At 32.7% G+C, this 63,972-nt stretch overlaps 6 protein-coding genes and 1 long non-coding RNA gene across 25 annotated transcripts in view; 4 read left to right on the forward strand and 3 right to left on the reverse strand.

Annotated features, from left to right (window-relative positions):
• Positions 1-3,358, reverse strand: part of LOC120359774 — a 28,413-nt gene extending 25,055 nt beyond the window's left edge. The window contains exons 1-2 of the mRNA XM_039458774.1: positions 3,294-3,358; positions 2,016-2,440 (exon numbers count right to left, since the gene is read on the reverse strand). Coding sequence (XP_039314708.1) covers positions 2,016-2,440; positions 3,294-3,358 — 490 coding nt within the window. The remainder of the gene's footprint in view (positions 1-2,015; positions 2,441-3,293) is intronic.
• Positions 3,359-14,369: 11,011 nt separating this feature from the next.
• Positions 14,370-45,198, reverse strand: LOC105194522 (protein unc-13 homolog 4B). 16 transcript variants are annotated; one of them, XM_039458375.1, is made up of 19 exons: positions 44,974-45,198; positions 28,257-28,415; positions 27,041-27,293; positions 20,734-20,898; positions 20,461-20,639; positions 20,144-20,188; positions 19,907-20,066; positions 19,206-19,729; positions 18,869-19,021; positions 18,655-18,792; positions 18,368-18,559; positions 18,002-18,296; positions 17,494-17,852; positions 17,144-17,333; positions 16,744-17,050; positions 16,259-16,339; positions 15,671-15,794; positions 15,381-15,574; positions 14,370-15,027 (listed from the first exon to the last, which is right to left on the reverse strand). In XM_039458375.1, the coding sequence occupies exons 1-19, from the start codon at positions 45,102-45,104 to the stop codon at positions 14,933-14,935; spliced, it is 3,744 nt and encodes a 1,247-aa protein (XP_039314309.1). In that variant the 5' UTR covers positions 45,105-45,198; the 3' UTR covers positions 14,370-14,932. The 16 variants fall into 16 exon arrangements, with proteins under 16 accessions (XP_039314309.1, XP_025987263.2, XP_011157771.2 ...); XM_026131478.2 differs by lacking the exon at positions 44,974-45,198 and adding an exon at positions 34,679-34,806; XM_011159469.3 differs by lacking the exon at positions 44,974-45,198 and adding an exon at positions 33,222-33,699.
• On the forward strand, positions 35,126-38,090 carry LOC105194864. 2 transcript variants are annotated; one of them, XM_026131483.2, is made up of 5 exons: positions 35,126-35,241; positions 35,319-35,809; positions 36,097-36,836; positions 36,968-37,323; positions 37,533-38,090. In XM_026131483.2, the coding sequence occupies exons 1-5, from the start codon at positions 35,205-35,207 to the stop codon at positions 37,961-37,963; spliced, it is 2,055 nt and encodes a 684-aa protein (XP_025987268.2). In that variant the 5' UTR covers positions 35,126-35,204; the 3' UTR covers positions 37,964-38,090. The 2 variants fall into 2 exon arrangements, with proteins under 2 accessions (XP_025987268.2, XP_039314314.1); XM_039458380.1 differs by having other exon boundaries at positions 35,322-35,809.
• On the forward strand, positions 38,463-42,121 carry LOC105194551 (trypsin 5G1). 2 transcript variants are annotated; one of them, XM_011159537.3, is made up of 6 exons: positions 38,463-38,701; positions 38,905-39,002; positions 39,078-39,160; positions 39,326-39,590; positions 39,891-40,074; positions 40,535-42,121. In XM_011159537.3, exons 1-6 carry the CDS (start codon positions 38,647-38,649, stop codon positions 40,537-40,539), a joined length of 690 nt encoding a protein of 229 aa, XP_011157839.1. In that variant the 5' UTR covers positions 38,463-38,646; the 3' UTR covers positions 40,540-42,121. The 2 variants fall into 2 exon arrangements, with proteins under 2 accessions (XP_011157839.1, XP_011157834.1); XM_011159532.3 differs by lacking the exon at positions 40,535-42,121 and having other exon boundaries at positions 38,465-38,701; positions 39,891-40,205.
• Positions 45,199-45,826: 628 nt separating the features above from the next.
• Positions 45,827-46,618, reverse strand: LOC120359711. The gene is made up of 2 exons (XR_005576489.1): positions 46,376-46,618; positions 45,827-45,861 (listed from the first exon to the last, which is right to left on the reverse strand). It is a non-coding gene; the product is annotated as an uncharacterized LOC120359711 (long non-coding RNA).
• Positions 46,619-50,367: 3,749 nt separating this feature from the next.
• On the forward strand, positions 50,368-53,956 carry LOC105194566. The gene is made up of 2 exons (XM_011159547.3): positions 50,368-52,152; positions 53,172-53,956. The coding sequence occupies exons 1-2, from the start codon at positions 51,219-51,221 to the stop codon at positions 53,501-53,503; spliced, it is 1,266 nt and encodes a 421-aa protein (XP_011157849.1). The 5' UTR covers positions 50,368-51,218; the 3' UTR covers positions 53,504-53,956.
• A 104-nt stretch (positions 53,957-54,060) lies between these two features.
• On the forward strand, positions 54,061-57,471 carry LOC105194575. 2 transcript variants are annotated; one of them, XM_011159560.3, is made up of 5 exons: positions 54,061-54,418; positions 54,700-55,013; positions 55,161-55,425; positions 55,875-56,224; positions 56,516-57,471. In XM_011159560.3, exons 1-5 carry the CDS (start codon positions 54,261-54,263, stop codon positions 56,827-56,829), a joined length of 1,401 nt encoding a protein of 466 aa, XP_011157862.2. In that variant the 5' UTR covers positions 54,061-54,260; the 3' UTR covers positions 56,830-57,471. The 2 variants fall into 2 exon arrangements, with proteins under 2 accessions (XP_011157862.2, XP_025987309.1); XM_026131524.2 differs by having other exon boundaries at positions 55,164-55,425.
• The last annotated feature ends 6,501 nt before the right edge of the window (positions 57,472-63,972 follow it).

The raw sequence follows: 63,972 nt of genomic DNA on the forward strand, positions 1-63,972 counted from the left end.
GAGTTACTTATTGTAACTCGTTACTGCCCATCTCTGAAAATAATTGTAGAGCTTTTTAAACAATAAAAAAGTAAAAAAAGAAATGATATTGAGCAATCCAAATGCTATCATTGTTGAATATAAGACAGTTTGAACAAAAAATAACCATTGATGCCATAAGCCGCAATAAACGGTTTCGCATGATATCCGCTGAAAATCGTTCTCTCTTCAAATAAGCGTTTAAATGCCCGCTGTCGAGATTCCGCGTGTGTATACTTGATAGGCCACTGACCGACCGATCGACCGACCGATCAACCGACCGCGGTCGATCGGCCGACCGACCGATCGGCTATTATTTCAGATTCGAAAATTGCGCGCGGCTCGCTGAGCCTAAGCCGCGGCGTGGCGATTCGCGTTTTCCGCCGCGTCGTAATTATCCTCGAGTCCCGCGGTCGGAACGAGCTTCGCCTGCCGGGTAGAAAGCTAACGCGTTATAACGACAAGTAAGGCGCTACGCGCACGAAATCAGATGTTAATGGCGTTTCCGTGCTGGGTGAATTACACAGCGCCCGGCGTAATTGCAGACGTTCGCGTATCGCGTACGCGTACGTCGTGTTTAACAGCTCGCAACGAGTTTGCGTCGCGCCACGACGAAACAAAATTTCGTCTCAATTTGGCGGGCGCGGCGACGCGTATCGTAGCGTCGCGTCGCGTCGCGTCGCGTCGCGGCCAATACACGCTTCGGCTAATTCGCTGCAACGCGAACTGCATTAGCCGCCCGGAGTGGCAGGCGCCGTACGGATAGGAAGAAAGAGAGAGAGAGAGAGAAGCGTGTGTTACCTTATCTCCGTTCTTTTAAACTTCGGAGAACGCCTGCCGAAGTTGCGAGCACCGCCCGCCTTCTGCAGAGGAGAGAGAGGAGGCCTGTCAGAATCGTGCCGATAAACTTAAGTGGAGGCGTCTGGCGTTCCGCGGACGCACTTCAAACGCGCTAAATCGACGGCGCGGCCTTAAATCTGAGCCTTCCACACACGCGACCCCGAAACCTCAGCCGACCTCGTGTAAACGTCAGTTTCGAATCAATCGGCCAGAGACTTCGCCCCTTTTTAATGTTGTATACACTTTGGTGAATCACTCGATAAGAGTGAATCCGATAACGTTTCGATAAACAGAGCTTAATCGAAAAATTGTAGGACACGAGAGCGCAGAGCGGTACTTGAAAGAAACGTGTATCAACAAAATTCTGTTTATTTGTTAACTTTCGACAAATGAAATATTACGAAAGATATATTGCATGCGTCCACCGAAATGTGAATGTTTGTTTACTGAATGTGAATTTCACCTGCCAAAAAATTTGTTACGAAAACTCTCCGCCGATCAGAGATATTCAGCACAGCAAAGATCAATATCGATTTAAATTAGACGCAAACGTTAGCGCGCGACAAATAGTAAAAAATCTATATATTTATAGGTTATTCGAAATACATCGGTAGGTAAACAGCTATCTCACGCCTCTTTCATACGCGGATGATGAAAAATGGAAGGCAACACGTGTCGAACAAAAAAGCTTACTCCGAAATTTACATCGGAAAATAGACTGTTATTCGAAGGATGCGTATATCACTTTCGTGTTTCTCGACAACAAGCTCCTACGAAAATTCAATATTTCGCATTGTAAAACTATCGTACTCGTCTGTTTGTCAAAACGCTTCGGTTCGGCGTAAACACAAATGCCGGCGGAGGCAGTCACTGCAGCTCACAAAATCACGACGGTCCGGCGACGAGAGCAACTTAACCTTCGCGAGTTGTTGGGGAAATATATCGCGAAGATTCGCGATCTCGATCAATCGATTCGCAAGCACGACATATCGCCGCTGCACCCCGTAACGCACCGCGACCACGTGACGTCACGCGCCGAACTTGCAGGTTAAAGATCAGACGCGCGCTCGCCCGCGACCGACGGAAAATTCGCGGGACTCTCCATCACCGAAACGCTTATCATTGAAATTTCCATAAAAGTTCACGTGTCTACTCACCGATCGTGCCGGCGATGTCACTTTTCCCGTCGCGCGTCCGAATCCTCCCGCAGTTCCGGGCAGTCGGAGTAAAATCCCACGAAACGTAGAGACGAAGAACTTGGGCCGAGAAGGGGGAGAGGAGGGGGAGGCCGTTCACCACCTCGTCGTCATTTCGCAGCGGTCCCGGTCGGACATGTATACGGAATGTGGATCCACCGCGCCTCTCGTACTCACGCCGCTCTCGTACTACGCTCTCTCGCGCCGTGATAAGAGTCAACCGCGCTGCGCCCGGTACGTACGACCGTCCTACTCGGTGTCTCGCGCTCAACTGGTCTCCGTTCGTTGGCGCGGATTTCTCGCCGGCCAATCGGAGTCGAGAGACTGCGCGGCGCGACGCGACGCGACGCGCCGTAACACCGCTCTCCGCGTGCTGTATACCGTGCCTAAGGTTTAACCCCCAGCCAGAGGGGGACCGTGCGCGCTCATCCCCTTTCGCTCGCGCACGCGATCGTCCCGCTCGCACTCGCTCGCGCGTTACAGCGCGGCCGGGGGGAGGGGGGGACAGCGAAGCGAACGAGCGAGCGAGCGAACGAGGGTCGTTGGCACGGCGCGTGTTGTACGCCTCGCCGTTACCTCAGGTGCGAATTTCAAGACGGATTTGAATGACCTCGCGTCGCGTCGCGTCGCGTTGGCGCGCGCGCTCGCGCGCGTGCTAGCGTAAACACGGCGTTTGTTTAGCCGCGAGATTACGATGCCGGCGTGTCGCTCTCACGCGCTCCTGTCACGTTTCGATTGTCGCGGTATCACCGTTGTCTCCGTTATCACGCAACCCCCGGTGAATCTATGTCCGTCAAGAAGGGGAAGAGAACCGAAAGAGAAAGAGAGAGAGAGAGAAAGGACGCACTGACCGAGGTACGTTCGATCCAGTCGTAACTGTTCCAGTTATTTTTTCGACGTTTCGGCTTTTGCTTCGGGGCCAATTGTTTCCGCACGCGCGTTCGTTAACAGCTCGCAAACGCGCGGCTGTTAAAACTTTTGTCAGTTTACGACTGCTGCCAGGGCCACACTTGGTGGGCTATTCTTTGGGCTCCCGCACGAAATAATGATGGTATACGTGCATATACGTGCTCTCCGCCTCGCCTCGCCGCCCCGCGCGTGAGGTTAGGTCACGCGACAAAAATTCGGATGCTCTCGGTGCATCTGAAGGGAATACAACGGTATACCATATTTAAACAGAAATATATTAGCATGCCCGCGGTGGAACCGACGTTACAAATTGTACTTTAAAGTCACTACCCTACATTCCCTTTTCCCTTACCGAAATAATAAACTCGCGGTCCCGCGCAATCTTCGCAGGCCATTTTACGAGGCTAGAATTCTGGGCGCATAAAGAGCGTACTCTACGGCGTCGCGGAATTTATACGCTGGTAAACACGAGGACACGAAAAATATAGAATATATTTCATTTGCGTGTGGTAGTATTTATCGCACGCCGCGCGCGACCGCATACACTTATCGTTCCCCTTCGCTCTCCCGTTTCCCGCGTTTCCCTCTCTACCTCTTCTCTGATAATTCCACCAGGGGGACTCGGCATAATGCCTTTTTTCACCCTCTCCCCCCCCCCCCGCGCTCTGCGACAGCCTCTAATATCTGTGCGCAAACCTCCCGCCACCGCTACCGCCTCCGCCCTCGTCCCCCGAGTGATGCGAATTTTTCCCGGAAACGACTTTCCATTCGACCGCACGAATCCACGAGGATATCCCCCAGGGTGCCCACCCGCGAATTATTCGAGTACCCGGGGTAATTCCGCTGGGAATCGTATTGCATAATGTTAAGAAAACGCGGTAAAAGCAGCCGCTACGTTTCTTCGAAATGCCCATCCCTATCTGGTAATAGCACCTCTTCGTTACGACAACATTGTTTTCTTGCCAGTCGTCTCTCTTTCATCTGCCGCACCGACGTAATTCGAGTATCTACCTTCTTTTTTTTCCCCCCTGAAGCCCGCGAACGTCTTCGCAACTGGAGGCGCATTTTGCAAAGTGTTTTGATAAAATTTTCAAAAACCGACATCGGCGGAGGAGAAATTTGGTGAAAACTGTGGCACACGTCCGTGGGCTTCTCCAAATAACTGCAACGACTCGAGATGTCGCGAATTCGCTATCGGAGATACGTCGAGGACGGTTAAGCTCGCGTAAAATGAAGCTCGGGCATATCGACCTAAGTCGGCTCCCAGGGAACTTCCGCGTACGCTACGGGAACAAGAGTGGAAATGCATTCCGTGCATAGCAAAAAGTAAGACACCGGTAGAAAGAGAAAGAGAGAGAGAGAGAGAGGCACCCCGGAATGCAGCACAGGCACCCTCGGCGCTTGGAAACTCGGCGCCACGACGTCCTGCATTTTCAACGGACGCGACGACGCACTCACGGGCGCCGGGATTGTTCCTGGCAAGTAGGATTTAAGTAAGTTCTTAACGAGCGTCTGGTCGTCGTTATCTAGCAAACCGGAGTGGCGCTAATACGACCCGCGTCCGTCGTCCATATTCTGACCCGATAGACCACCGCGCTTGGGCAGCAGCCGGTGGCTTATCAGATAGCCAAAATAAAGTTTTAGATTAGATTCAGAGACCGGTTCGCGGACGCCTCTCGGCCGGCCTGTGCATAAGGACTTTTTAATGCATTCGCCGTTAAGAACTCGATTCAAACTCCCTAAACGAGTTACGGCAAAGTTCCTCTGTCTCTTTTGCGCGCGTAGCTGCGGACGGCCTTCTTTGGTCCGCTTCTTTCTTTTTATCGGGCGATCTCGCGTTTCCTGTTCTCTTTCTCTCCACGTGTTCACCTCCTACTCTTCGTGCTTCCCCGTAAAAAAAAAGAAAGCACCGGAAGCCATCGCGAATCAACTGGCCGTTGTCACTGATTCCGAGGCTATTAAAGCCTTTCGACGCGAGATACGCCCCGCTTGTTAAAAGGCCAATGAGTTTATCTTCTACAAATCGCCAACCAAAAAGTCAACAGTACAAGGCAGTAATGAGATTACTACTCATTGCTAAAACAAGATACAAAGTTTTATTAGAAAAATTTAATTTACAAATGTATACTATCAAATCATTAAATAAATTGTATTATGTTTCACTATAAATGATGACTTTTTGGACATTTTGGATTTTTTTGATACTTACGTTAAGAAAATAAATTTTATGATAAATATATAGAAAACTAGATATTTGAAATAAGTATATAGAAAAATGAGCAAATATAAGACGTTAAAGGATACAGTATAGTATATTACAAATTCAAGCCATTTAGAAGTAGCCATAATTTTTTTTAATACAATTTTTTTGTTTTTCTTTGATTTAAATATATCATGATATACCGAGGAAAAAAATTAAATTTTAATAAATATTTATTTGAATAGTACTTCTGAAATCGAGATTGAAATACTTAATAAATGTGAACATATAGTACATTTATTTAGTACAAGAACCACTAATTTAATTAATGTATCGTTTTTTCTTATAGAGTAAATATGTACCGTTATAAATAAATCTTTCATTAGTACTATTCAAATAAATAATTATTAAAATTTAGGAATTTTTTCTCTCAGTATGAAAAATTGCTATAAACTATTTCGTGATTATACGGTTATACGATAAGCTACAACTTATAAATTACAATTTTTATAACTTTATCTCTGCTTGAATAAAAAAAACATTATTTTCGTTTCTTGCATAATCACTTGTGTATGTCAACACAATATTAGATTTGTCGTTTTGCTACATGCAAAACTCGTTTTCATCGCATATGCATATGCTTGGCAGCAGCGATCGATTCCCATTTCTGCGAAGCGACGCTTCGCTTCGTCGGAACGCATTTCTAAAAGGCGAATTCGAAACGTCGACGATTCAGATTTAGCGTTAAAAATGAGTTCATATCATGGAAAAAGATTTCCTGCCGTTCCTGATCCGTTTGCCGGTAAAGAGCTCGATCGTGTCTCGTAAATGCAACATGATTGGCCGTTGACATTCTGCATTTTGCAGATTTAAAATATAGCTGGCGGTTATTCTGTATCGCAGAGCGTAACATATTTGTACGCATTAGGGGAAGCGCTGGTTTTTCATATTACAAAACGTCCTCTGATAACGGATTGTACAGCGATTCATGTGAAACGTTTGTCAAACGTGTCGCATATTCGTTTTGATTCTCGCTCGCGCGATATTTCTTTTCGCCATCGTGTTTGCTCTCCACGATTATTAAACGCACCAACGATTTTTCGCTCAAATTAAAATTGATATTAAATTCTGTGGAATGTCAATCCTCATCGAGGGACCATAGTCACGTTATACTAAAGCAACAGGATTATTTACAAAACATAGAGAGAATTTTGAATCATAATTATAATTCTCTCTTTAAAAATCTAATACGATTAATAAATTTCAATTATTGTAAGATATTTTTTAAGTAAATATTTCAGTCTTAATATATCTTTTTTTTTAAAAGATAAAAAAGGTGAAAAATAGAAAAATGATGTTAGATATACTCGTATTTGTTGGAGATTCGCTTCGTCTCTGTCCTCGTTAAATAATCTTCGTCAATGACTAAAATCAATTGCAAATCCTTTTTCGTCAGACCTGCACAGCCACAACGACCAAACGCACGCGATCGCGACAAAAACAGAGGCTGCGGCCCCGTCGTTGTCTCGATCGGATAAGGCGCGTGTACGCACTTCGTTTCGAGACGTCGCGATCCATTTCCTGCGCGCAATTTAAACGTTGCCGATCTCCATGACCTTATTTCGCAAAGACGAGAGGGCAGGAAACGGAGTAGAAAAAGGAAAGAAGAATAAGAGGGAAAGAGACAGAGAGAGGGACGAGATCGTGCGCCCTTCGCCGAGTCGTGACACGACAGAGCGACCGGGAGTCGTTCGTAGCCGGCGATCCCGTCACCTCGTCGCTTGTCACGATTCCACCAAGGCCCTTTGACGATCAAGCAGGAAAAAATCGGAGAGCTGAGCGGGCGAAAAGCCACGGCAGAAGAACTCGAAAACACTCGGCCATTGATATAACGAACGTGACCGCCGCGCCTCCGACACTATTATTCGCACCTTGAGAAAGGCACGAGTGCCGTCCTACGCGTCCGCAGCTCCGGTCGCGATAAATCGACGTTAAGTCGAAATTATGATCGTATCGGTCGGTTGGTAGCGACAGTGCGTGCCCGAGCAAACCATGCGGAGCTTATATAAGTCCCGTTCGGGCCACCATCTGGACCGGCCGGACGATCGCGCGTACCGCACACGTACGCTCTTGTATTGATGATAATTGCAAGCCGACGAGACTCCGTTCGTTCGCTTTTTCTTTTCACGTGAGCCCCGTTGCCCCTTCGTTGGCGGATGTGTTGTATTTCGTTTTATGTTGCACGACACTAGCAAGCGAGATTGGCCATGAGCTTCGTTTTAATTTCATTATTTCTTGAAAAATTGCTTAAACAATGACACTTTTTTTTGCTTTACTACATACGTGCATATATACATATTCGTTTGAAAATATTTTCAGGAAAATTTTTGTAACTAAATTTGGAAATTAATTATTCTTGTCTTGAATTTTAGATATTTTTTTGCATTATATTGTAAAAATTATATTATTATTAATTTACATTATATATTGATTAATAATGAAAATAAATTTGTTTTATGAAAACTTATTTAATAAATATTAATAATACTCTCTAGACAAATTTGAAAAAATTGGAAAGAATTCTTGTACCCTTTGGCAGCTTGTAAAGGCATTTATCATAAAGTTATTTTGCAACTTTTCATTCGGCGCATTTTCTATCCTGCATGTCTTGCATGATTTATGCTAGTATGCATTTTGCTTGGATGACTACTGTTCGTAATTATTTATCGCTTTCAAAAATATCTGTTTCTGGAAATTATTTCGATGATTGCATATATTAGATAATATCAAACATAAAATATTAGACAACCTGTTAGAATTTATATAGTTTCAAATGATAGTCAACGTTATGCATAAGAGGGAAAATAAATGTTTAATTAAAATGCGTCGCTATAATTCTCGTTTATATAATCCATTTCTCAATAACATAATTGATTGCATATCAACTCTGCGATATGCGCGACAGTGGCGATATAAATCATGTATATGTTGGGTATACATATATTTGTCAAACTTATAACCTAATTAATAACCATGAATGTACATAACGTATGTTTTACGCCAATAAGTGTCGCTATGATTTTATAAACTCGTGAGATAACGTTTAAAGCCTTTCTCGCTCAATCATTTCGTCACAAGTGTTCTGTAAACTATCTGTGGAACGCTGTGACATATAGTGTGACATTTTTTGATCGAGGACAAGTTTGAACGATAGTTGAAAACTTATACCTTTAAACAATTTTTCTCCGAGTCACATGACACTAAGTCACGCATACTCCCTTCATAAATGCAAACGTACAGAAGCCTTGGCTTCTTTAAATTCAAATTTACCGAGAAATTTAGATATTGTGAGAAAGAAGCATTAACAAAGCCATGTTATATTGACCGAATAATTCAGGGATAAATTTTTTTTTAGTGTTTAAAAACACTCTCATGCGCTTACGTCGCACGCACGTCGTGTACAGTGTCACTTATGCTAATTTCAGAACCTTTTGAATCCCGACGTAGGGTTCCGAGGGTACGAATTGTTCCTGCGGATCTTCGTGTCAGCGTCTCGTCACTGTCAGGAGGGATTAAAATCCGGTTTTCGATTCATGCTGCACCCTGCCAATGAAAATAATAACGTCGTGGCTCGGCGCCCATGCGGCGAGGCGCATTGTAGGCCGTGCCGCGCGCGATACTCGTCATCGGTAGAATGACGCGCGCACTTTCGTTCGCTTTGTGTCGCCAGTTTGCCATAGTTCAAATACAGCGCTTGCCGTATCACTGTCGATTTAATTGCAATTTCCCAACGCGATCGAAAATTGCCCACCCGAATCCGCGTTCAAGCCCCCAGGGATAGAAATGTCGCTTCTTCCCGCAAACCAAAAGCACGCACCTTTTTGCCCGCCTCACTAGTGGTACCGTTTTGCGTGATAAACGGATATTAACGTTTCAAATACTAAACAGCATAAAATGTTGTACTTTAGTATTGCTATTTATGGTGTACACATATAATTATACGTCGTGTATACTTAATATATCCATTTACGTGTTTAATTGTGGAATGTTAATATGACTTGATTACCGACATTGATATAAATATTGACGAAAACATTATACCAAAAGTTGCATAGCTACTGTGCACAATAATAAATAAAATATAAAATATTATTTATTAAACACATGTAACGTGTATGTATAAATAGTTTCTCTCTTTCTCTTATTATCTGTCATCTGTTTGATCCATCTATTGGATAACATGTAGGAGAATTATATTTAAATGAACGAAACAATAATTTATAAAATAATGATGCAAATTTTAAATATTTTTTATACTTTACACAGTAAAATTTTATTTCGTTGCATAAAGAGTTAAATGCATTCGAATTTGGTTGTTCTTCAGTAAACATGCGCTGCACATTGTGCTGTTTTGAAATCATTTTAATTGCACATACACTCGGTCGCGTGTGATTGTTATTGGACAATAATCATCATCAGCCAGCTTACATAACGCTGTCATATATCGATCGAGCATTCTCGGCAATTATAAATTCGCTATGTGCACCATTGTATAGCCTACGTATTTCGGTCTGTGTCAATCGCAGAACATAAAGTTCGTGGAAAATATACGAAAGATACAAATAAAATGTACAGAAGAAGAAAAACGGTTATTCATATTTTTTATTAAACGAGAAATATTGCCTTTGTTTTAAATAATACTTTAATTATTGTCCTAACATTTGGAAGAAACGATAGATGTAATTGGATCACGCATTGCATATCACAATTTTGCCGAAATTTGAATTCTCTTGGTATTCATAAAATAATAATAATAATATCAAACCATGTGAAGATCGCAATTCCACATTAGTTCAACACGGCTGAGCGTTGTTATAAACAGCGTCATTATCGTGCTCATGAATACCAAACAACAGCGTTAAACCATCACGAAAATGTAACATTTTAGTAGCGCAGCATTTATTAAAAATAGCGTCTCTCATTTTTAACATAATTTCAGTGTCCTAATTTGAAAAAAAAAATGGAACAAATTAAAATTTTTCAACATTTTGAAATAGAAAATACGATATTATTAATATGTTTTTATTGCAACAATTTACATATTATATGATCCTTCTCTTCTTTTTTTAAGTTTATATGCCATTCCACAAAATGTCATCCAGTATACAATCGCAAATGGTTGTTTTCTCAAAAGCGGGTTCGTGATCCAGCAGCGAGCAGCATACGGATATGGAGATTAAAAGACGACATGATTCCTAACATCGTAAACGAATAGGGGCTCAAAAAAAGATTTCTCTGTGATTTGCCGTAAAATTTATAACGGAAGACAGTTATAAATTTTACGATAAGTAATTTAACTGACCGCTCTAAAAAACAGTTTATTAGCATGCAGTAAATTTGGAAGTCATTATCTGATATGCTGTCAAGAATAATATATAAGATAAAACATAAAAGAGAGAGAAAATATTTTAGCTCTAAAATATTGTATATTCTTATCTGTGAAAAATCTTTTAGAGAGAAAATTTCTTTATTAATAATAATAAATGCAGCATCATAAGCATGTATGCAATAGTCTTTTGTCTTTTTTGTTAAAAATTAAGTTAATTTAAATATTAAATAATAATTTATTGTAGTTTATATTAAAATATTGTTTTCATTTGTTATTTATTAATGAAAAAAGTTGAAAGAATTCTATCAATTATATTAAAATTCTAGAAATGCATTTAGTTTATAGAAATTTATCAAATGTAAATAAATAAAAAAATAAATAATTTATTAAATATTATTATTATTACATAAAATAAAATTTACATCTAATTTATATGTGTATATTGAAAAGAAGCATCTGCGAGAGTATACAGACGCCATCTTTTCATCGAATAACGTATCTTCTACGTTAATTCATTATGTATCATCAGATATTTTTATATTAAATGATATATGTCACATAATTTTCAGGATAATTTTTTTAGTTTTGTTAAATTGTAATTAATTATTTTATTAATGTATAAAATTATATCTGTGTGCGTTAATTCATATCCTGTTCAACAGATGGTACTACAATGGATTTCTAGGAAAGCTTTTCTTCTGTTGGTCATTAAACGCTTGTCAAAACTTTGTTTATACCTTAGATAAATTTGATGTAAAAATATATTTAATTTATATTTTGTTAATGTTAATTAATTAATATTTCTAGTAATAATATCAATATCTTTATGTTTTAAAGTTTTATATTTGAAAAATTTTAGATTAAACAAATAAAAGTTATATTTTTAGTGTTTTGTTACTATAGTTTATAATAATATAATGAGGATTTATAAGAATTTTACTTTTGCACTTATTCAATTAAGAAGTGTATCACATTTACCTTGTAATTTATCATATTTACATTTAAGATATAAAATCTATAGAAAACGCAATGTAATGAAAACAATAACGTGCTTTTCATATATAAGAAATATTTGAGTGATATTTAATTTATTATGTCTCTACGAAGGTATTAATAAATTCATCATTACCTGCACAAATTAAATAATATTAGTGTATGAAGTGTATAGAATTAATATAACAAATAACTTGTAAGATTATGAAAAGGTCATAAAAGATCTTATATAGATTATTTGCCTTATATCTATTGTATATCTCGATAGTGACACATAATAATAACAACTTATTATGCTATTTAAAAATAATTTTCCATGAGAATTCTGTGCAGTACCTTCTTTTACTACAAAGCTTAATTGAGTGCCATGTACAAAAGGAAAAAAAAGCATTTGTGGTTGTCGCACAGATTTATGTTAGATTTTACTTCTTGTATTTCGGTGGTAATTGCTTTTAGAATTTTTATACTGAAAATATCCGATGATGAAGTAAAAAAAGAATTGAATGCACTGGCAAGAAAACTGGAAGGGACATTTTATAGCGAAATTATTTTAACAACTTTTGCACATATCTTAGATTGATAATTAAAACAGTCGTTACAATTGAAAAATGTGTACTAGAAATGTGAAATCAATTGATTATTCTAAAAATCAATACTTTTTTTTCTACATAGACTCTACAAGGTTTATTGTGCACAAATATAAAATTCAAAGAATCCCCCGCGCGCGCGGGGAGATCTCATATGCCATCTCTACAACGTGGACGTACACTACGATTCCAATGTATGTACCAAGGGAGCGCTGAGCGCGCGTACATGAAGTCAATTTCCGTTCCTAACAGCTTTCGCGAGACCGATTTATTCGTCTTGTCGTACTATACCGACAATAAATTATACGAACGCAATGGGGACATCTCTTTGAATGAAGACGAGGCGCGAATACCGAATTATAGAGATGAATAAACAGTAGATATGAATTGACTCACCGTTCGCTGCTGATCGCTCCGTTCAGTTTTGCCATGGCCGCAGCTCTCGAACGTTCAAAATCCTCCTCATGATGATTCGTCTTGATTCACACTTGATACAAACGCACGACCTTTTGTTTTTGGCACTCTCAAAATACTCCCGGTATTTACACGCGCGTCGAAAACTCGAGGGATACGAGGCAACGGAGAAGACGCAAAACACGATTGAACGCGATACGACTTCATACCATGCGTCCGACAAGACGGATGTCGGCACGAACGCCCGACACTTCGCTTTCGGCAGTCCACGACACTCTCGAAACACTTGTTTGCGTCAAATACTCGTATGGGATGACGAGGATACGAGTTGAAATGCGCCGCGACCTTCCGCCGTGCTCCCTAACCGACCGATTGCTGCTACGGCGTAGCGGCGACGGTAGTGGCGCAGCGGCGCGGCGCGCAGGCGCGACCACGCGTCAGTCACGCCGCTACGCAGTAGCAGCAATCGGTCGGTTAGGGAGCACGGCGAAAGGTCATGGCGTATGTACAATAGCGTATCGCGGCGCATTTCAACTCGCATGCTCGTCGCATGAGTTTTTGACGCGAGCGAGTTTTTCAAGAGTGCCGAGTGTCGAGAGTGAAGTGAAATATCGGGCGTTTGTATCAACTGCATGCTGTATTCGCGTGATCGTCGTGTCCGTCGTATTGCTTCAACCGGTTCGCGATGATACGAAATCGCATTGCGTTTAATCGTGTTTTATATCTTCTCCGTTGACTTGTATCCCGAATTTTCGACGTGCGTGAGTACCGCGAGTGTCGAAAACGAAGTGTCGCGCGTTCGTGCTAAGTGTGAATTAAGACAAATCGTCGCGAGGAGAATTTTGGGTCTTAAACTTCTCTTTAGTACTATGAGAAAGACGACTCTAGCTAGGTGTCAGCTCATTATTATTCGTTCTGTTACGATGACACGTGTATCATGAACGACTTTTTTCAAGTGGTGTAAGTACACATCAAATAATCTAGTTTCCGACTTTCTTTTATACTTATTTTCTTTTCTCAATTTATAACTATTAACAATTCAATCCTTTCATCTGAGAATTGATTATTTTATTAACTGCTAAAATTAAAGTTTTTGATTAGGATCGTTCAACAATGGATATCTGAAAATTTATATTCTTTAGGGATTAGAAAATTATAAATGACAAATATTTAAATCCTACTTGATTTTGAGTAAACATTAAGTTCACAGAATTAAAATTGAAGTTTGGTTAACGAAAAAATTTAATATTAAATAGAAGACTTTATTTAAAAAAAATTTTAATTACATGTGATCTATATATTTGTCTTTACTGTATAGCAATTAATTTCGTATTTTTCATTCAATATGTTTACTTGTGACTTTTAGCGAACCGTGTAGAAGGTCCGGCATGAAACATGCCTTTATGCTATGGAACTTTAAAAGACAACAGGGAGCTATCAATCTCATCTGCGAAGAAAACTACACGGATCAATTTAGAAGTCCCAGCTTCGATGCAAAGAAATGACGCAGAAATTTCGTGGGATCTTCCGATATAAATAAATTTTTTAATTAGACCATTAAATGGTCTAATTAAATTTCCGAACGCGCAATGACTGGTTTATTATCATTTTTGTTTATCCAAAAGAATGATAAGGTAATAATATTGAAAAATTGTTTCAAGTTTTAAAAAAGGCCGCGTGGTCGTGCATTAGAAATACGCACATGTATCTCATAAATAAAGATTAAAGATATACGTATTACACAAAAGTATTAACAATTTTTTAAAGGTAGATTTGTTTGAAAAAAAACAATACTAATAATGGTATAATTATAACATCAATTATTTAATTATTTAATGTTATTAAGATCTATATACATATTTTATTTCCTGGTATAACAATATTACTTACACATATACAATATAAAAGATGTTTCTAAATGTCTATTACATCGCAAATATAAGTTATATGTAACATATAAGTTATATAACAAAGGTATCTATGAGTATATCGTTATTGAACATGATTAACTTCTTGCTTTCCTTAACAAATACAGTTATAGTCCTCTCTATAAGTAGCACTTACTCAGCCTTACAGTTTTCGGTTAAAAGTTTCGAAATGCGATATTTAATAATTCTCACAAAGGTATAAAAAATAATCGAAACTGCACAGCCTTAAGACACTTGTAAGCATCGCGTTATGGAATTTATAACAGCGCGATGGCTAAAGTATACAAAGTATCAAGAAATATTCACTATGCAAGCGCTGCAAGCGTTTACTATGACAGCACAACGCTGACATATCAACATTGCCACGTCTTGAATAGACTGAGTTGGGTGAATATATTTTCCGTTGCATATTTTCGAAAATTATCCAAACGTAGATCGATATTGAAGCTCCACGTGGATCATTTAGTGTTCGTCTTAGTATTAAGTCTTGAAATAAAGTCCATCGCTTGATTGTCTCCTTTTCGATGCTCCAATGCGCGAATGATATCCGTATCTTTAAATTAATACAAATTTATATTTAATATGACATGAATTTACACGAATATTCATAATTACATAGATCAGTACAGACATATATTCTATGAACTTTAAAATTAAAATATTAAGCCATAAGGATATATTATTACACGGAAAGAACAGTTTGCTGAATTATCTCAAAATTTAACTATAGACACAGATCTGGAAATAATTTTATTTTATCTAACAAAATTATTGACACATCTCTATCCAGCTAAAGTTTCAGATTATTTAATAAAACCGTTCTTTCCATATATAATTACGAACAGAGTAACTCGATAATATCACAAAATAAAAGCTTATTTAATATTTAATATCATTATTACATACTTTTTTTGGTTGGACGAGAAAGTTTCAAATGAATTTGTCCTAAAGTTGCGAAACTAGTTTCCGGTTCAGTGTCAGAAATCTCACTAAATGGTAGGAAAGCTTCAGCCATAAATCTTGCCCTAAGAAAGTCCTTGTCCTTTATTTCAAATGCCACTATAGCGTTGTCTAAAGCTCTTTGTTCCGGAGTAAGAGGACTGCAAACGTTGAAATTATTTCATAAATATTTTATTCCATTTATACTTTATATCTATAACAATTTCAGAGCAATAATAATTAGTTACATTACTAACATGTTAAATGTTTCGTCAAACAGCGGAAACTGCGTCTCTTTCTGCACATGCGTCTTCGGCGCTTTAATGTCGGCAAATTTCTCCTCAGGCAGTAGTCTAATCTTCACGTAGGAATCGCATTTGCCTGTAATAAACACGAGAAATTCATTCATATAACATGATTTAACATTTAAAAAACCCACTGTGAAACTTCATGCACGGTGAAAGTGATTGTCGGAGGCTAACGCAATATACTCTTATCGATAAGGTTTACTAAGATTAATTTAATTACGTTACGTTAATTTCAATTAAATGTATGTAAAATACTACTTTCGATGTTTATAATAGTGAGTTTAGAAACCTCATAGATAAGAGATTACAAATATTAAATAATCGATGTAAACAATATTTAGTGACGATCCAATTTTTTGAGCCGGGAAGACCATTGTATCTATTGCAGACTATTTTTCTACTTTTATGAAACGTCAATACAAATTCGTTCGTGCCATGCATTCCCAAAATGCTATTTTCGCGAGAGCAAGCAATTTGATAGAGAATCGTACAACAATTGATGAGGAAGAACTCCACTTTACATTCGTTTTTACATACTTGTCTTCCCCTCTTTGACTCTTTGTTTAGATTTTGAATGCAGTTTACGCTCGAGAGTAGACAGCTTGCTTATAAAATGGCCTATAAAATCGAAAAAAATTGTCATTCCACCTAAATTTCGCGATTGTTTTCACCAGCGATTGAACATATCAGAATGGATGTCTCATTTCCACGAAAATATATACATTTTTATAACAGATTAATCATTGCGTTTAAAACATCTGGTTTATATTATTATATTTAATATACTTGTATCATTAGATCTTCCATTTATCACACACTTATCACATTATCTTCTAATAATATTATCTTCTTTTTTAATGTTAATTGCAAAATTTTATTTTGTGTTTATATAAGTTGTTTATATGTCTCCTTCTAATATTATTTTTATCGCTTTTGCAACAAATATAATAATTTATAATTTATATCATTGCAAAATTTCGTTAAACGTTTATTTTTTCAAAGAAAAATTTTATTTTGCTCACCATTGCTATCCGAACAATGAAGATTTCTGGCATTTAAAATTTGTATGTTCAGTGTATTATCAACGAAGTACGCTTTGACGCTAACAAGACCGTAAACAGGTTCTTCCATTTCCTTCTGTTCCTCCATGCGTTCCTGATGATAACGATGTACGAGCTCGGCAGTTTCAAGTCCATGTAATTCTAAGAGACGTTCGATCTTTTCTAAAACTTGCACGTTTGCTGCTTCATCGGCACCGAGGTTAAAGTATCGGATAAGCGTGTGGAGAGTTTTATGCAAGTTTGAATAAAATGCTGGTGGTCGTCGTTTCTGCAAATAACAATATTATTTTATGAGAATAAGCTGAAGTTCTGTATGATAAAGTATGATAAGAAAATATATACTTGAATTCTTGACATTTACTTCTAAATTGCTATTGACTAGCTTATACAATGTCTGTGACACGATTTCCCAAATCACCAGGAGAACTCTGTTAAAGTTGTCCTCGTTGAGATTATCATGCAGAGTTTCTAGATTACTATCTAGATACTGTAGCAGACGATCCATCGCGTTGCTGGTCGTACCAATTAATTCGGCACCCTCCATAAGATATCTGAAAACGGAAGAAAAATTGTTGTTTTAGGCATTTTAAAATGAAATTAAATTAAGAAAAATTAATTATATGTATAAATTATATTACAAAAATTATTATAAATTAAAACCTTAATTTTTAATTAAAAAAAAATGACACTTTTTCAGTTATGTTCACCCACCTGTTCATTGCAGGTGCCATTTTGTTGGCTACAACTTCCAACAACTCTATGATCTTGTTCTTCACAGTATCTGTGGCGTTGTCAATGATAAGCTGGAGAGTCTGTCGACAACGATCAGCCTCTTCGTGAGTCCTGTGTTCTCCTAAAGCATCCACAATATTCTGCAATCCTAAGTCTTTGGTCAACGGTACGATCGATGTTCTGATAAAATCGATATTATTAATAGCAAAGCACCAGGCCGTTGATATTGTAAACCTTTTTTCATAAACGCTACTCTGCGAAAGCTGTTCCAATTCCGTTGTCAGCTCCGCTTTCGTTGCCATTTTATCGGCATATGCCATGGAACATTTACAAATGTCCTGCAAAGAAATGATTTTATTATAAGTTATTTAAAGTTATTTTTATTATTCTTGATTTTAATTATTTAGCAATTTTTTTATTGATGACAATATGTGTATTACAAATTAATTATAATTTAAATGGACAATGTTAATATTCTCAAACTTACGTCAATTATTCTTGCTATGAACGTATAAGAACCTTCAACGTCAGGCCACGCTAGCTGCGTCCAGAAAACTTTGATTTGATAAAATGTAGTTAATGTATCTACTGCGCTTGAACTATACTGAACACTATTGTCGATTGCTTGTAAAGTATCAATTTCGACAGCTCTGTCGATGCGTTTAAGTGCTTTGTACACTGCGATTTCTAGCCAATGTGCGACACCGCCTCTGAACCAATCATAATAATTTTGTATTTTCATATCTTCTAACTCTCCTTCGGCACAAAGTACCTGACCAAGTCTGTAAATTGTACGTTGAAATAAGCGAAATGTTTAAAGTTACCGCGTCAATTTCACATTTTATAAACTCACGTAGCGTATCTTTGAAGCGTGAGGTAAAGCTCGAATAATGTCGTGCCCAAGCTTAATTCCGCGTTGTCGGTGCTATCAACTTCAATTCGTTTCAATCTGGCACACACGTCCTCTATAATGATCATGCACATGTCACTGATTCTCTTTTCATACGCAATGTACATTAGTCTTGCATATGGAACGTTGATTCTCCTAAAATTTGTTATTGAAATTTATATATTACGTATGTTATTAAATACATAATACTATTCTGCGTATGTAGTGTCTTTCAAGACGAACTAACTTACTTTATGAATAATTTGTCGTAATAATCAATAGCTTTTTGTAAATCCGCTCTAATCAGTTGAATTATTTTGATATGATACCTAAGCGCATCTTCATCCGATTCTGTGTCAGGCGAATTATTGCTTATTACGTGCTCAAACCTGTTATGTTAAAATACATGTTTAGTAAAGCCGAAAAGAATAAAATATATTAAAATGTGGGTTATTCTGTGCTTACCATTCGGCGCAGCCTTGTGCAATAGTGTGTTCCAATCCTTGGAGTATGTCTACTTTTTTTAAATCGTCATATTTAGAGAACCAAAAGTACATTTTAGCGGGAAAAAGATCTACGTCTTCAGGAGCGTTTAGAGAAGATATAGACGATAATATCCTAAAATAATTAAAATTTGTTTAAGAATTTTATTTCAATAGTTTGAATCATTTTCTTCTATATTAAATCTTACTAAATATCAATATTAATTAATACGTTTAATAATATTAATATAAAGAAACACTTGTATTAATATAATTGTATATTGTAAAATTAATAAAAGTGTAAGAATATAAGTAATTACCCTAAGATTGACGATAGTTGTACTATAGTATTTTTATCGCCCAAAATTAATTTTCTAATTTTTCGTATACTGTTCAAGCATGAGAATATTATTTTCTTCGTGGCTTTCCAAAAGAGTTTTGTTTCATCGGAGGAGAAGAGACCGCTTTCCAATGGTCTGAGTAAATCGATCACAAGTTTATTGAAGACTGTAAAACTTAATGGATGTTCCTGATGGATCCTTGCATATTCGACCCATTGTGCTAAAGCGAGATTTCTGGCTAATAAGCCACGTTGCGCGCTATGTTGAAGAATCAGTGCTTCAGCTGGTCCCGACCAACGGCCACACCAACAATACTTTTCTATTTTTTCCGTTTCAATCTCATGAAGCAGCAGCACTCTTAGCAGATGCCGATGCTCTTGCGCGGCCACTTGTGCATTATGCTCCGCGCTGAAGGCCAGTCGGAGCTTTACAACGCCACGACGTTTAGATTTGTTTTTCTTGTCTAGAGCATACCACATAGTATGGCCCGTTGTAGGTATATCCTAGAAAATATAAACTTTAATATATGTATGTATATATTTAATATTTATAACTTTATATTTTAATTTAGTAATTTAATTGAAGGTATTGTAAATATAATGCAATGTATTTATGAAAATGAAATATGTATATAGAAATATGCTTTATAAATTCTTAAAATTAAATTTTATAGTAGATACCTTCAACAATATCCGACATCGACCAATGAATTCATTATTATGACTACCAGTTGTAGCTGTTACTGCAATTTCTTTGGCTAATTTTACTAAGCCACGAACACCTTTAATATCTTTAACTTTACTCATTTTTTCAGGCACAGTTTCGGCAGCATCAAAATCCCTAGAGAATGCATAAAATAATTAATAATCAATGATTAATAATAATTTATTACATAGAGCAGTGTGTGTATAACTTACCAAACTTCAAGGTTTAAGATATCATTTTCAGGATCCTCCAATGGCCTAAATATACAAAATATAATATAATAATTTTAATATACAATATTTTTTTAAATTATAAAATTACAAAATTTAAATTTTGATTATTTTAAACGCAATATTTAATCAATTTCTTGTGTGCAATTAATTAAACTAATAAGGTTGAAATATTTCATATATTTATATCTTCTTTTAAATGTTTTAGGAATATTAATAACATTAATTAAAAAATATAATGCGATATAATAAAATAAATTTTTTTTTTACAAAAATAGGAAAATATATATTTCACTCACAATTCAAAATGTTCCTCCCAGACAGGACTTAGTGTACAAGTTTTAACGGCAGTATTGTATCTTCTGGTAGGTGCTGATTCGAGATAAAGAGCACAGAAAGGATCACTTTTGCCATTAGAATCTTTGGGGGCTAGTTCTTTGGCTTCAATCACTTCAACATTAAGATGAAGTTCTGGTGGCTACACGTGAAAAAATTATAAAAGGTATTATATAATAAAATTGCAATTTTATTTGATGCTATGTAAAGCTATATAAATTGTAAAAACATATTACCTCAAGATTTTGTGCTTCTTTGAACACTCTCTCATGTGTTATGTTATCAATTTTGAAGGCATTTTGTAAATGGTTCAAAAGAGTTTCCTGGCTGCATTCTCTTGAAACGTCGAAGCCAATTTGATGTTGTGTCATATATACTAGCGCAGCATAAAGCTCTTCGATCTGTAGAGAGTACATTACAAATAACATTATTGAAAAGAAGAGAAAACTGTTAAAGAAAAAAAGTATTTTATGTTCAAGTAAATATATTTAATTGTATATCATGTTTCCTTAATTGAAATAAATATTAGTAAAAATAATTTTAAAAAATAATTTATTTTTAAACTTAAAAAATATTTTCTTAAATCAAGGAAATAATGTTAAAATAAATATATTTACTTGAATGTAAAAAATTTTTTTCAGTTTACGTATGTTTATGTACATATATAATACAATGACAACATAACATTTTATTAATTAACTTTATATCAATTAACGATCAATCAATATTTTACACATTGCATGAGATACAGTTTAAAATTATTGATCTAAATACAAATTTATAATATATTTAAAAATAAAGTTACATTAATGTATATTAACATTTTTTTGGAATATAAAAATGAAAACAACTTAGAATCGCGGAATATGTAAATAAAGTAAATACCTAACAAACAAAGAAGTATAACAATGGATGGATGATTCATAAAATTTTCAATGGGAATACTGATATCTCTTTCTCTCGAGTAAATAATTTGACTTTTTCTCATCATTAATTACAACGGTTTGGGATAATTAGACTCACCGTCATGGATTGTAAAAGCGCATTAGTCCTACGTTCAATTTCAGCCTTTGGCACTCCACAAAATGTGTTTCTCATACGATTGAGGGTGTTTGTCCCTATCGGCGGATTTGTGCTCACCATATTGAATCTCATGTAATTATTCACTTCTCGAATTTAACAATCACACGAGAACTGTCATATAATCACATTACACGTTCTATAATTTTTATGCAGTTTCTCCGTGACTCGCACTATTTATGTCCAACGCAATCATTATTAAATATATGATCGAATCATAAAATAAATCTTGTACTTTAAGCGACAGCCCGACAATTTTCTTAGACGATTCGTCTCGAACAGCTGTGACGATGATAACGGACAGTAGATCTAGCGAAAAGAAATCTAGAACGTCACGACAATGTCCCGTGGAGATGCAAAACAGAAGATCATGTTGTTCGGTTAGAACAATGACGTTCATGCACCAGCGAACCCGGCTTCAATTAGACGTTGAACCTGCTCACGCAGACACATTCGGATCTTACATGAGAACAAAAAATTCTGCGCACTGACCCCTGTGACCTCAGATTCGATGGGGGGAGAGCAATAAACAATTATTGCTTTAGCCAATGATAATTTTCCCAAAACATTTTACGCGCTACTGACGACAGACAGAAGATGTTGATTTATAGCACTCACAATCGACGAATTTCGTTGCGGTATTAAACGCATTTCGCCGACTAAAGATGAACTTCTACAATGGCCACGACCTTTCTTATCGACAATACGCCGAGTCGTCGCATATTCAATCGTTCGTATGTAAATCAACGATTGTTATCAACGCATGCATAAATCGTGATACGGGGCTAGTTAATATCAGTAAGCGTGCACGATTATGCTATGACAAACAGGATAAGATTATTGAAATCCTCATTGCGTTATTTATTTTGCATTACGTATGATTGTCATATCTTAATATGTTGAGAATAAATTACTTTTCTAGCATATTGAATATTGAAAGTTTCCTTGAAGACAATCTTTAGGTATTCAGAAGATAATTCTGAATTTATTGTCGAATTATCTGCGTAAAAACAAGTTTTTTAACACCGTGTAATCTTTAAAAAAACAAACAATGTTAGCCACGTTTAATTCGTTTTGGACTGTTGGTAAACACTGGAAATTATCAGCTATATCAGTGTGTGTTTTAACTGATGTGTTTTAACAAGTTAAAATATCTGTTAAATGATAGGATGATGATTCTACGGTTATGTAATATATCATTTGGCATATCTTACGTTGTTACTTTAATTGCGATCTTTTAACATCTCTCACCATCTGTATTTCTAGCAGAAATATTCAGTAATCTAACATCGGTATGTGTTTTATTAATATGTTAAAAAATATGTGAAATGATATCTCTGCTGTTATATAATATACCACTTAGACTATATCTCACATCTTATTATTTTAATTGCTGTTTCTTGACATCTTTTAATGTACTTCTAACAGAAAGATGATCAGTAATGTAGTAACATGTATGCTTAAAATAGTTAGTTTCGAACCACTGATTTCAAGGAAATATTTTCTAAACTCACACAGACTTATTTATAATACACCAGTTATAATAAACATTTTAGAACAATTATAATATTATGAACATTTTGAAAACTCAATTAATATAAGTAATTTGTGCAAAATTATTAAAATTTATGATTTTTATAAACAATTAAATAAAAAAATTAATTGGCCATAATTTATCAATTTTTTTTAGATATATGCATATATATTTTAGATTACTATAACAAAGTTGTAGTTTTATCAACATCTATCATATTGAGTTATTAAAATTTTGATGTAGTAATGATACTAGTAATGATTATTTTTTATGTATTTCACATAACCTGCTATTCATATAAAAATTTTTAATTTTTAATAAAGATTGTGAAAAATAAAGAATTTTATAAGAATTGGGGCATAACCTTCAATATCACAATGTCGGTGGGCAAATATAGTTGCCAAGAGCAAATTGACTCTGACAGTGAGATTAAATTTACATGGTTGGAGGTACTGGTTCAAACGAAATCTGCTAAAATCATAAATGTTTAATAATTCTTTATTAATTTTTTTATTATATTATTTTTGTTATCTAATATTTTTTTACTGTACGCATAACTGTACGCTTGTAACAAGCGACAGAGCGAAAGATTCTCAGGAACAAACAACATTGTGATTGTGCGTTATAAGTAGCATGAAAACAATCGGCGAATCTGGGCACAAAAGAACTGTGTCGTATCCCGTTTAGAATGACCCACAGGGCAAGTGCAACCACAATGCGTTTATACGTTCGCACAATTGCGTCCAATGAAAGCTGATATACTAACAATTAGTTCATTGGCCATCAAGGCACAACGAGACACCCGTTGTATGATAAGTGGAATGTATGAATGTATGAAGATTCATCCTTCATATTCCGTTCTCGTTTAATTTTCGGGGAATTAAGCAATTTTGAGACGGTCCAACTCCTTACGCCTACGCCAATACCGATTCTATTTTTTGACGAGTTCGAATGAGTTCGTTTAAGAAGTTAACTATTTTATATCGTCATAATGGTCGTAATTAATCTTTTGAATATTAATACAATAATTTATAATACATTGTGCTTTTATATGCTTAATTATATGGTGGCTTACAATGAAGAATCTATTGGTGTTTAAAATTTGAATTTTTTTTATTAAAATACTTTGCAATCAAATAATAGTAAAAAACACTGATTTATGTTTTAGGGGGATTGTTAAAATCATAAAAATAATAAAATTACTATAGACATTGAAAAACGTGACGACACTATATATATAATTCGTTTCGTTTTTAAACTGCGTTCCTGACAATTTGCCAATTTTTCAAGAGGCTGTCGAACAGAAGAAAGAAGTATTTTAATCTGGTTTTTCAAGTAGTGATTTATTTTTACGATTTAGCAAATTCCAAATACTAAAGTACTATAACTTGTAACTGTGTTAAACTGGCTAATAGTTGTTAATTGATAGTTGTTAACTGACGTTAAACTGACTGAAAAAGTTTTAAGAAATCACATTTATGTTGTACATTATTTTCTGAATTATTGTTGCATCAACATTTATTAGTTTTTTTTTTTCATTGTTTAAATAACTCTCCGATTTAAAATCTTAATTTTATTTTACATCTTAATTTTAATTTCTCTTTATATATTGTATATTTGCATAAAAGTACTTATTAAATATGTTTGAACATAATTCACTTTTACATCAAAATTAATCTGTAACCTAAACAAAATATGACAAATTATATCAATTAAATATTTGCAATTGTTCTGACAACACTCATTTACTTTCCTAAAGAGCACATTATTCACAACACATATTAAGTTAAACTATATATCACTCATGTAATTTTAGAATACACATATCTTGCATAAACTCACCGAATATCTCAGATATTAAAGTTATCTTAAGATGAATTAATTTAAGGATAATTCCGTTATCACTCTGGCTAATTAAACTCACTCATTGTACGTAGGAACATACGAATAACTTTAGCGCGTGCCATTTTTCTAAAATTTTGTGGCGTAAATATATTTTGAGTATTGATAATATAGTTAATCAAGGGACAATTAGCGATGAAGATAGAGTAGGCGATCAGGATAATCAGCGTGAGAAGACAAGACAGGAACTTGACGGAGGCGAGCACCACACTGTGCACTGCCAGGAATAGATGGACCAACAGATCAGAATCGTCGCACATCGACTAGACGACTTCGTATTAGTGCATTTGCTAACGCACGAACACGTGGATCTCATTTCAGATTGAATTTAACTGCTCGATTAAGAGTAAACACCCCAGCGTACAGAGGATGTACACAAACAGACATAATTATATTACATTAAGAAAATTGCGATAGATTTTGTATCAAAGTTTGACTTTAAATCTTTAGAATAAGCGAGTCTTTCTTGAATTAATAAAATTTTATTAAAACATTTTATTACGCATGATAAACAAAAATAAATGAAAGAATCTATTCATTATATCAATGAATTTCTTGTGATTAAATATTTGCGATTAGGGAAAATACAAAAAAAAAAGATATTATTCTGCGAATTGAGTTTAAATTGCACAGATGAAATCAATATTTTTAAATTTAATATTGATTATAATGTAAATGACAATAATGCGCTAATAATATAATTTAAATAATGTCAGACTTACGTATTTCTGTTCCTCTCTGTCCATTTTAGGAAAACCTGATTTGTTGAATTCGATCCAATACATTATTAAAAACAAACTAACATGGAAATAAAATAAAATAAAGAAAATTGTAACAGTGTTTTGCTTGACAACGCAAGGAAGCGTCTAACTTCGACCACCTTCCCTACCAAACTGAGACCTTTGGAAAAATCAATATTGTTGCCGGTCATCAAATCTAACAGGACATGCAATAGTAGGTACACATCGAATATGAAGTTTCGACCCTATGCACAGGAGCATGAATCATATACGTCTATGAATACAAGAAATTAACTACATATGTTATACAGTAACAATTGAGAGAACACATTTTGTATAAGGAATTGCATCTAACAGGTTTATAAAATTGCTGCATCATGCACATTTGTAAAGCATGTGGACGGCAAAATTAAAGAACTATTGTTCATTAATTTTTTAATGTTTTAAATCCATCAAATATTAATGTTTAAATTATTACAATATGTTATTTTTAATGATTAAAATTTTTTCTATTTGTTATATAATAAATAGTCTTTAAAAAGTTTTCTCAGATGTTTATACGTACAGATATAGATTAATGATGAGATATGTCGATAAATTTTTACAATTTAATTTCATTTGGCAGAAAATTAATGCAATTATCACCCTAAGTTACTTTCTCACGTCGACGAATCTGTTCTGAGTTATGTTGTGTAAGTGTAGAATTCGTTATATAAAGATTCTTCAGAATTATACGTTTGATCTTGAACAGACTACCCGTTATCTATTGACGTAGGTGATGCGTAGGTATGGAGCTACTCGAAATATTTTCAGGCACTACTCTACGTGCTGTTAACGTGTGAGAATTCGTTCTCTTGCCGAAAGTAGTCATTAATATTCCAAAGTAGACGATGAAATAATTTATCTCAAATTAGAATCTTAAAATGGAACGATATCATCTTCAGGAGAAGATTTATCAAGCTTCTATCTTTTTGATGTACTACATTATTGATTTCAAATTTTATATTTGAATTTAAAATTTAGTTTGAGTTTAGTTCTTTAATCTAATTGATTATGGTACTTCCTATACATTTGACAATAAAAAAACAATCATTTAAATTTTTTAAATTTTAATTTGTTATTGATACGTAATAATAAAAAATTACAGTATGATATTTTCTTACTATTTGAGAAAAAATTAAAAGAATTTTAATATATATTTTATATATTTTAATTTATTATTTTTATATATTTTATAATTTATCCCATGTCTTACATTATTAACAAGTTACATGTTTTATTACTCACATTTAAGCCCATCGACTCGGCCAAAAAATTCCGAGCTTGCTCATCTTCATCTCTGTCGCTATCCGTTTCCAGCAAAGCTTCAGTTGGTTCTTCAATGCACTCTTCTTCATTTAAGATGTCTTCTTCTTCGTCTTCTTCTTGTGTTTCATCTTTCTTTTTTGGAAGCGGACCTTCTGCTTGCTCCTGGGCACGAACTTTTTCTGCGAGCAACGTGCCAAGATTTTCGAAAAAGCCGCCATCTGATTCTTGTATTCTGAAATAAGATATCATTTTTTAATTATTTTTCACTTATCTATTATAAAAGTTTATATCTTTTAGCGTTTTCATAAAAGCGTTTTTATAAAAAATCTATTTTATTTTTTTTTTACATTATTATATCTACGTATGTACGTATGTATATATTGGTAGTATCTGTAACAATATAAAAATAACAATACGGTTTGCAGAGCATGCTATCAGCGCTATTCCCTTGAAAAAAAAGTTGATAAACTTGTTTCAGTAAACTGATTACTGATCAGTAACTGATGATATTTTATCAGTTAACTGACAAAATATAATCAGTTACTGATCAGTAATCAGTTTCTTGAAACAAGTTTATCAACTTTTTTTTCAAGAGAATTGTGTCATTTTATTCTTATTTTACGTCTAATGACCGATAAAGACAGAATAAGCGACAACAGCGCTCTCTCTGACCACAGTCAACATGTTCACGTAATACATTAATACATCGTAAAAATAAAATTCTAGTGTATACAATTAGTTATTAGAGTTTTTAAAACTCTAATAACTTATTTAGAAACATATAAACTTAGCAAACATCTACGCCATATTATAACATAATTTAAAATTAATATAAATTTCACACATATAGTATAAATAATTTAATTAACTTAAACATATATTACAGCACTTTTTGCTAATTATTGTGAATATTTGGAAATAAACTACACATAAATAAGATTTTTAAAATAAATGTATGGATCCGACTTTGAGAAAGAAAGAAAGGGAAGAAACATGTGGGAAATTTTTAGGAAACATATTGGATGCGAGCACACATCTAATTGTAAGTATACAACTTATTGCAAAGCATGACTTCGAAAAAGCGCATAAAATATTGCAGTGCTACTATACTAAAACGCAGTGCAATTTCTTCTATCAATACGTATTAGGCGCACACACACATACAGACACATACAGCCATGACATCTCATTTCACCTTTTGCTAATAAAGTTGAACGCCGCAAATTTCCAATAGAATCTCGCGACGGTCACTTCTTTCACTTCCGGCTTTTGAGACATTCGGAAAGCGGCAATCGCGTAGTAAGGATGTATCTCGTCCAGTTTTTCAAAATGCGCCATTTTCCTTTTCTTAGTCCTTCAGCAAAAATATAACACGTCTTCCAATGAAAATTTACGCAGAACAAATCGCTTTACATTATTAAATTAGAAAAATTCACGATTAAATTTTATTTAGAATTTGCCTTTGACAAATTTAGAATTTTTATATTTAATTTACATACTAAACGTAATAAAAATAACTAGGTACATATAATTTCTTTTGTATTTAAATATTATCATACACATAACAAAAAATGTACAAATAATTATTCTAATATTATTTTCGTGAAGGACACGATATAAAATAATTGCCTATCGTTGACGTTTCTGTTCAAATTAAAAATTGTTAATAATGTTTATTATAATGTAAATATAATTTTACAGAATAAAAATTCAGTTATGAAACTAACAATTAAATCTTCTCAGAAAATTTGAATACTTGTTTACACACATTTGCACTGTTTAACTGCACTTGGACAGACTTCTGTTGCCGAATATAATACCGTTTTGATAAGACGCAGCTCGATACACTATGACATTAGCAAATATCACTTCCAAATAACTTTGGCATGCAATATATCATGCAAGAATCAACTGATAGCTTGAAAGAAATTGACGTTTGTGCTCACATTTCAGTATGCCGGATTATTTTTCTTAAGTCATTGAGTTATCTTTTACAATCTAGAAGCTATATTCTCGTTCAACAGCTTTGTTCATACTGACTATCACAACATTACGGCTTGGCATATAAACCGGAAACTTAATTGCACGATGTTTTTCCTGGTACGGAGAAGGGATCACACAGTGAGTTACTCAAAACAATTCCCGCGCGCAAATTACGGCCTACAGATTCCGCAAAATTAATTGGATTGTTTAGACGCATTAGATGTTCACATGAATACTTTTGGAAATACGCAATGGTCCATGTTTGTCTGCAAAGTGAATAAAGATTCAAAGTTGGAAACAGGTAGCAGGTAGGCGACTAGCAGGTAGGAGGAATCAGGACATGCGTGGGATTTGATTGTACAAAAAATTAGCGAAGACATTTAAAATACGTTAGCTGCAATGTGTATGTTTGAATATAATTATATTCATAAAAACACAATGTTTGTACATACACATCTGATAGAAGATAATTGTGATTCACGAATTTGTAAAATACTTAGTCGAATAAAGATATTATTCTCTTAGTTTACTTAAATTAATTAATATCTCTTAGAGCTTTTTACACATTTTTCAATAATTTCACAATTTTTTAGAAAATCTACAAGTGCATTATGCAATCAGTGCATAAATTCAAATAAATTACGTGTAACATCAGATAAGATAACATATGATAATTTTGTGTAACAAGTATGAATTAATTTATAACGTACACTAAATGACTTTAAGTTGATATCTGGGATCTGTATTTCCCTGTTTGTCTCTCATTTAAATTAATATTAGGTAACCATTAAGTACTTGCATAACAAAAAACAGGATACTCTTTGATTCATTTCAGTTAAATTTAGAATTGGCTGAAACTTTTATTAAACTATTATATTTGATTAACTTATCTTTTTTTATCCTAAAAAAATGTATAAAAGAGTAAAGTACAGTTGACAAAATTAATCAATTTTTTACTAACAAATATTGTAAATAATAAAAACAATTTGTTAATAAATATTGTAAAAAAATAGTTTTTGAAGATAAAACAAGAAAGACGCTCTCGAATTACGCCCGTGAAGCGAGAAGAACAAGAAATAGATGTTCGTTGACTTGCGTCACTGCTGCATTCCTTTTTTTTTGGAGCAATGCATTGCATCCTTCTGAGCCTCTTTTATTCTTAACTCAAGAACTAAATGATTCATGGTATCAGATACCACAAGAGTATTCTGCGGTCGATCGTCTCTTGAAAAATGTATGCTTGTTCGATTTTATTTTATATTATTTTGCTGTCTACTTTTAACTTCTTACAACATGGCAATATCTACGGCTGAATAATTCAGCTGAATTGTCTATCTAATCGATAATCAAATTTGATACAAATCAATCTCATATGAACTAATTAGTTTTACTTGGCATAAATTTATTATTTGTTTATAAAATATATAACATCGAAAAAGTCTTGTTATGTAAGTATGATATTTTTTATCATAGGATTTTAATGAAAAATTAAACTTGTAAATTTTGTGCTGTTTAGCATATAAATGTGTTTTGATTCAATCATTTTTATTACCTGTTCATCAATTTAAAACAGTGTTGTATACTTTAAGTTTATCTTCATAATAAGGATAAAGTCAATTATGATGTAAGTTATAAGAGATCTTTAATAAGCTAAATGACCTTGAAATAATATTATCTGGAACGTTTGCATTTTCAATTTCATTGTTCAACATAATAAACTGCACATGACTCAAATATGACGTATATGTTATTTTATCAATAAATACATAAATAATTATATAGATAAATTTTTTAGTAATTTGTTAAAAATGTTGCAGTGTTTTATGCTTTGAGTATCTCGCAATATATAAAATGTTAAATCTTATAACAAGTTTGAAAAGTCATGAGTCTGTAAATCAACAACAGCGTGATGTTACGTAATATGTATATAATTAGCGTATAAAAAGTATTTTTATTTGAAAAAAGCTGCCATTGCTTTAACCTCGTCAATATTGAAACGTTCGTCAATCACTTCCGCAAACTTGAGTAACTATTTGACGTTTACAATGACGACACTTCATAACTTTAAAGGTCTCGCTAATTGTAAGATGATATCAGAGAACCAATTTAGGTTTTAACTATTCTCGCTGGCCATTCACCTAACAATCTAAGGCGCCACTTCTTTCTTATCAAGTCAGTCTTGACGATCGGGGAAACCAGGGAATTCCATTTGAATGTGACGTGCGCGGTTTTTTGTGAACGCATGCCAATTAATTGAGAAAACCGTGGGAAAGAATAAAAATAGAACTAGATACAATGTTATGCTTCTTTACAAAAAAGGGCTATTGGAATACTTGTATGATTCACAACTGTGACTTTCCTTTGTTATAATTAATTTTTTTTTAAAGTTTTATTTTTATTGATAGAAAATTTATTTGATTAGAACATAACATCTATTTTTTTTACAAATTTAAATAAATATATTAATTACCAAATTATACAATTTATATGTAATTTAATAATTATAATAGTGAACGAATTATGCCATTGTTATATTTATTATAATTAAACAATTATTAAATTAACAAATTTACAACTAATTGGGCTAAATTAAATAACATGCTAATTTTAAAATTAAATAATAATTAAATATATTTTATAAAATGTTGGGTTGGAACAAAAATTCATAGCGTTGCTTGAGTGCATTTCATAATATATAGATAGTAGAAAGATTTGTATAATAAACAATGTTTGTACGTATGCACCGCTATAAACTTTTGTTCTAATTCAATAAATATATAAATAAACAAATATATATATATATATATATATATATATGTGTGTGTATTTACTTTATGTATACATTATTTTGCTTGAATTAAAATTAAAATTACAATAAAAATATTAATTAATTAAATATATTATATGTGCTATGTATATATGTATACATATTACATCCTATGGTATACTACATTTTGATTTAAATTTAATATTTAAGCGATTATTATCTCAGCATTTGTCAAATCCATCCACTTATGCACCGGAAGCAATTTTCAATACGTGCGTTAATAAGCTATGTGCATTAATCGGATTACACCTGACCAAATTATTTCACAGATGGTCGCTTTTATGTTCCTCACGTAACGTCAGTAGTTAATTATCTCTTACAAAGACGTCAGAAGTTGGTTATGAATCATATAACAGCGAATCGACCTTGGACACCAGATCTCACGGAACAGCATGTATATATAGACACACCTATGTTTTGCATACACAGGTATAGAACTCAGACCTGTTAGCTGCCACGTAGTCCGTCTTCTAAACTCTCCGCGTTAGTCTCATTCTATTAATAAATCCTGCACGCATCACGTCTAGTTAAAATTTAATTTGAGGTTTTACCAATTGATTAGGAGCACGCGTCTCGTTTATATATAAATCGTATTAGCATTATCGTTAATCATGAAGATTATGAATATGGATGCAGAGCTCACTGTTATCGACGCTCCAGTTTCGTGCCAAAAATAAACCATACATCATGCTTTCATCTCGCTTTCCTTGATGTTATTATCAGTACAATACTATTTCCAAGTATTAATAATTTGCACGAAATCAAAAAAGTTTTAGATTTTATAATGTTATAAATTCAATTTATATTGGTAGCATTTTATTGCAGCACATTAAAATTAAATAATGTAATAACTTTTAACAAATAATATAACTTTTTAAGGATATTCTTCTTTTGTTTAAGAAGATTAATATTTTTTTTCGATATATTTATCATTACGTATAAGCTGATAGATGTTGCATGTACTTTACTCATATAAATGTAAGAGAAAGTGTTGTTGCAAAATAATGTTTTGAAATAATGCATTCCATACATATTTCATTCTTAGACCATATATTATTTTATATGTATAAAAGTTATTTTAAATTAATTTGTTATAAATATACAGATTTTATCTTTATATAAGATTATTTTATCAATAAATAATTATAAATAAATAATTACAAAATTATTGAATAATATTTCCTCTATAATTTTATCATTATAATTTATTTAATAATTTAAATAATTTTTTCCCTTGTTCAATAAATAATGTAAAATTTTCTGCAAGAAAACTGTGTCTTCCATCAAAGCACGCAAGAGACAGAATAATTAATAGTCGACGATAATGAAACGCAATTGAAATCCCTTTACCTTATCTCGTGCTCTGATTTCTCTCGCCCCTCGCTTTGCTTTGCTAATTTCTCTTCTACAATCTTGTGGTAAAAATTTTTCCACATAGCTTCTTCATCCATCTTCTCTCGAATTCTACGATCTCACGCAATGAATTACAGCGCACTTATATACGTGTTTCAGTATCCTTCAGATACTTCACCGTTATTTTAAGCATACAATTATCAACGATATGTTATAATTGCGTAACTTCTGGAAAACTACGTATGTATATTAATCACGCACTCACTAAAATACTTCTCGTCAGATATTGACTTCTCGTGCGTAGGAAATTTAAGTGCGTTTCGCAACGAAAGTATGCCGGCTGGAGTTAAGACCGGTATAGGTGCGACTAGTAAGCGTTCCATTTATTCTTGAATGAAACAATCAACCGTTCACTTTACTTTTTGATCGCTCGGTAGATGGCTCCTGTTGTCAAGTCACAGAAAGCGTTCTCACTTCTTTTACCCGTAACGCTTATTTTACAAAATGTTCTGCGTTGTTCAAACGATTTAAATTTTATGGTATTATTTTATTAAAAAATATTCTTTATTTATTCAGGAATACCAAATTTTGTTTAAGTAATTACACCATGTAAAGAATTTAATTCCCTTTATATATTAAGAATTTTATGTTTAAAATTAATTTATAATAAGAATTAATTTATAATATAAATTAACTAACATATTGTATATATGTAAGCCTTTTACTAGCGTCTTTTAATTAATTAATTTTTTTTTTTTTTTGGTTTGTTCTAAGGATAAAAAATTAAAGCTGGGATTAATGTTAAAGAAATCAATCCTAGAAAATTAGTATATAAAAAATTAAAATTTATTGCATATTTATTTGTTTTGGCTAACATTTAAGTAAAAATTAGGTAATTAGCGTAAAGAAAAAAAATGTTTGCTCTGTTCATTTCATTCGTAATTTATGTGTCATAGTTATGATGTCAGGCTAATTAAATAATCATCCGAGACGCGCAGTTGTGTAAGTGATTCAACAGATTCGTGGAGTTTAATCTGTCTTCTCGATGACATCATTTATTATGCAGGTGATCTCTTTGTAAGAAAAGGAACGTGTGAAATCGATATCAAAGAATTATCGCTTAATGTATGTTTCTTATGTCTTACATTGTATTACTTCTTCTAAACCAAATCGTGATAAGATAATTTAATTCAAAGTATGGAAAATTTACATGAAAAATAGTTTTTAATAATTGTTGATAACCACTGATATAACAATATATTCAGTCAACTATTACACCTTATAAAAAAATAAAGTTAACTAAAAAAAATATACAATATCACTTTTATCGTTGACAACATTGATAACAATGTTTATCATTTAGTTCATTGAAATATCTTGTGCTATTTTATTTTATCGTAAACACGAGAAGACAGTAACGCAAACGCACTCCATTACTAATTCTAGACCAGTACCTGTATGGGAATTGATTCCTGGTAAAAGCTGGTATCCAGACTGACGCGGATGTTGCGATCGTTGCGATCCTGGAACGCAGGCGCAAGTCGCCATTTCGCTTGATACTATACATACTATGGGTACATACATCACTGCGAATGCGTTGAAGCAAAACATCAATAATGTTTCTGCAGTATTATGAAATCGAGATTCTATATATTGCTTTAATCTTTACACTAGATATTAATTTACTTTTTCATAAAAATTGTAAATATCGATTATTGTGCTGTAATATCGAAAAGATATCTTGTATTATCATTATCGTATCACGTTATGTATGAGGTAACATTAACGTCTGTTTGAACAAAAGCATAAATTTTCCACTTTTGCAATATACGCCTAATGTATAGCTTGCAATGAGATAAGTTTAACTAAACTTCCAAGAAATATTTTCTATTGTTCTTCGGGTAAATTATATGATGTGTGTCTGAAAAAATCTACATAAAAGCGAACTATAGTTATCTGCAACCATAGTAAGCTGAAAACATGCGTTGCAAATTAATTATATTGTTTCTGTTCTTCGGTAATATATTATTTTTATTTTTGTAAAAATAAGTTTATAATTAATAATTAATATTCGGTTCTTTCTACAATTTTCAGCAGAGATTAATATATTTTGTGTGACGACGGAAGGAATTAATCGTCATGAAACGTTTTCTACATGTACAGCATCCCAAAAAAATCAATCAAATGCTGCATCATTTGTTCTATTAAATCCAAAACAGATTCAACATGCGGAAGCAATAATAAAGTATTTCTTGGCAAGATTAACTGGACCGATGTCAATTGGTCAGCCAATAACTCTGAGATTGTCGTCTCCCAATGGAGGGAATTTGGAGAGCACAATTAGTGGGATAAGCAAGATGATACGTGCAAAAATTATGGAATTTGTGAGAAGCAGCGGATTAACTGCATCAGTTCGTCAATATAAGCAAACATTGTGGAATTCTACAATCTCTAAAGATTGGTTTACTGAAAGTCTGGTTCAGGGATCGCTGCTATTACACGATCTGTTCAATATCGGAGAAGAAGTTCGATTTGCGATCGATCATCACTTTAAAACATATAATATGATCTTGTATGAAGATAAAGTGAGTTTGTAAAAATATCGAAAGATAATAGATTGTTTAAGGTACTCGAGATACACTTAAAAACATATAACATGATCTTATATAAAGATAAAGTGAGTTTGTAAAAATGTGGAAAGATAATAGATTGTCTAAAGCACTCGAGATACAGCTACGCGATAAATCACAGCTTTTGACTAAACCATTTAATTGCAATATTATTGAGAAGAAAAGTACTTCTAGGCAACCTACTTTTAGATTAAGATAATTGCACATAAATAATATTCATAATTTATAATTTTTTATTTTAGGAATTATCACTACGCAAAACAACAAGAAATTTTAAGTTTTTCAATACTATAAACGATGCAGCTAGTTTTAGCGAAAAGTTATTTAAATGCTTATTACCGGTGACGAACAGGAGGAATCCAACATCATCTTTCAATCTCAATCGAGCTTTTGCAAACTTAGCAAGAGAGTCACCAGACAACACCGTGAAATCATTTAAGTCCAGCTTAGATCGAGCATTCGTTCTTTCTGCACCAAGTAACGGCACAGCCAGTGAACAATTATACATGCTGCTATGTCATTCACTTGTTGAAAGGATCAGTCTTTATGGCGATTGTATCAAAGAGTTACGACGTTTCGTGACTTGCATGTCATCATCGAGTAATGAAGACTTGAACGGGACAACTCATCATAGATTTCTTCCCAAACCGTGGTTAAGCGTTATTGAACGTTTAAGTGGATGTAAGGTTAATATCGATGAAAACGGCAATGCGAATATTCACTGCAACTTCCATCGAAGACTACCGAAGACTACAAAGCAGCAAGTAAAATATATTTACGAGAAAATGTTAAATCAACGGATATCCAGGCGGTCACCTCTTTATCGTGTCGCGAATGAACTCGGAAATGCTCTCTCGAGAAGCAGATGGGGAAGACAATTAACGTACGACATATGTCAGTACTTTGCGATTTATCAGGAAGGTCAGAGGAGATTGAATATGCTTTCGAAGAATGCCACTAAGAACAAGAGAGCAGCTATGAGGTTAACGATATTTTAATAACTCATGTGACTAATTAATTTTTATTACGGTATAGCTTGTCATGGAAGTACTACGTTAAAAGCGTATAACTAAAATAATACTTTATTGATAAAGTTACATATAATCTTTTTAGATATAAAAAGATGTCCGTGTCATTGAATATATATAAAAATGGAGTATTGAAAAAAACTATGCTTGCTATTGAGAACATTCATCATTCCGCTTTAGAGATACAAAAATATCTTATCCGTGGTATTAGGAGTTCCTTTGAAGAATCATGGAAGAGCCATTTCAAAATTCTTGTCTGCTTGTCAGAATGGATGCAGAAACTATTGGAATTATTCGGATGCGGAAATTTAAGTGATACAGATGTCGATACATCGATTTCTACTGATACTTCGTCAATAAATATGACAGATTTAAACAGCGCAAGTGAACCTGATGAAAATAATCAAATGAAACATCTCTCAATATATTCTAGAAAAGATCGTAAGTATTTATATTAATTATTACATATGGAGAAAGAAATTTCATCAAATTATTTATTAATTTTGTGGCTCTAATTTTTTGTTTAATAAGTAACATATCTTTATCTTTATTTCAATTTTATTAATTACTTCTAAATTTATAAATTTGTAATTAACAATTTTTATGATAGAGTTGTATATTTTGTAAATTAATTATGTATATTTCTGCAGAATTAAGAAAGGAGGCTGATATTACTTTTGAAAAACTAATGCGTTTAATGAATCACATAAGTAGAATGCGAAGCCGAAATGACAAGAGCACTTTAGCATGTCTTGCGAATAACTTGCTACTTGTCACTATGTTCATGGAAACAATTAGTTTCGTTTCTACATTATTCTGTTTGGGAGAACATAAAGATGAATCTAACCCCGAACAAATAGCTGAAGAATGGGATTTACTTGGACGTGAACGTAGATCATTGCTTTTCGGAGATTTTGCAGAAATCGATACAATTAAAAAAGTTTCTCCGATAGTACCAATAGCTGAAGAAATTGGCAATATTTATGCTAAAAACTATATAAATTCTGTTCAAAGCGTGCCTACAAATGCAACAAATAATTCTTATGGTTTAATAAGAACGACTCTAAGAAGTGATGAATAATTTCCGATAGCAATGTTCTTAAAATGATTATATTTATGTTCTTGTTATTAAAGTAGAAAAATTGTGGGATAATTTTTTTGCAACAAAATTGTTTCTGTCAAAATGAGTAACATGTAAATGCTTAATGTAGAATATGTAAAAAATCTTAGTAAAATTTAAAATAAAAATTATAAGATTATTAAAATAAAAAAATAAAAAAATTACGCATTTTATTTTATGTAAAATATAATGAACTTCTTGTTATTTTAGAAATTTATTAAAAATAAATTTATATGTTCATCTAAAACGCACGCGCGCGTTTATTGTTGTCTTGAAGTAATTTTATAGAAATGCTTCAGTTTTTATTATAATAGTATATTAAAATAAAGTGGCAATTTCATATTTATTGAGATAGTAACTTAATTATTCTTTACATAATTTGACTGCTAAGTAATTGATATTTAACTGTTAATAAAGTAAGTTTAAAGTATTCCACTTATCACAACAAAAAATGATAAATTTCAAATTATCACTTTACTTATCGTGCTTTCATAAATCACATTTAATCTTAGCATTTTTGCGATACACGTAATTGCGGTAATATCGTGTGTTTATTGCTGTTAAACGTCCACGAAATATGTCGTGTCTGACATTTATAATCACAAAATGGATCGTCACACTTTACATATGCTCGATCACATTGTATGATGACACAGTCAGCAAAAATGCGCCGAACAGTCATTATTCTCTATTTTGCCGGTATGAATAATTATTTACGTTATACATTACTGTTAACAACAAAGCAGAGAAATATTTAATAATACCTTTAGTTATTATCGTATAACAAATATATGAGTTATTTCATATACTAATATTAAAGTAATAATTAAATGGCCGCTATTTTCATTATTATTAATATCATGACTACACATAACATTTACCGTTCTCCATGTATATTGTAGGTTTCCTGTTAGAAGAAATAGGCGGAAATGCAACATATAAAGCGCAACCAAAAATTATCGGAGGACAATCAATTGATATACAATATAGACCCTTCGTGGTTAATAATATTTTGTTAATTATATTGTATAAATTACTATTTGCTAATATTTTTTTAAAATAGTAATATTTGCAGCTTTCGTTACATAATTTGTATGGACATTTGTGTGGTGCCAGTATATTGTCGAGAAGATGGGCCATCACTGCTCTTCATTGTTTGTAATAAGATTTTAATATTATAATATATTGTTATTAATTTTTTAACACATGATTAGAATACTATACACAACTACACAATTAGAATTTTGAACAAAATTTACAAATTGAGCACATAAGTGCTTAATCTTCATAATTTTAATGCTTTATTCTGATGCTATCTTTTAGATTCCCATTGAAGAGAACGTATTACGTACGGGCTGGATCCAATAAACTAGATAGAGGTGGATCTATACATAGGGTGACGAATATTCATATATACAACGATACATATCCCTCTTTGTTCTCGTCGTATCATGATATAGCTCTTTTTGAAGTGAAACCACCATTTCGTTTTTCGAGAACCGTCCGACCAGTTCGTTTACCAAGATCAATCCACGAAATACCGCGTAAACTATTAGTTTGTGGTTGGGGATATATAAATAACGAAAGAGTGAGTAATCTAATTCTGTACGTAAGGATTTATGTAATCAGTATTGTTATTTTAAATATTTTATATAGGTTACTCTTGTATATTTCTCTAATACTAACAATTGAAACAACAAAACTCAAAACTGCAACATCTCAAAAATATGTACAAAATGTTTATTAAATAAAGATACTACTGATTATTTTTAGATTATTTGTATTCTTCGATAAATTTTTTTTTACTTTATTTATTAATTTACAATTTATCAATTATGATAAGAATTAAAAAATTAAAAGCATACGATTTAATTTATTTAATTTATAGGAAAAGCCCGAAACTCTGATGGGCGTTTACGTTGAACATGTTCCGTTTGAAACCTGCGTTAATGCCACTTCTTCATACGCACTACTTGTCGACGATGACTATCATTTGTGCTATGGAACTGAAGGAAAAGATGCGTGTTTTGGAGACTCTGGAGGACCATTGGCCAGTAAAAGAACAATTTATGGTATTGTGTCTTTTGGTCATGACTGTGGAGAAGTAGCTGGTGTTTACGTTAAAGTTTCGTATTATCGAAACTGGATTAAAGATATTACGGATTTATGATTGAATATGCAAATATACGTACATTTTATCTGACTATCTCTTCTAACCACAATCTATGTTCCAATTATTTTTTTGCTGTCGTAACTGATTAATTGTTAATAATAGCCAATAAGGAAGAATAAAAATCTGATAAAAAAAAACTAATAAATATGACTTGCAAAATAATTATATCAGAAATGTAAAATAAAATTGGTATTTTATTATTTCTCACATGAGCAGCAAGTCATAGCTTATCAAACTTCTTCTAAAATTACTGTATTACTTTTTCTTCTTTTACATTCATGTTAGCGAATACACGAATAAGACTGAGGAGATTATTCGACACGTCGCGCCACTAAAAGCCTCGTGTTCTTATCCGGCAGGTTGAAAGTATTGTTTTCGAGAGAATAGGCACAAAAGGCATATCGAATCATGGAGTCGTGAACCCTTCTACGTTCAGGTTCGGTGCGTGCAGGAAATCCACCACATACGCGTGCTGCGCAAGAGTGTCGCGCACGCCTGCACGCGGCACACGTAGCGTTCGCTCGTGCAATGCTGAATAAAAGGTGTACGTGACTACATAATGTACGCAATGAATATTTAGTTTTACGTGATAACGATATTTTTTAATGATATTGGTTGCTTTTGCATGTACCACTCGTTAAAAATTAACGGAGCGTGTTAGGTTGAACATGAAATACGTCTGAAATGATTGTATGAGTAATATAATGTATATAGATTTTTAATGATATGATAGAAAAGTGATACATTTCTTTTGAATAAAAGACAAAAGAATAGTATTGTATGTGACTGAAATGTGTATAACACGCTTTGGTACTGTACAGAGATTGATCGGAATATTATTTTTAAATTGTTCTTTCACTTAAAATTATTTACATATATAAACAATCATAGCATTAATATGAATCAATAGAGAACAAAAATTGTATTTCTTTTTCTTACAGATTTAAAAAGATATACACACACATTGCAGAAAACATGAAAATAATATTCTAGTGCTTAGTTACACACAAAAAAATTAAATTATTTAAATTCTTTATTTATTTGTCCGTAATAAATTCCGTAAATGTAAAAATGGAGCAAAGTACATGAATATTCTCCCACCATTTGCTGTTCACTCGGCCATGCACGCTTGTTACTTTCAAACTACTATTTGCCGGGATGACTCATCCACGCGTGTTTCCCTGCATGAAGCAAACCTCTGCTAGGTTTTTCGCTCGCGCTTTTAAAGGTCTTTAAACTCTCCTGCCACGTGCAAACTATTGAGTGTCTCTGTAGAAGACCGTGAGAAATGCATTATCGTAACGGGACATCCGTCACATTTGGATGTTCCGAGACATGACTGCTTTTGCGGATATTACACCATCAATTCCGTTCGAGATACGGCTTAATGATAGTAATATACTTCAGGAAATAGTGTGTCGCTTATTGATAACAGGAACAAATCAGCATTATAAATTCTCATATAGCGACGTGCTGTATTACATGCGATGAGATTTGTATTATATATGTGTGATTATAATTATATATACATATGTGTAGCGTATGATGAGTGCGTATTTAAAAATAAGTTTGCTAAATATATATTTGTGACATACATGTGCCATTTGTGGCATTATGTTATCTTTAATCATAATAGTGGTTCATATGACGACATTCTACATGCCAGTAGATATTAATATAAATATCAATGCTTTGAGTTATCTTTGAAATACGCATATCCTATTACAAAAGTTTGCGGTTTTATCTTGAAACAACCACTGTTATCACAATATGATGAAATTTTTTTTCTCAACGCAAATGATTTTATAAGCAGTGCATTAAACTTTTTTTAGCAGGGCAAGAAAATCGTCTTAAATATTATATGTATTTCCTTGCTTAATATTATAATAAAAATGCTGAACGTTATGTAAAAAAAGGGATGATCGATAGTTTCATTATTTAAAAGGAAAAAAAGATTAAGTAGAAGATCTTTACAACTTACCCAGTTATTGGTACAGGATGAACTTTATTACGACAATTCTTCAAAATTTTGCGACGGATTTTTAGAAACCAAGCACTACTGCATTTGGGACTACAATATTTTTTGATGGTGCTATTTCTCTCAATACTTTTAGTGATATCGTGATAGTTCACACATTCCCACTTTGTTTCATTTAAAACATCAGGCATTTCTTCACGCGCCATCAAAATATACGAATTCTGTGAATTCGTACTAGAAGATGTCCTGGCATCAACATGATTCTTTTGTCGCTGACCAGCATCGTCCACGACATCCGATTCAAGACTCTTATCGGTCATAATTGATAAATTTCTGTTTGTTAAATATTCATCTTTACAAACACTAGATAAATTTTCTTCTTGAATGTTTGTTTTATTTTCCGCGCGACTTGGTGACAAACGCTTCTTGCGATAAAATTGTAACTTTATAACGGAACTGCTCAACATGGCTAAATTCTTTACAGTTTACTTGTAAATTATTTAAATAGATTTTATCCAATCTTTAATTGTAACTTTTTTTTTAACACAAAATTCTATAAATTACACAAATTTGCACATGTACTACTTTGATAGAGTTTATTTTAATTATCACATTACTTTGCTAAAATTTGCAAATGCGTGACATAATTGCGATTTATTAATACAGAACGTTTTGGACTAACGTCGTTCATTTAGTACGCGACCCTTGCGAAGGAAAAAGTGACACTGAACAGTTTCTGTGCTACCAAGTACCCACGCTCACTAACTGGGGATCCCAACTGATTGTGCACACTGTACGAAGAGAAGGGGTGTATGCGTTTACTCACGCTTTTTTTCTTCATTAGTTCACGAAAAACAACGGCAAAATTTTTGTAAAAGATACAATTATTATAGTTTTTTTTTATTTTATTTTTATACGATTCATCAGCTTGCAAAATCTTGTTTACAAATTAAATATATTTTTTATATTTTAAATAAAAATAATTGATTAACAGTATGATATGTTATTAAAAAATCTAAATAATTCTAAATTTTTTATTTAATAAAAAGAAAACTAGAAAAATATTGGAAAATATCTAAATTATTATTTCATAATATACAAAAATATTTTATAAATAATTTTTTTATATAACTTGTTATATAATATTTTTATATAATACGTATTATTAATTATTAATTAAATAAATAATTTTTATTTGTTTTATTTAAATAAAAAAATTAAATCAATTAGATGTAATTACAATTATAGTGTACTTAACAAATATTATTACTCTTGTACTATTCTTTGAAAATAATAATGGTTATATATATTTTCTGAGAATTGTTTCTAAATTTAAATTATCCATACATTTGCAAGATGCACGCATAAAAATAGATCACTGTGAATTCTCGTGAAAGACGCACATAAGATAAAGGGATTTCCCAAGGTTAACAATACTGCAGTTTCCGGTTAAGTGGTATTTATATTGGTTATTCATGATTGAGCACGTAAATGCAGAGATTAAAGTAAAGAACTCACGACAAAATGATAATTAGTTGTGTTTTATATCTTATTTTAATTAATTTTTTAAATTTTATATTTAACTTTCTGCTTGTTTGCTGCATACATGTACACACACATACACACACACGCGCATGCACGCGTGTATACATTTACGTCTTAAATATAAAAGAATTGGAAAAAATCACACTTGTAAATACATCGCATGTCATTAAAATACAATTTTACGTTATTATGATATTTTTATGATTATATAATTTATACCGAATGTGTATATATACATTGTATATTTATACGTGTATGTATACACATATGTATAAATATGTACAAATTTGTATAATGCATTCAATAATTTGTCAATTAAATTGTTAAGTTGGTTTAAATTTTTGTACCATATAACTGGTTCAACTGTATGTTTATTTTTACACAGAAATCATATGTGTAATCACTAATCACTTGAATATCAAATAGCAGTACTCTACTAAAATAATATATTAAAGCATCTAACATAGGTACTTAGGTACTTATTATACGATGACTTTTTACATAAAAATTTATGTAAAAAATACTTTTTATATATTCTAAACAATAAATATACGTATCTGGAAATATTTATATTATTATAAGATGTTTTTCATATGCTATTTATGTCTATTAAATTATTTATAACAGCAAATTTGTAAAATACTTTTATTATTATCACAATAATAACTAAACAAAATTGTTTATTAATTTTTGGTATTTAAATATAAAATATTTTTATTATTTTATATTGTTTTTCATTAAAAATATTATACATTCTTTTCGTCAAAGTATCTAAGTTACTAAAGTAAATTATCGCTCATAGTGTACAGACAACATTAATTGTGATAAGTTTATTTTATATAATAAAAGAGACTACATATAATAATGTTATATGATAATATTGTCTTTATGTTATCGTATACCTTGAAATAACATTATGGATATTCAGAAGCATTTCAGAGGAAAATGAATATTAAGTTCACGGAACCACATGTTAAATACTGGTTCACATATCGTTACGGAGAAATTTCATTAACCTTACTTGACTCCTCGAAAGTCAACCTACACATGTTACATACATTAATGAAGAAGTCTAAATACTTCGTATTAATTTACGAATTATATTTTTTTTAGTGAACAGTGAATAAAAAGAACTTAATATGATTTTTATTGAAGAATTTAATATGATTTTTTAACAAAATCTTATTTACTTTCTTTTAATAATTATAAATCCATTTATGTATTTTCTCAAGCTTCTGAAATGATATAATTAAGAAACTCTAAAATAGTACTTACTCGATAGTGGATAAAGCTAGCAATGCTCGCATCGATTTCTCCGGCGGTTTTTGACGCTTTCGACGTATTATGACATGTTCATCACTATTTTTGTCTATTTTGGTACGCTTCCATAAAGACCAAAAAGGCATTTGATAGGTAATTTAATGCTGAGCAAGGAGTTAAACGTTTCCGACTGCAATCTTTTGCGGTATTCCTAGCACTGCCAATAGCGAAACACGAGTGAAATGTGCGAGAATATCGGGAAATCGATCTTACTCCTCGAGGAAACGTATGGACACTAACGACGTATTGCGTTTATGCAGGAAAATAAAATCTGCCTCTGAATTGCGTAGAATAGTTAGATAAGATAATTATTCGCGCTAGTATAGTACTCGTAGATGTTAATCACTGATATCGCATGTAACCGTAATAACATAGTAACCTTACACAGTAGTCATTAGTTATGGACTATTAAGAAATGTGAATGCTTTTTGATAAAATCATTTAGTACTTCAAATAAAAATATATTATATAATGTATTTTTCAAGATTTTGTGATACATTTTGTTTGTGTAAAATGATTAATAAATAAAAAACTTATATTTATTACGACATAATAAATAATTTTACTTAATGTTGATACATACAGTTTAATTTGTGGCAATATAATAATTAATTAAATAACGTATTTAATTTCACAAGAGAAAGTTTTCGTTCATAATCTGCTGCATTGCTACCGCCTTTTTTATCTCCGCAAGTTGTATACTTTTTATATCTTCTTTTTTCCTGTTTTGTCTGGTAAAATTTTTATTACAATCCTTTTAGCTGATGAAAGTTTGAAACTTTGCTTGATTTTTATCTAAATTACTCTACTGTTTGTTACTGAATTTTGCGATTTGTAAAGCATCTGCAACAGAGTAACTAATAATAATAATAGTAATTATTGATATAAAGAATCAATTGAGATTAAGGGTTATATCTTATTGCTTGTTAATTAAAATATTCTTTTGTAAAATACAATGCATACAATTGTCAATAACTTGGAATTGTCAAATTATTATAAATTATATATATTTCTTATTTTTAAGCAAAGACAATTCTGATGTTTACTGAAGAGATCATAAAGTTATTTAGATACATTATTTTTAAGCAATAATTACATTATTCCAATTAAAATTAATTTTAGACAAAATATAAACTTTTTATGTTTACAATAAAACTAACGACGTGTGAAAATTATAATAATTAGTTATTCATATAATTTTTATATGCTCGGCAATTCGTCTATTCTCATTTTTGAATATTTTTGAAACGTACAATTCTCTCATCATTCACTTACGCAGTTCTTCGTAAAACGGCGCATAATTTTCATCCGCGTAATGAAACGTTAACTACATCATTAAAAACGAGCACACGCTTACCGCTTTTCTTGCCCGATGACGCTATCATCTGTCCGAAATTATCTCCTTCACGCTTAAGGAGTTCGACCCATCCCGCGCTCCGGAAACATCCGGTATATCCTTGCCGCTCGCGTTTTCACCCTCGTTTTCAGTGGATTCCGGGCGGAAAGCTCGGTCGGCCGGATTCACAGGGGGTGGATTGAGACATGCTGGGGTGTGGCCGGGCCCAGGGATTAACCCCCGCTGACAGCCAATCATATCCGAGACAGCCCCACCAGGCGGATGACTACGAAACCCGGCTGAAACTGTCGCACTCCCTCGCCGTCCCTCGCAACAACCCCCACCGCTAATTGCCTTGGCTTTAATATCGCATGTGGAATGAAAGCCAGAGAAGGAAGATGAGGAAGAGGAGGAGGAAGAGGAGGAGGAGGAGGAGGCGGCGGCGGCGGCGGCGGCGGCAAGGGTAACCAAGGCGGTGAAGAGGGACAAGGGAGGATGGTAGCGTCGGTTGTAAGGCAACAGAATGCTGTAGAGTCCAGGAAGGGAGAGACTGCTTTGTATGTGTCGATCGCAATACCTACGTTCCTGGACTGTTGAGGGTGGAAGGGTGGAAGGAGGATGCGTATGGCATTATGCGTTTGTGAATTTTATACGCGTGTTCGCGCCTATGCGGCAGCGATCGTTGAGCTGTAGATCATTTCCGATACTGAATCAATTTGGGAACAATACCAAGCGTGGCTGCTATTTACCATCGAAATTGATATTTAGTTAGTTAATGATCCTCTCCACGTCGTGATCAGCAAGTATCGTGAATTGGATTAGTTTCCGCGGTTGATAGATTTACCGAGCCGATCAATGATTGATGCGAACAATGTGAGAACTTCATAGACACGAGAGTCAATTCCAGTTATCACGACTGGAATAATGACATTTTGGGATGTACAGTTTGATTTTCGAAATCGCTAACGGAATGTACAATCCATTGAATTTGCACATTGTTTACAGTGTATAGTTATGTTTAATTAAATTTTTTACTTTAATTATTTTAAATTTTAATATTTCTGAAATTTCAATGAGTTTATTTACGTACAATATAAATAATTTATGTGTATAGTATATAAGTAAATGCTTTTTTTTCTTTATTCTTGTAAAATTCTTTTATTAGCTCAAAATTTTCATAATAAAAATATATGCAAAAAGTTTCTTAAAAATTTTGATACTTTAATAAAAAACACAAAAATACAAAATTAAAAGAACTATGGTCGTTTTGATTCGTTTTATCAAGTGTTTAATGTCTCCCTGCACATCGAACTGAATTCATTGAAGTGAATAGAAGTCTTGCCTCGTCTTTGTCTTATATATTGGCTCGTAAGGGTGGCTCTTATAAAGCGAAGCAATTATCCGGGTAAAATACTCCACGAAATTTCCGTGATAAATTTCAGGCCGTAATAAGGGTGAGTCGCAAGTCATTTGGGCAGCGATCAAGAGGGTGGGTATCGAGCTTCAATAGAAATTCTTTTGGACCCCCACTACGGTACGAGCTACCATTTAATTTATTCATTTGTCGCCAATTTTATTCGACCCCACTTCTGTATCCCCTCGAGAACCTTATATAAAAACTGATAATTACTAGACTAGGACGCGATGTAAAAATAAGGCAGCGAAGAAATTAACTTGATGACGCAGATACTTTATCTTTCTTAAAATTTTACACAAATGTAATTTTTGTCTTTGAAAATAAATTATATAAATTACATATAATATGACTAAATTTAAACTAAACATTAGCTTTTTTAATACATGTAATAATGTTTCTTTACATCTGTGTGTAAAAGAAAAACTTAATTCATATATGGCAATAAACATTTTAATAAAATAATTGAAAAATTTCTTAATTATAATTTTTTTAAATTTAATTTAAAATGTACATAAATATACATGATATGGAAACATTTATTAAAAATGAAAATTTTTTTATTTCTACATAAAGGTTTTGAATAAAAATGATTAAATTATCAGTACTATCACCCTTTATAATAAAACAATTTACAGCAAAGTTTATGTAATAAGAAATATATGATGCAATTACCGAACCGGTTTGTAAAATAGTTAGAGAATAGCTTAAAAGTTGTGTGTAAATTTAGAATTTATAGCTCAATCTTAACTTCATAATGGCTTTTCGAGCGTAAAACTTTTATTAGAGGTATTATTCATGCGTATGCTTACTTCATGAAAGATGGAACATATGAATTAATATTTAATCATATGCATTATTAAAAATATGCATTAATAATATACATTTAATTGCAAAAAGAGTTAAATAAAATTTTCTATTTACGTGAAAATAGTTTTATAGAACGCATACTTTGAAAATATTACAATATTACGTAATTGTAAAATGTATAAAGATTTTACTTTCTTATGCTACATATACATTACTTCATCATAATGATTACTTTATTATGATGAAGTAATGTATATGTAACATGATAAAGTAGAATCTTGAGAGAGAGAAAGAGAGAGAGAGAGAGAGAGAGAGAGAGAGAGAGAGAGGGAGAGAGAGATGATTCTTCAAGAGAGATATCAGCTGATTATAACAAAAGTACAATTAATATAAGGTTTTTTTAAACTAATTCTTTTCTCTGTGACTCCAAATAGAATACCATGTATTATTAAATTGACATGTCATATCGACAAAAAGATAAGACAGTGCGTGCATGAAGTCAACATGATGTAAAACCTTGACATAATTAAGCTTTTGCCCTCGAGTGTAACCTCCTTAGAGGTTTTCCAAGGTACTGAAATTCCCGCGTACCCGTCAACGTCTAATGAGGGGATTGTGGATGAAGTTTCAGATTGGCATGAAGCAATTAAGGAGGACTTATTTACCTCGACATCTTTAGAATATATTAATAACGACGGTCGCCGTTTCAATCTTAATTTAGTTTATTATTTTCTATAATTAGCTATAGGAAGACTGTAGATAAATATATTACATTTGGCAAGATTTTCCTCTCTTTACCATGTAAAGATTGTATATTTATTTTGAATTAATATTTTCGAATTTAATTCTATTGCTGTGAAACGGAAAATAAAGATGTTTTTGATTATAATGTCATCTCATACAATCTATATTAATTTCAAGTTTATTTGTAATACAAAATTAAATTGTAAAAAAAAATAATTTTTTTTACTATAAAAGGGTGAGAGATAAGGTATCCCTTACGTGAAAAAAATTCTGTCAAAAAATAATATGCCAACATTATTCTAAACATCTTTTTCCATAACAGTTTTCTACAACTAATTTACGTTCATTATAATATTAACATCTTGGTATAATTAGCTCAAGAATTCCCCGAGTCAGCACGAAATTTCATAAGATAAATTGCGCGAAATTCCTCCCAATAATCCATAGCGAGTGAACTCTTCGATGTTGAAGACTATCTCAATCCAAGACGAGATAAGAAAGATCATCCGAACAAAATTAAACTACCTCATCATCATTAGGACCTAATTACCAGAAGGTCTTGGACGCGGATGACATCGCTGACGAGCGACGGAAGCAAGGCGCTAACTACGTTCACGCACGCGCTCATCTTCGTCTCCACAGATACGCTTTCTGAGAAGCCTGGTGGTGTCGGTATCAGCATCTTCAAGTGAGCTAGTCTAGGCGAAAGCTTATTAATGGGTGCTTACTAGGAGGGACGGGGACGCTTTCGCAGGACGACGATGAGGAAGAACGGGTTGCAAGTCGGCGGAGGTGGATGCTAGCTGGATAGCTCGAGATAGAGGGTAGAAAAAAGTAACAGACTCCCCGCAAATAACCCCCACGGTGCTCGCGGTAGGCGTGTCCCGGACATGGGGTGATGGCAGGATCCGGCCAACCAGGATCCGGCGACGACGCGCGCCCCGGCCTTCTCTCGTCGAATGAAAAAATATTGACCGTACGAGGGGGTATCCTGCGGTCCATTTGGGGGTTGCGGAGGTGAAACATAACGGTCGACTGATTGTTAGGGGTGGCGGGCGGGCGAGGAGGGTTACGAGGCGGCGGGTGAATACCCTCCTCGTCACGTACGGGATCATTAGTTGGATATCCTTGGTCCCGTTGGCCAACCCTATCCGATAGCGGTGATCCTCGTGCTTGACATCATTATCCTTGGATGCTGCGGAGCGCCAACGCGGTCCCATCATACTTCGTCGCAGGCGTCTTCGTAGTTCAGTCTTTTCGATACTGCTACGTTTTCTTCTCGCGCTTTTGCCACTTCTTCATTTTGGTTTCGTTTGTATTTATCCATCAACATATCTTGGCAATCCAAGCAACTTACAGTTATTCAATTTATTCGCGAAAATTGTGACAGTGTGCAAATTTGTTTGCAATATGATAATACTTAATCGATAATAAACACGTTTGGGATGGTGATTTAATGACCTTCGACTTCAACATTGTGAATTGCGAAGAATTGTGGATAAGTTAATGTGGCTAAAAGATGGCACAATCCGTTTAATTAAAAATACGTGATGAATTAATTTCTGATCTAATAACTCTGATAGTGACGAATAGAATTGATGACTATGGTGAAGAAGAAAAACTGACTGGATATACTTTTAGCTGATCATCGTTTCTGTGAAAAGAATTAGTGATAAGTGTTTATAATCAAATAACATAACATTCTGAAGAAATTTGAATGTTTTTTCAATGTAATTCTTTATCGTATTTGATTGTTTTCTTTATAAATAAATTAATAATTTTTTAAATAACAAAAAATCTAATATCAATCATTTTCCAACGGTTGTACAATTGGACAGTTTTATCCACAGTGTCAGGGAAATATTGAGTTAAAATAAATTTCAAGAGCATTTCAAGATGGAAACGAGTGATCCGTCGGGTAGACTAACGGCGGAAGATTTATCGGATTGTATAAGTGATAGCAGCCATTCGGAATCTCAATTAAGAGCATTTCAAAGTTATGAGCGCATCAAGGAGCTGAACCTGTCAATTGATAAAACTAAAGAAGATACATCGACGGAACCGAAGGATTTTCATCTTAGCCTTGAAAGCAGCGATAGGACGTCTCTTCGATTCAATGAGTTTCCATGCGAAAATTCAACAAGAAATCTCACTATGACGTTGAATAAGGCCAAGGATTTCGGTTATTCTAATAATTTGACCGAGATTAATTATCCATTGGATAGACCGAACGAGAATGAGGAATCGACTGATGCCGCAACGCTTTGCAGATCAAAAAATTCCAGCGCCAAAAACGTCCTATTTAATCTGCGTGAGACCAAGCAAAGGAGTCCTCATACGTCGTTAGCTTCCTTAGACAGGTACAACAAAGATCTCAATTTCGCAGTGGAAAAGGAAATGAAGGATTTCAGTCTACTTAAGAACTACAATCTCGATCGCATGAAGGAGTTCAATTTTTCTCTCGATAGAATGAGGGACACCCACATTAGTAGTCTGGCTCTCGAAAGATTGCGTGGTGGTGCTGGTTTACTGGAAAATTCGAGCATGCTGGATCACAAGGAATTCAGGAACTTGCAGGTACAACCGAGGAATCCAGATCTCGAAGCCATAGCTTTGGAGCGCATGAGACGCTCGCATTTGCTTGGTACGGAATTATCCGCGCAAAACTTGTCGACGCAAGTACCGCATTCTCATTCGATTACGCATATGCAACACTCTCAACAACAACAGCAGCAACAAGCGAAGTCCTTCACCATCGACGCGATCCTAGGCCTAAGGAACAATCAGCGAGAAAAACGGAGTCAGCAGCAACAATACAGAAAACATCAAGGTATTCTTAATATTTTGTTTAATATTTAATAAACATTTAATAAATATATTTATAATATTATTACTATTAGCTATATATGCATTAATTTACTTATTGATTCTAGTTATTATTGATTGTAATTTCGTAATAAGTTTGATTTAATTAGAGGTGTAATTCATAAAATTTATTTATTGGAATTATTAAACTAATAATGCAGCTCTTTCTTTTATTTTAAATCAGCATTTCTTATTTAATCTTTCTTACATCTCACTTATTAAATTTTTAATCTTTCTTATATCTCACTTATTAAATTCTTATGTGATGTTACTTGTTTATCATAACATTTATTACAATGTAAATGTTAATAAATGTTACGTAATGACTAATAATTAACAAAGTTATTTGTTTATTAAAATTAAAATTTTAATTGAAATAAAAATTATAATTTAAATTCAAAGCAAATTTACTTAAAACAGATTTTAAGTTACTTAAAGAACATTTTAAAGAAATTTCTGAAAAATCGGCATTTTGCTTCGAAAATAAGAAATGCGTTTAAAATTTTAATAGATTAAATTTTAATAACTTTAATTTTATTTGTTATATGATTAAAAAAACAATTGAAATTTTATGTATGTATTGTATACTGTATTACAATCGAATTTTATAACTAACTTCAGGTAAATTTTAGTTTTTATCAGAATAAAAGTGTCATATATCTAAATTTCTGACGTTGACAAAAGCAATGGTCCAAATTTCTAATTCTTAAAAGGTACATGTATTTTTTGCTATAAAACCATCTAAAATATCCATGTAGCGTATATCTATAGGAATTTTTCAACGAATTACGTTTAAACGCACGTGTGAAAATTTAACCTTTTCACAAAATATTTGTTAAGCATATTGCATTTTTTTGTAGTTTTTGAAAATTATAGCTAGCTTCTAATCTAGCATTATTATTCAACTTTTGTTGCAGCGGATGCAGTTATTATACGGGAGTATATTTTATTACCATTCTACATGATTACTTGTCTTTTTCTAAGGTCAGGAAAGCTCGACAAAGAACGGCAGTTCGAGTTCCAGTTCTGGTGGAGGCGGCAAAGTGAAGAGGGTGCGAACAATTTTCACGGCGGAACAATTGGAACGTCTGGAGGGTGAATTTGCACGTCAACAATACATGGTGGGCCCCGAAAGATTATATTTAGCTCACGCACTTCGACTGACCGAGGCCCAAGTCAAGGTCTGGTTCCAGAATCGTCGCATAAAGTGGCGAAAGTTGCATCACGAGCAACAGAGCCAGAGAGTACATGAGTTTCAGCGTACTTTGAACTCTTCGTTGGAGCACGAAGACAGCAACGAAACCGACAAATGGTGAAACAGAAAATCACGATCTATACGCTCCTAGATCGTGACTGTCACCTCATTCCTTCTTCCTTAACTACGCCGCTCTATCCTTTTTATTTCGATGTCTTAGGAAGCCGAGAAGTTATTCCACGCGGATGTAGTTGCAGACGAGATTTCGAATGTGCAATTGTCAATCTCCTGAAGAAGTATCATTTTTTTGTAACTTCTTAAAGTATTCACGCGCGTCGCACCTTTCTTTCTTCACTCTCATCTCTACGCTAGTCATCTTGCCAGCTCTTAATATCGCACCACAAAATTCGAGCGTTCTTTGAAGAAATTGTATATGGATTGCAAATCGTAACGAAGAGAATTGTGTATTGCAAAAAGAAATTAATATTATTAATTGTGTCAAAGTGAGTTTCTTATTTCTCAGAAACATTTCTTTTATACCTTAGCTTTAAATTGCCAAAAATAAATCAATACATACGATAAGGTACCTTATCAATTCTAAAAAAATTGTTAACACACCCGTGATCAACAAAATACTATGATAAAAAGTGCAAATCATAATTAAGCCAGATTTAAACAGTTTGACAAAATAAATAAGATAATAATAAAAAATTGTGCCACAAAAGCAACACAATGTAAATAAAAATGTAATAAACGATGAGGAATAAAATTTAAAGAAAGTGGAGTGCAAAGCATTAAAAGATTATAAGAAAGAATTAAAAATCATAAATGGAATGATTCATTTTTGACGATGTTTAAATATTTATACAAGCTTTCTGATGAGAATGGAACAAATTGGAAGACACAAAACAAAGTACACCTCACCACATACATCTACGTGGTCTGCTAATCAAATCACTGACGCTGGAGTTCCATCTGACGCGTATTGGAAATATACTCAAAGATGCAATCAAAATACTACTGATAAAAGTACCAGGTAATTAATAAATGAAAAAATTTAAAGAAGCAGTTTGTATAAACAGCTTTATATGCTTTATGTGCTTAAAGCCTTTTATTATAGATTTTTTGCAACATATTTGCAATAAATGCAGTTTATGTTGCAGTTAAAAAGGAATTTTATACTAAAATTTGTGTAAAATCTTGGTTTTGAAAAATATGACTTTATTAACGTATATAACGTTAAAGAATAAATTTAAAATGCCTCATAAATTGACAGCAATTATAAAAGTGAATCAAAAGCAATTTCGTGATTTTTAGACGTCATCAAAGTCCTATGCCAGAATCAACAGTGAGCTATTTTTCCTCCGAAAATGCTTACAAGACTTTTAAACATAACGCTTATCCATGTTCGACACATCCAAAACATTCTACTGCTCTTCATACGGAAGTACCACAGCGATACCAACAGATTACTACAAAATCTAGTAGAAATAAAGATCATACTAATAACGTTGGTGTTATAAATAAAGATCGATACGAGACTCAACAAGAAGATGAAAATAATACAGAATATATTGACGAAGAACTAGGAGATATTACGGAAGATAATTTAGAAGAAGATGCTGAGGAAGGTATAAAGCGTGAATGTTATTTTATCTTTGTTATCAATTACATTTATTTGTAGAATAATTACAGGCGTTTAAAACAATCGAACGCACATGATCATTGAGACCGTAATTTTTAATAGTTTAATTTTTCAAAATAAAATTTTCCTATAGCAGAAAACGATCGGTCTCTTCGAAGAAGCAAAAGAGCCGGCGAGCCTATCAATAAGGAATACGATGAGCAAGAAGCAGACGATGAAATTGATGAAGAATCTGATACACCTGCTGAAACACAAGCAGCACAACGCAAGGCAGTTAAGAAAGATGCATTATTGCGAGCACAACGAATGCGAATGATTAACCAACAACAAGATCCACATAGAATTCGTTATTCTCAACAATCACCAAAATTGTATCAAGCTTATTATCTACCAACAAGGTTTGTAATATAAATAATAATAAATTTTTAACCATAAAAATTTGTTTTGCAAAACTTTTAATTTTGTAGCGAATGTCTAATAGTTCTAATTTAAAAAAAAAACAAAATTTGCTTGTTATCTAATTGCCAAGATTAGAAATTTCTGCAAATGTATTTTGCTATGTTTAACTTTAATTTGATTAATACCAATTATTCCTCGATTTATGTTAGATTAATCGCACTATGGCGTGGACAGTCCATTCAAAGCTAATGAAGAACTAAATGGATTGTACACGACAAAGTAGCATGAATCAGAGTTAGAGGCATAAACGCACATTAAACAGGATACATTGTAATTAAATAGCTTAATGATAAATTATCTGTATTATGCTTTTGGCTCAATATTCTCTTTAATCATACATATTCTATTATCTGTACGTCAAATTTCTGTGAGGTGCCCGTATGATTAGGTACTATCACAACACACCTGATCACGATATCCATGAAACGTTGTCGGAAGAAGATATATATACAGCTCAAGTGTTGAAAAATCCTCCACGAAGATCATCGATGGGTTATCATCAAAATTGGATTCCGCAGAGAAGTGCAACCGATCGATATGACACAATGCCCTCTCTAACTCAACCGAGTCACCGAGCACGGACGAGACCAGAAGCAAAGTCTTTTACAGAAGCAGAATTTGCTGATAGAAGAAAGTGTAGCCGTTGCGGTAACGTCTCGACTAGGAAACCGTCAACTTCGAGAAGGGACAATTGTAGGTTCCAGGATAATCCTAATTTCTCAACCAAGGCGCGTTTTGGTAAGCGAGCAACGTTTGGAAAAGTATAAATCTGTTAAATCTAATTGTGTTAAAATCTAATTGTGATTATACATAATACTATGTACTAAAATAACTATATTTATTAATAATTAATAATCAAAATAATGATTAAAATAATTATATTTATTATTAATAAATGATCAAACAATTTTCTTCTTTAATTAATTCTCATATTTATTTATTTATTTATCTATCATCTTTAATCATCATTATGTATTAATAAATATCAATTACAATTTACAATACTTTTCAATTTTTTTCTTTTTTTAGGCGATGATTCTGAGATACTCGATCAATCCTGGTGCGGCCATTGTAAACCGAAACACCGTTTTGAAGGAAATATGAGACCTTGTGAAATTCCATCACCGACTTTGTATTCGATGACATCACGACGTTCCAGGGATACTAATATACCAATGCATGAAACATTAGAGCAAAAACATCCAATGGATGAGATATCGCACGAGTTCGCACGAATGTCGTCCAGATATACTAAAGATACATCAAACTCTTTACGCGATAGAACCAGACATTCTGGGCCAACAGCACAAGCAACTAGAACATCTGCTCGTTATAATACTTAATATTCTTTTTAAATTTTGTCACTTTTATAAGCTAACGTAAAAGATCAACACAATTAATAATTTACGGGTGGAATATACATAAATTGTTTTTCTAGCTAAATTACCTTTCAAAAATATGACATTTTCGAAAAAAAAATAAAACTTGTTTTGTGTCTATTCAAATTTAACATTTTCTAAAACTTTTGGAATAACTCAAAAATAACTCGTTGCGTTTTATAATATGGACAGACGTCTGTCTAAAAATAATGGATTATTTTATTATATTTTATGAGAACAACGGTATTTACGAACAAATTTTTAAAATGAATATATTGCTACTTTTAAATTATTTTTTACGAATTATAGCATTGTATTTTGTAAATGATGAGAAATTCGATAAAATTATCGAGAGTTAAGAGAGAGAGAGATATAATAAAACAATGAAAAATGACATCGTACTTTGTAACAATCACAAATGCTACAATACTTCTATTCACAGTTAGTTCTCTTTTACCACTTGTCCAACATATATTTTTGTAACTGTCTTTCAAATCATGTAGATGTATTCTATGTAGTGTAATAAAAAAGTTGTGCCACGAGAGCATGAAAAATTAGTTTCACATTGTAAATACAAACTGAATAAAACCGATAGAGTTGATGAAACAATTTAACATTCTTTTTCTCATTGTAATTTTAAAGGGATAAACGTCACTTTATGTCTTTTCGCACTGGCGCACAAAATTTACTGTAAATATGTGATACTATTATATAATTAATTATATGATAGACGTACGCGTACATGTTAAACGGAGAATAAACTCTCAATCTGTACATTAAACATAAATGGTATGTTCAATTAATCCCAAATTAATATCCATACCTAAATTCATTAAGTTGTTTTTCATAATTATTTGTTATTTGTAATTAATAATAGATTTTTCTTATATACATTATTAAAAAGTAAAATAAGCTTTAGCACAACAAATATTATTCAACAGCAATTTAATATTGACAAAAAATTTAAATTAAACGTATATTTATTATAAAATATTTTAATTGCAAAACGTGGGTGACAATGTAAACGGGAAAAATCACTATATCTTGTATAAGTTTTTAAGTAATTTTTGCTCCACGTGTCGTCAAAGTTAGAAAAGGTGAAGTAGCTTTTTATGTAGTTTTTATGTATTAGCGCAAAAGAGCTTTGACTGAAGCTTTTGTTTAAATATTAATAACGCATTCTGTCACATTCATGCTGAAAGATTATGCTTTATTCAATTGTAAACTTCATATTTTTATTACACACATCAATATTATTACATTCAGCGCACAAAAATAGGTACTGCTTATCGTAAAAGAGGCAATAACGAGAAATTTAAATTTTTACAAAATCTAATTAAATATTTTATGCAATAAACAGATTGTATGTCTACAGAAAAATATAAATAAATGTGGAATATGTGACATATTTTACGAGGTATATGAATATGTAAAATATTATTAAATATGTAATAAAAGTGATATGAAAAGTTACATTTTATTTAGGGAGAATTTACTAGTGTATGTATTAAAAATAAAAATTTGATACATTTATTGACAGACATCATTTTCTTAATCTTTAATAATCTTGAGATATTAGAAGTGTCAGAAAGAACAAGTTACTACAATACGGCCTTGTTATACATATAAAATCTGTGAAAGACTATTAATATACATATAAATTGCATCACGTGTACTATTCTCCTATATAAAAATTTGACACGGGTGATGGTTAGTAACTAATATTCGCTCGTTACGCGAAAGCCTCATTGTCACCGTGATAAATTAGCATAGGACCCGTGTCAAAGCATCACAAAAAGCCCTTGATGCACAATCATGTAGACTTCGCCATTACGGAGATACGGAGAAAGATATCAATCAATTCGTAATGCACCATTTTATCACAAATTCCATTTATTCAAAATCAATTGGTACGGCTGTTATTATCATTATCGGACCCTCTCTGTAATTAACATCATCATGTATACTTTAAAAGTCATTATCGGTAAATCACAAATCTTCATATGCACGTATATTCGAAATATAAATCAATAAAATAATTTTAGCCACTTCTTCATTTAAAATAATTTTATATGTTTAAATTATTTCTCTTATTTTTACTTGAAAAAGTTTTAATTTAAAAATTTTTAAAAATTATTGCTCACAAGATCAGATAAGATTTGTGAATGCAATTAAAGAGAATAACGCAATAGTTTTGTTCAATATATTTTTTATTTTATTTATATATTTTGTTGAATCTAATGATAACAAAGTTTAAAACTTTAGAATCTCGTATACAAATACACTCTACATCGTTTGAAAAAGATTTTTAACAATTGTATAAAAACATGTCTTAAAAGATGTACAAGAGACACATTAAAAATACAAAAAAAAAGGGATTAAATTATACAATTATAATATCTTGGATTTTTCCTATTTTTATTTTGTTTCCAGGTAAACATAATACTACAAAAATAATTTACAAAATTCCTAGAAACCAGTGAATCGTCGTACAAAGAAGCTTGTACGTAGATAAAGCTGCATGATGAGATCGAAATCGTCACGAAACGAAAGGGAAGAACGAAGGCGAGATGAGCTTCGATATCTCGCGTACAACCCTGTGCGAGATGTAAGCTCCGCCTATCTCTCGGTTACAGCGGGACTTGCAAGAGCCCTGCAACCCCCACTTTCCGGTGGAGGGTATCCCAACCCCTGCTCCATCGTCGTTGGCATCCGCGGCATTCCAATTAGCTCGCGAATCAAAAGAGCCCCACTGCCTTTGTGGGGTCTCACCCTACCCCCAGTAAACTCGCTCCTTCTCTCTCTATCGCCCTATCTCGTTAACCACCCCCTCTCTGTTCGTCTATCTATCCGCCTTGCTATCTGCTTTATCGCACTTTCCATATATTTATCTTTCTGTCTAAATCACTACGCTCATATACGTGTAGTCTTCTACACGGTATTTTACACTTGTTTCATTTGTGCTTATATGTTTGTAACCGTATGCTCTATAGATATAAAATTAACCAACACTTAAATAATCTGACGTTATTTATGAACATGTTTTATCTCTTGAAAATTCCATTTAGTGTTCTTACAGGATAAAAAACGAAATAAAGCTATAGATAAATTCATACAAATTCTGTGCCATTTATGAATAGAAGAATAAGATGTTAATAAGATTAAGTATATAAATAACTCATGAAATAAATAAATTAAAGTGCGTTACATGGAAATCTTTCTGAATTATTTTATTTATTTTTCTTCCTTATAAAATTAATATTTTCATTTTCTATGTGAAGTGACTAAACAAAATAATAAAAGAAATCTCTTTTATGCTCTTCTCTCTTAGTCTTCATTGTGTACCTAGGCTTTCGTTTTTCTTCGCGTCTCTTTTCTACGAGTTTCTCCTTCCTTTTCCCCTACTGCTCTTCTGCTTATATTTGTTGCCCTTTTTACCATTCTCCCTATCTCACTGAATTGTTTTCTCCTTCTTTGCGTCCTTCCCTCGCAGATGAGCTTTTTAGTGGAATAAAACCAAGCAAGGCTAAAGAGCGGCAGTTAGAGAGGGTTGAGGGGGAGGGTGGATGGGATTAACCGCAGTTTTAATCGTGAACCTTCTTTGACGGACGAAATTCATATAAACGCATGAGCACTTTAGTGAAACGACCAAATTACGTTGCTCGAGTTTAAGTGGTATGCAAATCTTTGTAGTTGGTTCAGACATACTGTAAACTAATCAAATCATTTATAGAACACGCGTGTAATTTCATAAAATATTTACAAACAATGTCAACAATTAAAACTATATAAAAATATTATTTATCTTAATTGATAAAACAATATATTTTTCTTCATGCAATAAAAAAACGAATAAAAGGAAATAACAAAACGTATACTCTTGGTAAACGTTACAAATTTTCTGAACTTCATATATTTCGTATACATGTATCTACAGAAAGAACTGAAATGGCGTTATTACTAAAGATTCTAAAAAATAAAAAAAAAAACGCAATATTGCTGGAGTATATTTCAAGACATTCAGAAATATGGCGAAGCAGATTTCAATTCCGGTCGGCCGAATGATAAATTGCTATTGCAAAGCGACTCTCGACGTTTCCCTCAGCCTTTCGCGTTTTTACTCAAACAGGCAGCCATATACACCAGTCGCTCGGGGTAATTGAAATCGGAGGAAACCGCTCGTGGTGTTTCCCCCGACTCGGTCACGACGAAGCGCAACGCAAATTTTATTACGGCGCGCCTCTATCCACTTCGTTAGATACCACTTTGTTTATCATTCGCGGATATTAAAATTGTCAGTGTGATGTGTACGTGGGTGTATCCAGCATCGTTCCGCCATTTGCACGTGCAACACCGACTCTCCAAATTTCCACATTTCCACAAATCACTCCTTTCTCAAATATTTGCTGAAATCGATGGTTATACATATTTTCATTATTAAGTTAACTATAATAATACAATAATTGAAAAATTAAAAATAATAAAATCCTTGATAGACACAGAACATTCTTCTTTCTTTATGTTCAACATTATTATAAAGATATTAAAGTTACACGAAATAATGAGATAAATATTGTTGCAATAATTTAAAAAGATTTGACAAGTATAATTTATTTTAATGCAAAAGAAATTTTTATATATTACATGTATTAATTATTTAATCTTATTATTAAGATTGATAGTACTAATAATATAACATGGTAAAAAATATTTGACTATCATGCGTAACGTTCCTGGCAAGATCAAAGGACATTCCTACAAGTAATCTTTATTTTATCCCACCATTAGATTGTTATCAAATGCGCAAACTCCAGAATTCGCAATTTGCATATGCAAGTTTAAATGCATGCACTGACTCTCTTTTTAATAGCAAATACCAATAAATAGTACGTAAACTTAATTGCTTGTATTACCAAAAAAATTAATTATAGTACAAAATTTTTAGTACAAATAAACATATTTTTCAAAGCTTTTTCTTAAAAATAAACTTAAAAACACTTGGCAGTCAAACATGCAAACCAAAAAATCAAGTTAATAAAAGTAAAGTTATTTTCAATTAATAAACTGTGTCAATTAATTAATTTCCACGATTTCAGCACTCAAAAAAATAAATTCTTAATTCACGTATATTTTTATTCTTGAATGCTATTTGTTTTTATTTAAGTATGAAATGTGCTCTCTTCAATTACAACTGTTCACTTGCATCAATAATACATAGATCTGTGCAAAGTATTTTATTTTTAAGATCATATTCTTGTTTGTAATATCATATTGTTCTCACGACAAGTTTAATCATATTATTTGAAAGGTATTTTTTCTTGGATTAAGAATTACATATTTAAAAGTACGCTTGATTATATTCGAAGCTCACTTGTTTCACGTTCACGGGCAACAGTGTGGGCGACAACTAGTGGATCTCAGTATCAAAAGCAAGATAATTTACCTTCTGTTTGAAAATAAGTTTGATTATTACAAGTAAAAATAATGCAGTTGGCAGAAGTGAAAAGTACTGGCGTTGCATTTCGTTTCTTCCGTTAGTAAAACCAGTAGACAATCTCGAATAGTCCAAAAGTCATAAAGATTTTCAGATTTAAAATTGCGGACATTTCAACGTTAAAGCAAACTTGTAGTAACATTACAGAAATGTTTTGTAACTTTTATATAATCTTACAATGTTTTAATGTAAGGTTTATGCAATGTTTCTTTAATCTTTCAATGCTGGGTTATGGTTCTAACCTTTGCATTTTATAACAAATTTTATATTAATAATTAATATTATTAAAATATAAATTTTTAAATTTTAAACTCTTTCTCTTCTTCTTTTCCTTTCTTCTCTGTTTCTTCATCTTTTTTTCGTATTTAAAAACTTCTTTCTTCCTTCTCCTTTCGTTTTTCATTATTTTATTTCTTTCCTTTTTAATTTAACTTTTAATTTTTTAATTACCCAACCCTGCAAATGAGTTGCAAGAATTTGTAATGACGGTGTGATGCAAGATCTCTCTAAAAGTTGTTGATCAAGAGACGCGGTAGTTTCGCACGGTTCCGTAAGATAGGCGCCACTCTGCATGTCGTCTGGCCCGCCTCCCCACTCTCCTCAGTCTTTCGGTCATTCACACTACTCGAGGCCGACGAGTTGCACGTGTGCGTCGCGTCGGACAAGATGAATGACTGAGCGACCGAAGAAAGTGGGGAGGCGGGCCAGATGGCGCATGGTATGCCGCCTATCTTACGGGACCGTCCGCGGTCAACAACCCGAGTGGGGCATTTAACAGAACGGCGTGCACGTAATGCGGAGTCTCTCTCACTGCCCGAGACTACCATCTTTTCATCAACAACTTTTAGAGAGATTTTGCATCGCACCGCGTTACAAATTCTTACAACCTATTTGCTGGGTTGGGTAATTAAAAAATTAAAAGCTAAATAATAAAGTTAATAAATTAATAAACTTTTAAATTAATTTAGTTAATTTTAAATAATTTAATTTTTAACTTTAATTATTTTTGAAACACACAAACTTTAATTTATTAATTTTTTACCAAAGTTAAAAATTTATTTGTGCAAAACGGGTTATAAAAAAAAATTTTTTAAAGAAGAAAAAACGAAGAAAAGAAAGACAGAGTTTAAAATGAATAATAAAGAAAAAAGAAAATAGGATAGCAAATATATACAAAAGAATAATATACATTTTTAATAACGCTGGATTAATATTTTGAATAACCGCTAGTGTAATATTTTGATATAGAAATAAAAATTTATTTAATAAAATATTATTTTCTTTTCTGTCTTTCAAGAAAAATCATATGGAATAGACGGATAGATATTATAAAACATTGGAATAGACGGATAGATATTATAAAACATTGAGTATAAGAAGGAAAAGAAATAAAATAATGAGAAATAGAAGGAGAAGGAAGAAACAAGTTTTTAAATACGGTAAAAAGATGAAAATAAAGAGAAGAAAGAAGAAAAAGTTTAAAGTAAAGAAAAATCCATAATTTAATAATATTTATCATTAATATAACATTTACTATAAAAAGTGAAGATTAGAATCATAACCAGCATTGAAAGATTAAAGAAACATTGTGTTAAAGATTATAAGTTTGAATA

This window comes from Solenopsis invicta, chromosome 16 (genome assembly GCF_016802725.1).
Source record: "Solenopsis invicta isolate M01_SB chromosome 16, UNIL_Sinv_3.0, whole genome shotgun sequence".
Classification (NCBI taxonomy): domain Eukaryota; kingdom Metazoa; phylum Arthropoda; class Insecta; order Hymenoptera; family Formicidae; genus Solenopsis; species Solenopsis invicta.

Excerpts from the sequence above, each read along its gene's own strand:
- LOC105194864 (XM_026131483.2), top strand. The coding sequence starts at position 35,205 with ATGCGTTGCAAATTAATTATATTGTTTCTGTTCTTCG. Across the intron at positions 35,242-35,318 it reads TATATTGTTTCTGTTCTTCG|CAGAGATTAATATATTTTGT; the intron begins GTAATATATTAT and ends TACAATTTTCAG. Across the intron at positions 36,837-36,967 it reads AACAAGAGAGCAGCTATGAG|ATATAAAAAGATGTCCGTGT; the intron begins GTTAACGATATT and ends TAATCTTTTTAG.
- LOC105194551 (XM_011159532.3), top strand. The coding sequence starts at position 38,647 with ATGATGACACAGTCAGCAAAAATGCGCCGAACAGTCATTATTCTCTAT. Across the intron at positions 39,003-39,077 it reads TACAATATAGACCCTTCGTG|CTTTCGTTACATAATTTGTA; the intron begins GTTAATAATATT and ends TAATATTTGCAG. Across the intron at positions 39,591-39,890 it reads GATATATAAATAACGAAAGA|GAAAAGCCCGAAACTCTGAT; the intron begins GTGAGTAATCTA and ends TTTAATTTATAG.
- LOC105194522 (XM_039458374.1), bottom strand. The coding sequence starts at position 42,620 with ATGTTGAGCAGTTCCGTTATAAAGTTACAATTTTATCGCAAGAAGCGT. Across the intron at positions 27,294-42,156 it reads CATCCTGTACCAATAACTGG|AATACAAGAATCAGATGGCG; the intron begins GTAAGTTGTAAA and ends ATCTTATTTCAG. Across the intron at positions 19,022-19,205 it reads CAACTATCGTCAATCTTAGG|GATATTATCGTCTATATCTT; the intron begins GTAATTACTTAT and ends TAATTATTTTAG.
- LOC105194566 (XM_011159547.3), top strand. The coding sequence starts at position 51,219 with ATGGAAACGAGTGATCCGTCGGGTAGACTAACGGCGGAAGATTTATCG. Across the intron at positions 52,153-53,171 it reads ACAATACAGAAAACATCAAG|GTCAGGAAAGCTCGACAAAG; the intron begins GTATTCTTAATA and ends TCTTTTTCTAAG.
- LOC105194575 (XM_011159560.3), top strand. The coding sequence starts at position 54,261 with ATGAGAATGGAACAAATTGGAAGACACAAAACAAAGTACACCTCACCA. Across the intron at positions 55,014-55,160 it reads AGAAGAAGATGCTGAGGAAG|CAGAAAACGATCGGTCTCTT; the intron begins GTATAAAGCGTG and ends ATTTTCCTATAG. Across the intron at positions 55,426-55,874 it reads GCTTATTATCTACCAACAAG|GTACTATCACAACACACCTG; the intron begins GTTTGTAATATA and ends CCGTATGATTAG.